We start from the raw sequence: 72089 nt of genomic DNA on the forward strand, positions 1-72089 counted from the left end.
TTACTTTAAGCCTCTTTGGTAAAATGGTTATAATAATACCTGTCTCATGGCATGGCCATGAGGGTTAAGTGATTGACGGAAAGAACAGGAAGCACTTGGGAGGTGTTTGTGATAGATGCTCAGCAAACGGAAGCTATCTTATTTAGGTTGAATGAGTTTAGAATTTTACATTTAAAAGCCAAAACATATTTCAATTACATAGTAAAATAGAACCACAGATTTTCCAGCACCGCAATGGTTTCCTCAGTTGAATTATGAAGAACTGTAAAGCATAGTGATTGCTTGACATACGCATGAATTTTATCCTCAACAATGCCTCCTTCCCACAGGGCTTCCAGTCCTCAAAAAATACATTTGAGGTTTCATTTGCTGCGGGATATTTCACTCTTATGGACATATTGTTAATAAAAGGAGTCAGGGGTCTTCCCTTTCAGCACAGTTGTTGGGAGTCTGCCTGCCAATGCAGGGGACACGGGTTCGTGCCCCGGTCCAGGAAGATCCTACATGCCGCGGAGCGGCTGGGCCCATGAGCCATGGCCACTGAGCCTGTGCATCTGGAGCCTGTGCTCCACAACAGGAGAGGCCACAAGTGTGAGAGGCCCATGTACCACAAAAAAAAAAAAAAAAAAAAAGGAGCCAGAGTTTTTAATTGCCCAGGAACTTCTCCTTCCTCTTCTGAGAATCCCTTAATAATACTGTGTTGCAACATTTTGGACAAATACCTATCTTTTCTGAGTACTTAATGTCCTTGTCACTGGTCTCTAACAGTATGACAACTTTTTCAGGTGGCTCGATGGTAAAATGTTTCTCTGAATGGGAGATGAATTATTTGTGGTCATCTTGTTCACTAGAGGCATTTTACATCACTGAACTTAATTCACTGGGTTTTGAGAAATTGTATATGTAATCTGTTTTACATTCATGAACTTGTCTTCCTCAGTTTATTTTATACTGTCCAAAGAAATCTGAGGTTTATGGACAGGTGTTTTATAAACATGTATGTCCTTGACATTTTATCATTTATATTATTCATGGCCCTATAGTACTTCTAGGCAATTTAAATAGTTTTCCTTGCCCTCATACGCTTGCCGCAATATTCATTGTAGCACTATTTGCAATAGCCAGGATATGGAAGCAACCTAAAGGCCCATCAACAGAGGAATGGATAAAGAAGATGTGGTACATATATACAATAAAATATTACTTAGCCATAGAAAGGAACGAAATTGTGCCATTTGCAGAGATGTAGATGGATCCAGAGACTGTCATATAGAGTGAAGTAAGTCAGAAAGAGAAAAACAAATATCGTATAATATCACTTATATGTGACATCTAGAAAAATGGTACAGATGAACTTATTTGCAAAGCAGAAATAGAGACACAGATGTAGAGAACAAACGTATGGATACCAAGGGAGGAAGGGAAGGTGGGATGAATTGGGAGATTGGGATTGACATATATACACTACTATGTATAAAATAGATAACTAAAAAGAACCTACTGTATAGCACAGGGAACTCTACTCAATGATCTGTTGTGACCTAAATGGGAAGGAAATCCAAAAAAGAAGGGATATATGTATGCATACAGTTGATTCACTGTGCTGTACAGCAAAAACTAATGCAACATTATAAAGTAACTATACTCCAATAAAAATTAAGTAAAAAATAAAGTATATGTTCAGATACTTAAAAAAATAAAATAAAATAAAATACCATGTTTTCCTTGAAAAACCAGAATCTCAACTCCATCATATTCCTAGATAATATTTTTTGACTGAGTGCAAAGCACATATTGTAGTTCTGTTGGATAAATGCTCAGCAAAGTCATTTTAAATAAGTTTATGAGTTTTTTTTTTCCCTGTGATATCTTCATCTGGCAGTTAAATATTTCCTGGGTCTTGACAGTAAATTCTAAAGAATAAATTTCAGAGTGACCTGTTTCTCTCAGCAGATGACTTGGCTTCCTATATTTCACAGTGAACGTAAGATCTTTGTAGCAAATGTGGGTTTTGTTTTGTTTTATCATGGTATGTTTAGGCTATATGGGTAATAAAGTGGGCATTCTCCTGTCGTTTTATAGGAGAGTGATTAATTCTAGGGCAGATAATATGATTGATCTGAGGATTATATGAAAGAAGCACTATGCTTCCCTGGAGGTCATAGGAAAACACTGGGTTGGGGACACAGACATATGGCTCCTGCCAGAAAATCTTTCTAATATAAGTAGCATGGCATCAGTCATTCATTCATTCATCCACACAACAAATATCTGTTGAAGACTTATCATCTTCTAGGTACTGGGACACAGCTACAAACAAAACAGGAACGATCACTTCCCTCATAGAGCATACATCCTGATGTGGAAGAGGGTGATAGAACAGACTTAGAAAAATAATGCAGATACTATAGCAATATAGAGAAAACAACAAAATCGTTACCTCTGGGCATGGAGATTTGGGAAAGGCTCCCTGAAGAGTCACATATGACTGAGTCCTAACTCATGGGCAGAAGTCAAGGGGATCTCAGGAAGAGCCTTGGCACTGAGGGTACAGTACTGAAGAAGACCTGGGGTAAGAAAAAAGCTTGGGATGAACCACCAACAGTAAGATCAAGGTAGCTCTATTGTGTTGAAAGAGGGACTGACTATTGGGATGTTAAGTTGGAGAAGTCTTGTCCATTCCAGATGGTGAGAAACTTGGGGAGGCCATCAGAGGACATGAAGCGAGGAGAGTCACATTACATTTTAGTAAGATTATACTGGCTGCAATGTTCAGAGGAGATTGTAAGTGAAGAAACAGAGATACTAGAGGAAAGTTTCTTTCAAGAGGCCATGCCAAGGTTCAGATGGCTGTGTGTCTGTTGAGAGAGCAGAGTGGGGAGGGGGATGGAAACTGTAGGGCTTCCCAGCAAATTCTGACAATAATTTGACCTGGTGCCAAGGGTAAAACCATCTCTTTGTTCCATGTTCCCTGAACCCTGTAGCCTGATAAACTTTTGCATATTCTCAGTAATTTAACTTTGACTTACTGAGATTGTTTAGCAAAAGGTAAAGACATATCAATGTTAGTTTGAGTACCTACAGATGACTAAGAAGGAGACTTCAAGAAAAGAGCAGATAATCCAATATTCTCAGTAAAGGATTAAAGCCTATTTACATTTAAATATTAGCATTTGATGCATGTTCTAGTCTGTCAAAGTAATAGATACTGTTTATGTATAACATCTGCCAATGGAAAGTGAAATAAAATCCCAATTTTAAAGAGCAGACTTACAAATGCATTTGGGAATACAATTATTTTTTATGCTAGGAAAGGCTGGTCTTACAACACACTATAACAGAGTTTTCTATTCTTACTTTCTCAGTTATCACTTAAAAAATGTTAAACTATCAAGTGAAAGAAGCCAGTCTGAAAAGGCTGCATACTATATGGTTCCAAATATATACATTCTGGAAAAGACAGTGAAAAAAATCTGTGGTTGCCAGGGATTCATAAGAAGGGGAGTAGGATTGAATAGGTAAAATACAAGACACATTTTAAGGTGGTGAAACTATTCTGTATGATACTGTAATGGTGGTTACCTGGCAGCATGCAGTTGTCAAAACCCATAGAACTTTATAGAACAAAGAGTGAAACTTAATCTGTGGACACTTAAATTTCACTTAGGAATTTGGGGATCTCAGGGTGGAATATAGACTATGACAAAAAATATAAATGTATTACAAACATATAAAACAAACTTATTGAAGGCAGAGGGAATAAAAGATGTTGAATTAAGTAGCTTTGGAAAGGAGTCTGTGAGACTAAAGCCAAGGTAATTATATATAAGCATTGTGCTCTATTGATAAAATTATTTCCTAAATGGGTAGGGGTTACAAATTTTGCTGCTGCTATACAGTTACACTGGAATTGAATCATTAAATAGTTCATGAGCAAAGGTGAGAGCCAGGTTTTTCACTGTTGGAATGGAGTTCACAGATAAGCATGGGGAGGAAGCTAGAATAATCCATGTGGTAAAAGAGTTGGAAGCCAACAGAACTCATGTTTAGTTACTATAGATACAGAGGTTTAGATATAGAAATACTCATAGATATGTGTAAATACACAAGTTAATATACACACATATATTTCCCTGCTCTGTCAACTGGGGTAGGTTAAAAGGAACAATACCCCAGTGAATCAACACATCTAGTGCCGAGATCTTGGTTTCTAATACTATTCTCCAATAATAGGAACCAGAGATCATTGGAGAAATGGCTCGTTCTAGGACTGGTGCACAAAATATACACAATGAACCTAGAGAATCTTGCACTGTCAGAAAGTAAGGAAGTGCTCAAAAAAGAGAAACCTACATTGATGGAGGTATGCTGACATGACACAGGAGTCAATTCAAAGAACTCCCATTGGCTAAAACTGAAACAATTTGAGAAAACAAAATAAGTATAGAAATTTTGGGTCTTAACATTTTTCCCATGTATTGGGTTTTTACAGCTTTTTTTCATGTAATTGATTTCCAGTCTCACAGTGTTGTGGTCAAAAACATGCTTGATACGATTTCAATTTTCTTAAATTTTCCAATGCTTGATTTGTGACCCAAGATGTGATCTATTCTGGAGAATATTCCATGTGCACTTGAGAAGAAAGTGTATTCTGTCGCTTTTGGGTGGAATGTACTATAAATATCAATTACATCTATCTGGTTTATTGTGTCATTTAAAGCTTGTGTTCCTTATGTATTTTCTGTTTAGATGATCAATTGATGTCAATTGGTGTAAATAGTGTAACTATTATTATTGTGTTACTGTCAATTTACCCTTTCATCGTTGTTAGCATTTGCCTTATGTATTGAGGTGCTCCTATGTTGGGTGCATAAACATTTATAATTGTTATACCTTCTTCTTCGATTGATTCTTTGATGATTATGTAATGTCCTTCCTTGTCTCTTGTAACAGTCTTTATTTTAAAGTCTATTTTATCTGATATCAGTATTACTACTCCAGATTTCTTTGATTTCCATTTGCATGGAATATCTTTTTCCATCCCTTTAGTCTGTATGTGTCCCTGGGTCTGAAGTGGATCTCTTATAGATAGCATATATATGGATCTTGTTTTTGTATCCATTCCGCCAGTCTCTGTCTTTTGGTTGTGGAGATCACTGAAGAAATCAAAGAAGAAATTTAAAAATACATAGAAACAAATGACAATGAGAACCCAATGATCCAAACCTATGGGATGCAGCAAAAGCAGTTCTAAGAGGGAAGTTTATATCAATTTAATATAATTTCAAGAAATAGGAAAAATCTCAGATAAACAATTTAACCCTGCATTTAAAGCAACTAGAGAAAGAAGAACAAAGAAAACCCAAAGTCAGTAGAAGGAAGGAAAACTTAAAGATCAGAACAGAAATAAATGAAATAGAAACACAGAAAACAGTAGTAAAGATCAATAAAACTAAAAGCTTGTTCTTTAAGAAGATACACAAAATTGATAAAACCTTAGACAGACTCATAAGAAAAAAAGGGAGGGGATGCAAATCAGTAAAATTAAAAATGAAAATGGAGAAATCACAACTGAAACTGCAGAAATACAAAGGATTATAAGAGACTACTACAAACAACTATATGCCAATAAAATGGACAACCAGGAAGAAATGGACAAATTCTTGGAAAGGTACAATTTTCCAAGACTGAACAGGAAGAATTAGAAAATATAAACAGACTTATCACAAGTAATGAAATTGAAACTGTATTAAAATTCTTCCAAGAAACAAAACTCCAGGACCAGATGGCTTCACAGGTGAATTCTATCAAGCATTTAGAAAAAAATGAACACTCACCCTTCTCAAACTCTTCCAAAAAATTGCATAGGAACACTCCCAAATTCATTCTACAAAGCCACCATCACCCTGATACCAAAACCATAAAAATATATCACAAAGAAAGAAAATTATAGACCAATATCACTGATGCACATAGATGCAAAAATACTAAACAAAATACTAGCAAACAGAATCCCACAGCATATTAAAAGGATCATACACCACGATCAAATGGGATTTATCCCAGGGGTGCAAGGATTCTTCAATATATGCTAATCAATCAGTGTGATACACCATATAAACAAATTAAGGAATAAAAACCATATGATCATCTCAATAGATGCAGAAAAAGCTTTTGACAAAATTCAACACCCATTTATGATAAAAACTGTCCAAAAAAATGGGCACAGAGGGAACCTAACTCAACATAATAAAGGTCATATATGAGAAACCCACAGCAAACATACTCAATGGTGAAAAACTGAAAGCATTTCCACTAAGTTCAGGAAGAAGACAAGGATGTCCATTCTTGCCACTCTTATTCAACATAGTTTTGGAAGTCCTAGCCACAGCAATCAGAAAAGAAAAAGAAATAAAAGAATACAAATTGGAAAAGAAGAAGTAAAAGTGTCACTGTTTGCAGATGACATGATACTATACATAGAAAATACTAAAGATGTCACCGGAAAACTACTAGAACTAATCAATGAATTTGGTAAGTTTGCAGGATACAAAGTTAATGCACAAAAATCTCTGTCATTCCTATACACTAACAATGAAAACTCAGAAAGAGAAATGAAGGAAACAATCCCATTTACTGTTGCAACAAAAAGAATAAAATACCTAGGAATAAACCTACCTAAGGAAGTAAAAGACCTGTACCCAGAAAACTGTAAGACACTGATGAAAGAAATCAAAGATGACACAAACACATGGAGAGATATACATGTTTCTGGATTGTGGACTGAAAGAATCACTATTGTGAAAATGACCATACTACCCAAAGCAATCTACAGATTCAATGTAATCCCTATCAAGTTACCAATAGCATCTTTTACAGAACTAGAACAAAAAATCTTAAAATTTGTATGGAGACACAAAAGACCCCAAATAGCCAAAAGGGAAAAAAAACAGAGCTGGAGGAATCAGACTCCCTGACTTCAGACTATACTACAAAGCTACATTAATCAAGACAATATGGTACTGGCACAAAAACAGAACTATAGATCAATGGAACAGGATAGAAAGCCCAGAGATAAACTCACAGATCTACTGTCAACTAATCTATGACAGAGAGGCAAGCATATACAATGGAGGGAAGACAATCTCTTCAATAAGTGGTGCTGGGAAAACTGGACAGCTACATGTAAAAGAATGAAATTAGAACACTACCTAACAACTCAAAATGGATTAAAGACCTAAATGTAAGACCAGATGCTAAAAACCTCTTAGAGGAAAACACTCTGACATAAACCACAGCAAGATCTTTTTTAATCCACCTCCTAGAGTAATGTAAATAAAAACAAAAATAAACAAATGGGACCTAATGATTTTGCACAGCAAAGGAAACCATAAACAAGATGAAAAGACATCTCTCAGAATGGGAGAAAATATTTGCAAATGAAACAACAGACAAAAGATTAATCTCCAAAATATACAACAGCACATGGAACTCAATATCAAAAACAAAACAATTCAATTAAAAAAAATGGCTGGAAGATCTAAATAGACATTTCACCACCGAAGACATTCAGATGACAAAGAGGCACATGAAAAGATGTTCAACATCACTAATTATTAGAGAAATGTAAATCAAAACTGCAATTTGGTATCACCTCACACCAGTCAGAATGGCCATTATCAAAAAATCTAGAAATAATCAATGCTGGAAAGGGTGTGGTGAAAAAGGAACCCTCCTGCACTGTTGGTAGGAATGTAAACTGATACAACCACTATGGAGAACAATATGGAGGTTTCTTAAAAATCTAAAAATAGAGCTGCCATATGACCCAGCAATCCCACTACTGGGCATATACTTTGAGAAGACCATAATCCAAAAAGAGTCATGTACCACAATGTTCATTGCAGCACTATTTATAACAGCCAGGACATGGAAGCATCTTAAGTGTTGGTCGACAGATGAATGGATAAAGAAAATGTGGCACATATATACAATGGAATATTACTTAGCCATAAAAAGAAACAAAATTGATCTATTTGTATTGAGGTCAATGGACCTAGAGTCTCTCATACAGACTGAAATAAATCAGAAAGAGAAAAACAAATACTGTAGGCTAACACATATATATAGAATCTACAAAAAAAAAAAATGGTACTGATGAACCTAATTGCAGGGCAGCAATAAAGACATAGACATAGAGAATGGCCTTGAGGACACAGGGGGGAGTGTGAAGCTGGGGCAAAGTGAGAGTAGAATCAACATATATACACTACTGAATGTAAAATAGTTAGCTAGCAGGGAGCAGCAGCATAGTACAGGGAGATCAGCTTGGTGATTTGCGATGACCTAGAGACATGGGATAGGGAGGATGAGAAGGGGTCTCAAGAGGGAGGGGATATGGGGATATATGTATGCATATGACTGATTCACTTTGTTGTACAACAGAAAATAACAGTATTGTGAAGCAATTATTGTCCAATAAAGATCTATTAAAAATAAAATAAATAAAACAATAACAAAAAAATTTCCCAGCTTTATTGATATTTAACTGACATACAATATTTTGTGGTTTTAAGATGTACAATATGATAATTTGATATTTGTATATATTGCAAAATGATTACCCCAATGGGCTAGTTAATATCTCTATCTCCTTAAAAATTATAAACAAAAGTTAAAAATAAATGTCTGAGTTAATACTGATATAAATAAATGATTAAATAAATTTAAAAATTGGGGGAGAAGAGACAAATCTCACGTGAACAAGTATTCCAAGTAATTTATGCATGTTCTCTACCCTAAGGAAGGGAGGAGCTGGAACTTTCACAACCACTCCATGATAATGAAACCTCCTTTTACCCCAGGAAGGTTAGACATTCCACCTCAACCAGCAGTAAGAGGCATTCATAGCCTCATCTATGAGCTGGTATCTGTAAAAGTCTATTTTAGAGGCTGAACTTCCATGCCTAACTGGCGATAATGAGACACCACTTCCCCTCCCTACCAGAGTGGTCTCAGTGGAGACAATACTGACCAGGATATCCAACCTTCCCGCAATAAGAGATAACAAGGCAACCCTTCTATACATTATGGTATCACTAGGGGCCAAGGGGAAAGTTTAGATTTCCAACACCCTGCACAGTAACCAGACATCCTTCCTACTCTCCTCCAGATTCTTCATCATGGAGAATTAATGGAGAGTCTAAATTTCCACCTCTACCTGCCAGCAATGTTGTGGCACACCCACCTTCCCCCAGTGCTAAAACAGTAGATTTAAATAAGATCCAGAGTCTCATAACATGAAAAATACCAAAGACAGAATAAAAATATCACTCATCATACCAAGAACCAGCAGAACATAACTTCAGTAAAAAAAAAAAAAGGAAAAAAAAAAAAGACAATTTACAGACTCCAGTAAAAAGATGTCACAGAGGTTGGATTTACCTGACAAGGATAAGAAATTACAAAAATGCCTGAAGTAAATTTAAAAAATAGATTTATCAAAGAAATAGAATATATAAAGAAGAACAAAATGTAAATCTTAGAACTAAAAAATACAAAAATCTAAATAAAACATTTTGATGGCCCAGTAGATGGGCTAACTAAATGGGCTCAGTAGCAAAATAACTATGACAGAAGAAAGAATAAGTAAAATTAAAGATAGAATAGATGAAATAATGTAATACAAAAAGCAGAGAGAAATAGATTGAGTTTAATAACAATGAAAATGGAAAATACATCATCAGAACTAGAGAGAAGTAACTAAAACAGCAATGAAAGGAAAATATATGTAAATTTTTACATTAAAAAAATTGGTCTGAAATCAATAATTTAAGATTCAAAGTTAAGAAACTAGAAAAAGAAGAGAAAAATAAATCCAAAGCAAGCAAGTGAAAGGAAATAATAAAGATAAGAGCAGAAATCAATGAAATTGAAAGCAGATAGAGAAAAAGAAACAAATAGCTGGTTTTTTGGGGCTTCCCTGGTAGCACAGTGGTTGAGAGTCCGCCTGCCAATGCAGGGGACACTGGTTCGTGCCCCGGTCCGGGAAGATCCCACATGCTGCGGAGCAGCTGGGCCCGTGAGCCATGGCCGCTGAGCCTGTGCGTCCTGAGCCTGTGCTCCACAACGGGAGAGGCCACAACAGCGAGAGGCCCGTGTACAGCAAAAAAAATAATAAAAATAAATAAATAAAACAAAACAAATAACAAAACCCTATAGACCAATAATCCTCATGAATATAGACACAAAAATTCTTTAGAAAAAATGCAAATCAAATTAAGCAATATATGAAACAAATTATACACTATGCCATGGTGATTTATTCCAAAGGTACAGCTGTTTCCATATCCAAATATCAATAACTGTAATTCATCATATTTTTTAAAAAATTGCATAACCATGTCAATTGATTCAGTAAAAACATTCAGCAAAATTCAACAACAATTCATGATAAACAAGGTCAACAAAAGTAAATAAAGAGAAATTTCTTCAACCTGGTAAAGAATAACTAACTAAGACCTACAGGTAACATAATATTTTATGCTTTATCCCTAAAATCAGGAAAAAGGTGAGGATGCCAACTGTCAACACTGTTATTCAGCACAGGACTGGAAGTTCTAGCTAGTTCAATAAAGCAAGAAAAGAAATTAAATGTATGCATATAAGAGGATGAAAGAAAACTGTGGCTATTTGCAGAAGACATTATGGTCTGTACAGAAAATCTCAAGGAATATACAACATCTGCTTAGAACTAACATTTGAGTTCATCAATGTCACAGAATATAAGGACAACATACAAAAATCAATCACATTTCTATATACTAACAATGAACATATGGGAACCAAATTAAAATCATAATATTTTTCAGTGCTCAGAAAAGTGAAATATTTTTGTACAACAATATATGCTGAAAACAACAAAATGCTGAAGAAAGCAATCAAAGATAATCTGAATAAATGGAAAGACATTCCCTGTTCATGGGTTGGAAGACTAAACATAGTAAAAATATCAATACTCCTCAAATTGATAATGCAATTTCTTTCAAAATCACAGAAAATTTTTTGTAGATATAAATAAGCATATTCTCTAATTTACACGAAAGGCAAAATAACTGGAATAACTGAAATGATTTTGAAAATGTATAAAGTGTGAGGAATCACTTTCCACAATCATAAAACTTACTATGCAGCTACAATAGTTAAATTTGTGTGGAATTGATGGAGGTATAGACACATAAGTGAAAGAGACAACTAGGGTAATGCGAAATAAACCCAAAAAGGAATGGCAACTGATTCTTGACAAAGGTGAAAAAGTTATTATTCTTTGACAGAAAGATAGTCTTTTCAACAAATGCTACTCAAGTACTTGAACATCTATAGTTTTAAAAAAGTGAATTTCAATCTAAAGCTTACACTGTATCCAGTGTCTAACTCAAATTTTTTAAAACATAAAATGAAAAATATAAAACTTTTAGAAGAACATACAGAAAAAAATCTTTAGGACCTATGGATAAGTGAAGAGTTCTTAGATATGATAGCAAAAGCACAATTTATAAAAGAAAGAAAATTGATATATTGAAATTCATTAAATTAAAACATTTGGATGTGTAAAACATCCTGTTAACAGGATGAAAAGAAAATCTATAGATTAAGAGAACAACACATCTGAAAAAGTTCTCATATGTAGAATATACCAAAAAAATCCTCAAAACAAAATATATATATATATATATATATATATATATATAAAATTTACAAAAGACATGAACAGATTTTTTGCCAAAGACAATATATGGATGCCAAATAAGCATGTGTAAAGATAGCTGATGACACTAATTCCTACAGAATGCAAAATAAAACCCCAATCAATACATGTCTATGAGAATGGTTAAAATTAAAAATTGTGACACTGCTACATGTTGGCAAAGATGCAGAGAAACTAGATCATTCATAGTATACCATTCTAGAAAACAGCTTGACAGTTTCTTAAAAAAACTAAACATAGACTTACCATGTGATACAGAAATCACACTTCTGTGCATTTGTCTCAGAGAAATGAAAACTTGTGTCCACACAGGAAATTTAACACAAATGTTCATAACAACTTCATATACAATAGCCAAAAACTGGAAAAAAAAATGTCCTTTCAAGTGTGAATGATTAAACAAATTCTGATACATGATATCATGGGATAACATTCAGCAGTAAAAAGGAAAAAAGTATTAATACATTCAACAAATTGTGTGGGTCTCAAGGGGATTATGCTAAAAAATAAAAAAGCCAATCTGAAAAGATTACATATGTATAACTCCATTTTTATAATATTTTCTAAATTAAAAATTTGAGAGGTGCAGAACAGGTTAGTGGTACTAGGGGTTAAGGATAGCACATGGAAACTCTTTTTGTGATTATGATGGTAGTTAAACAAATCTACACACATAGACACACACACACACACACACACTGAGACACACACACACACACACACACACACACACTGGTGAGATCTGCATGAGGTCTGCAGACTGTATCAATATCAATTTTCTAGTCTACTATAGTACTAGAGTTATGTAAGATGTCACCATTGGAGAAATCTGGGGAAATGGTATGGAGCTACTCTACAATTTTTGCAATGTCCTGTGATTATGTCAACATTGAAATTGTTTAAAATGTCACAGAGGACACTGAGCTTCCTCACTGAGGAAAATACAACACTGTATTTCCATCAATCTGTCTTTATTAAGAGTTAACAGTTTAAAATACTTATGTAAGGTAACTGAATCATGTGTTTGATGCTAGCACGTTGGATAATTTATTCTTGGACTTGAGGGCTTTTCCAGAATGAGGGTGAGAAGAAGCAATCTTGATTGAGCTAGTGGTCTCAATCCATGGTAATGAGACTAGTAGTGGTATCCAAGGCCCAGGGCATCCCTGCAGAAAAGCACTAAAGATGAATAATGAGAATAATCTGGAGGTGGAGGTGTTGATAAGAAAGGTGACTATGTCTCATAAGGTGACATCTTTAGAGATGGGCTAAGCCCATGGGCACTGGTGACTGTGGAAAAGCCTCATAGAGTGTGGTGGCACCAGCTGTTGTAGGTAAAGAGAGGTCACTTAAGAAGGTAGTCATTATAGCCAGAAGGAGAAAATATAGACCACATTCTTATGAAAACATTCCTTTCATGTAATAAAAGAAAAATTAAAAAATTCTAACAAGAACTTGATTATTTTATAGAAAGCCAAAAAGTAACCAAAATCATATGTAAGAAAAAAGAAAAACATTTACATTTAAATCATCGTTCTTATAAAATAAAACATTTTTTTAAAATATATGTGAAAATACAGCCCAGAGAATGGGAGAAATATTTGTAAATCATATTTCTGAGGAGGGCCCAGAATATATAAAGAACTATTACAAGTCAACAATAAAAAGACAAATCACCCACCTAAAACATGGATAAAGGATTTGAATAGACTTTCTCTAAAGAAGATATACAAATGACCAATAATCACATGAAAAGATGCTCAAAATCGTTAGCCATTAGGAAAATTCAAATCAAAACCACAAGATATCACTTCATATCCACTAAGATAATTATAATAATTAAAAAAATAAAATAGCAAGTGTTGGTGAAGATATTGATAAAAATGAGATACTTGTGTGTTGGTGGTTGGATTGTAAAATGGTGCAGTCACTGTGGAAAGCAGTTTGGCAGTTCCTCAAAAAGTTAAACATAGAATTAAAGTATGATCCAGAAATTCCACTCCTAGTTATATGCCTGAGAAAATTGGAAACGTTTATTTACCAAAAAATTTGTACATGAATGTTCATAGCAGCATTATTAAAATAGCCAAAAAGTAGAAACCATCCAAATGTCCATTAACTGATGAATGGATAAACAACAAAACAGTCTTAATGTCCATATGAAGAAATATAATTTTTCCACTGAAATGAGTAAGGTATTATTACAAGCTGAACCTTGAGTAAAACATAAGTGAACCTTCAAAAAATTATGCTATGTAAAAGAATCAAGACAAAAAACCCCCACATATTGTATGCTTCCATTTATATGAAATGTCCATAATAGTCAAATCCATAGAAATAGAAAGCAGATTAGTCATCAGAGGATGGAGAGTTTGGATATATTTTGGAGGCTATGAAATGTTCTGGAATTAGTGGTGATGGATGCATACCGTACATACTAAAACCACTGACATATACACAATAAATGGTTAAAAAGTATATCGTGAATTATATCTTAATAAAAGAAATAGAGGGTTTCTTTCATTTTTAACAAATGGGTACTGAAGTTAAGAGAAATGAAGGAACATTACTAAACAACCGAGTCAGATATGAACAGCCTTGACTTTCTGAGAAACAAGAAAACAAGAGAAAAATTCAACAATTTAAAATTCATATAGCTTCTGCTCACTTTATTTTTAAGTCAAGTAGTGCATTTCTAAAGAATATAGTCAATTCTTAATTATTTCATGGCTTATACACTCTGGGATTTTTTAAAAAGCCTTCTGTGTCTCTGCCTGCAATATCTCAGTTGTATAGCAAGGAATTATGTCAGAGGATGGGTAGCAGACCATGAAATCAAATAAATTAATTTGGCTTGTAACTGATGTCATAAAAGTTCAATAATAGAAGCCTAAGTTGGCTTATATTTTGGATAAATTTGTACTTTCCCATTCTTGCAAGATTTAGTCATTGTCATGGAGGACACATAATTACGTCTGCCATTTGAGGTCTTGCCTTATGGCTGGTTAAAACATGATTTCCCCAGGTCCTTTGTGAGCACATCTTCTACTGTCAGTTCCATCAGAGAGACCATGAAATAAAAATATCTATCTTATATTAAATGTGCTGAGTCACAGTGATTTTCTTACTTTTCTCTCTGCATGTGTAGATCTATGGACTAAGATGTTGGCATGTCAACTTTGTTAGAGGAGTCCATCCCAAGTTACTAATAAAAGATCTATAGAAGTACATATTTTAAAACCTTCACTGTTGTGCTCAAAAGAAGAAAACTAAAAATCATATGCCACAATCTAGAGATAATTTCCACAGACTGTAGCCAAACAACAAGAAAAAAATGGATTGAAGGATGACACCTTAGATTCTGCATGTTCCCCCAGGAACCCAAACAATCTCTTTAGCTGGCAATGAAAAAACACAGGTATGCTAGTCTCAGCCTACAAAGATGTCATATTCTGTAATTTCAAGTTTTTGAAGAAATATTTTGATGAGACTATATATATGTTAATCACCATGTTAATGCTTTAAAGTTAGTGGATTTTGTTTAGGTGGAAAAGGATGGTAAGAAGCTAAAACTAGCAAATAAAACATAATTGGCTTTAGGGATAGACTGAAAAAAGAAACATTAACTGAAAAACAACAAGTCAGATTGAGCAGATGAGTTTACCTTCATTTTCACTCTGAATCTCATAGAAAAAGCAGGAAATATCTAAGACAAGGAATAGACTCAATACCAACTTGAAAAATACTTTCAAAATTAACAACACCATTTTGAGAAATTTTAAAAATATGAGATGGAATAGAAACCAGATAAAATTTAAAATATTAATTAAAATATGTAGAAATCTGTTGCAAACTATCAATTTTTATCAGGGAAGCCTGAGATAAAAGTCACCAATATCATGGGGAGATGATAGTTTTATCAACAAATGATGGTAGGGCAATCAAGTATAAGTATCACTACACATTTATTAGAAAGGTTAAAATAAAAGGGAAACCTGTGATACTAAATGCTGGCAAGAATGCAGAGCAATAGGACCTCTCACTCATTGCTTTGGGAATATAAAATGATACAGCCACTTTGGAAGACAATTTGGAAAGTATTTTGTTTTTGTAAATTAAACATATATTTACCACAGAATTCAGCAATTGAACTACATATTTGCTCAAGCAAACTGAAACCTTAAACTAGAACAAAACTCTGTACTTGAATGTTTATAGCAGATTTATTTGTAATTGCTAAACTTTGGGAGGGGGAAAAACACAAAACAAGATGTCTTTCAACAGGGAATGGAAAAACAAAGTGGTACCTGTGATTAAATAAAAACAGTTAAGGTATTGATACATGAAACAACATGGATGAAACTTAACTGCATTTTCTAAGTTAAATAAGCCTGCCATAGAAGGCTATATATCATAAAATTCCATTCATACAATATTTGGGAAAAGGAAAACTTATGGGATGAAAACATATTACATATTGGCACTGATTCATTGACTACAAAGGATTATATTTACTGAAAAAAAGGAAACTTTAATGTATGCAAATATAAAAATCAAGGGATACTATGGAATACCAGGATGGAAATCACACTGTGACAAATGAATCTAGCTGTATTACAAATATATGGAACAATTTAATTTAAAGGAGAGTGGATAAAAATAAATTTTGGGAAAGTATTTTGACTAGAAATCATATGTCTAAAGACAAAAATAACTGTACATAAACAATATACTATAGTTGTAAATATTAATTCATGGAAATACAAAAGACCCAGTCTAGCTAAAATAGTTTTGAAAAAGAAGAAAATTGGAGGCTCACATTTCCCAATTTCATAAGTTACTACAAAAGCTAGAGTAATTGGGACTTCCCTGGTGGTCCAGTGGTTAAGACTTCATCTTTTGATGCAGGCATGTGTGTTTGATTCCTGGCCAGGGAGCTAAGATGCCACATGCCTTGCCATGCCTTGCCACCAAAAAAACAAATCATAAAACAGAAGCAATGTTGTAACAAATTCAATAAAGACTTTAAAAATGGTCCACATCAAAAAAGAAAAAAAGTCTTAAAAAAAAAAGCCTACAGTAATCAATAGAGTGTGTTACTGGCATAAGGATGGACATATAGAACAGGGAATAAAAATAAGAATTCAGAAATAAGCCCAAAATTTTATGATCAACTGATGTTTTTACAAAGGGGCCAAGACCATTTAATGAAGAAAGAATAGTCTTTTCAACAAATGGTGTTGGGACAACTATATATTCACATGCAAAAGAATAAAATTTGACCCCACCTCATACCACATATAAAAACTAACTGAAAAAGGATCAAAACCTAAATGTAAGGGCTAAAAATATAAAACTATTAGAAGGAAACAAAGTGTAAGTCTTAGTGACATTGGATTAGGAAATATTCCTTATTTATAATACAAAGAAAATATATATTTTAAAAAATATATATATATATTTTTTTTATTTTTTTTTGTGGTACACGGGCCTCTCACTGTTGTGACCCCTCCCGTTGTGGAGCACAGGCTCCGGACGCGCAGGCTCAGCGGCCCTGGCTCACAGGCCCAGCCGCTCCGCGGCATGTGGGATCCTCCCAGACCGGGGCACGAACCCGCGTCCCCTGCATCGGCAGGTGGACTCTCAACCACTGCGCCACCAGGGAAGCCCATATTTAAAATATTAATTATATTTTATCAAAATTATTATTTTTTTCTTTCAAAAGACTTCATTAAGAAAATAAAAGGAGAGGGGGGTCAAGATGGTGGAGTAGAAGGAGGTGCACACAGTCCGTCTTGCGAGAGCACGGAACTCACAACTAACTGCTGAACAATCATTGACAGGAAGACACTGGAACTCACCAAAAAAGATACCCTACATCCAAAGACAAAGGAGAAGCCACAATGAGATGGTAGAAGGGGTGCAATCACAATAAAATCAAATCCTATAACCACTGGGTGGGTGACACACAAATTGGAGAACAATTATACCACAAAAGTCCACCGACTGTAGTGAAGGTTCTAAGCCCTATGTCAGGCTTCCCAACCTGGGGGTCTGGCAATGGGAGGAGGATTCCCAGAGAATCAGACTTTGAAGGCTAGAGGGATTTAATTGCAGGACTTTGACAGGACTGGGGGAAACAAATACTCCACTCTTCGAGGGCACACACAAAGTAATGTGCACATCAGGAGCCAGGGGGAAGGAGCAGTGACCCCATAGGAGACACAACCAGACCTACCTACTAGTGTTGGAGGGTCTCCTGCAGAGGCAGGGGGTGGCTGTGGCTCTCCATGGGGACAAGGACACTGACAGCAGAAGTTCTGGGAAATATTCCTTGGCATGAACATTCTCCAGAATAGATCACATCTTGGGTCACAAATTAAGCCTCAGTAAATTTAAGAAAATTGGAATCATATCAAGCATCTTTTCTGACCGTGACACTATGAGATTAGAAATAAATTACAGGGAAGAAAACGTAAAAAACAAAAACACATAGAGGCTAAACAGTATGAGACTAAATACCCATGAGATCATTAAAGAAATCAAAAAATACTTAGAGACAAATGACAATGAAAACATGACAATCCAAAACCTTTGGAATGCAGCAAAAGCAGTTCTAACAGGGAAGTTTATACAAATACAGTTCTACCTCGAGAAGTAAGAAAAATCTCAAATAAAAAATCTAGCCTTACACCAAAAGGAACTAGAGAAAGCAAAACAAACAAAACCCAAAGTGAGTAGAAGGAAAGAAATCATAAAGATCAGAGCAGAAATAAATGAAATAGAAACAAAGAAAAAAATAGCAAAGATCAATAAAACTAAAAGCTGGTTCTTTGACAAAATAAACAAAATTGATAAACCTTTAGCCAGACTCATCAAGAAAAAGAAGGAGGACTCAAATCAATAAAATTAGAAATGAAAAAGTAGAAGTTACAAAGGGCACCACAGAAATGCAAAAGATCATAAGAGACTACTACAAGCAACTCTATGCCAATAAAATGGATAAGCTGGAGGAAATGGACAAATTCTTGGAAAGGTACAATTTTCCAAGACTAAACCAGGAAGAATTAGAAAATGTAAACAGACCTATCACAAGTAATGAAATTGAAACTGTGATTTACTTTGTTAAAAAGCAGAAACTAATGCACCATTGTAAAGCAATTATACTCGGATAAAGATGTTAAAATATATATATATATAAAATTTAAAAAAATATCTTCCAACAAACAAAAGTCCAGGATCAGATGGCTTCACAGGTGAATTCTATCAAATATTTAGAGAAGAGCTAACACCCATCCTTCTCAAACTCTTCCAAAATATTGCAGAGGAAGGAACACTCCCAAACTCACTCTACAAGGCCACTGTCACCCTGATACCAAAACCAGACAAAGATACTACAAAAACAGAAAATTAAAGACCAATATCACTGATGAATATAGATGCAAAAGTCCTCAACAAAATACTAGCAAACAGAATCCAGCAACACATTAAAAGGATCATATGCCATGATCAAGTGGGATTTATCCCAGAGATGCAGGGTTTCTTCAATATACACAAATCAATCAATGTGATACACCATATTAACAAACTGAAGGATAAAAACCATATGATCATCTCAATAGATACAGAAAAATCTTTTGGCAAAATTCAACACCATTTATGATAAAAACTCTCCATAAAGTTGGCATAGAGGGAACCTACCTCAACATAATAAAGGCCATATACAACAAACCCACAGCAAACGTCATTCTCAATGGTGAAAAACTGAAAGCATTTCCTCTAAGATCAAGAATAAGACAAGGATATCCACTCTTGCCACTATAATTCAACATATATTTGGAAATCCTAGCCACAGCAATCAGAGAGGAAAATGAAATAAAAGAATACTAATTGGAAAATAAGAAGTAAACTGTCACTGTTTGCAGATGACATGATACTATACATAGATAATCCTAAAGATGCCACCAGAAAATTACTAGAGGTAATCAAAGAATTTGGTAAAGTTGCAAGATACAAAATTAATGCACAGAAATCTCTGGCATTCCTAAACACTAACAATGAAATATCAGAAATAGAAATTAGGAGAAAATCCCATTCAGCATTGCAACAAAAAGAATAAAATACCTAGGAATAAAGCTACCTAAGGAGGTAAAAGACCTGTACTCAGAAAACTGTAAGACACTAATGAAAGAAATCAAAGATGACACAAACACATGGAATATACCATGTTTGTGGACTGGAAGAATCAATATTGTGAAAATGACCATACTACCCAAAGCAATCTACAGATTCAATGTAATCCCTATCAAGTTACCAATAGCATTTTTTACAGAACTAGAACAAAAAAATCTTAAAATTTGTATGGAGACACAAAAAACCCCAAATAGCCAAAGTAACACTGAGGGGAAAATAAAAGAGCTGGAGGAATCAGACTCCCTCACTTCAGACTATACTACAAAGCTACATTAATCAAGATAATATGATACTGGCACAAACACAGAAGTATAGATCAATGGAACAGGATAGAAAGCCCGGAGATAAATCCACACACCTACTGTCAACTAAGCTATGACAGAAGAAGCAAGAATATACAATGGAGAGAAGACAATCTTTTCAATAAGTGCTGCTGGGAAAACTGGACACCTACATGTAAAAGAATGAAATTAGAATGCTCCCTAACATCATACACAAAATAAACTCAAAATGGATTAAAGACTTAAATGTAAGACCAGACACTGTAAAACTCTTAGTGGAAAACATAGGAAGAACACTCTTTGACATAAATCATGGCAAGATCTTTTTGATCCACCTCTTAGAGGAATGGAAATAAAAACAAAAATAAATAGATGGGACCTAATGAAACTTCAAAATTTTTGCACAACAAAGGAAACTATAAACAAGACGAAAAGACAACCCTCAGAATGGGAGAATATACTTGCAAATGAAGCAACTGACAGAGGATTAATCTCCAAAATTTACAAGCAGCTCATGTAGCTCAATATCAGAAAAAAACAAACAACCCAATCAAAAAATGGGCAGAAGACCTACATAGACATTTCTCCAAAGAAGATGGCCAAGAGGCACATGAAAAGCTGCTCAACATCATTAATTATCAGAGAAATGCAAATCAAAACTACAATGAGGTATCACCTCACACTGGTTAGAATGGGCATCATCAGAAAATCTACAAACAACAAATGCTACAGCGGGTGTGGAGAAAAGGGAATCAACTTGCACTGTTGGTGGGAATGTAAATTGGTACAGCCATTATAGAGCCATTATAGAGATCAGTGTGGAGGTTCCTTAAAAAACTAAAAACAGAATTACTCAGCAATAACTGGTAGAATGACCCAGCAATAACTCTACTGGGCATATACCCAGAGAAAACAGTGATTTCACAAGACACATGCACCCCAATGTTTATTGCAGCACTATTTACAATAGCCAGGTAATGGAAGCCACCTAAATGCCCATCGACAGATAAATGGATAAAGAAGGTGTGGTACATATATACAATGGAATATTACTCAGTTACAAAAAGGATCAAAATTGGGTCATTTAGAGAGACATGGATGGACCTTGAGACTGTCCTACCAAGTGAAGTAAGTCAGAAAGAGAAATACAAATGTCATATATTAACACATATATGTGGAATCTAGAAAAATGGTGCAGATGATCCAGTTTGCAAGGCAGGAATAGAGATACAGATGTAGAGAACAAATGTATGGACACCAAGGGAGGAAAACAGTGGTGGTGGTGGTGGTGGTGGGATGAATTGGGAGACTGAGATTGACATGTATACACTAATATGTATAAAATAGATAACCAATAAGAACCTGCTGTATAAAAAATAAATAAATAAAATAAAATTCAAAAGAAAAAAGAAAATAAAAAGACAATCCACTTACTGGGAGAAAATATTTACAAGTAATATATCTGTTAAGGAACTTATATCCAGAATATATAAAGAGCTCTTACAACACAGTAACAATAATTAAAAGGAACAATTAACAGAAAAGACGTTTCTGCAAATAATATATGCAAACTGCTGAAAAGCACATGAAAAGATGTTCATTGGTAATTAGGGAAAAGCAGGTTAAACTACTATGAGATATAATCCACTACCTCTAGCATGATTGTAATCAAAAGACAGATGAGACCAAGTATTGACAATAACATAGTAAAAATGGAATTTTACATACATTGCTAGTATGAATGGAAAATGGAAAACAATTTGACAGTGTCTTAAAAGGTTAAGTATGAATTAACCATACAAACCAATAAATCCATTTCTAGGACTCTTCACAAATGGAACAAAAGTATAAGTTTACAAAAAGACCTGTATATGAATGATCATAGCAGCATTATTTATAATTGTCACTAACTGGACAAAACTCAAATGTCTACCAACTGTTAAATGGATAAACAAATGCAGTATATCTATATGCTGAAATACTATTTGGCAATAAAAGAAAATAAAAGACTCATGTAAGCTAAAACATGGAAGAATCTCAAAACCGTTCAGCTAAGTTAAAAAAGCCAGACATAAAATATCACATATTGTATGATTCCATTTATATAAAATTTATGAAAAAGGAAAATCTGTAGCTACAGAATTTATATTAATGAATGTCTGGGCCTAGAGATGGGAATGTGGAGTGATTGTTAGTGGTTATAAATGTTCTGTGTGGACTAATGTAAATATTATAAAATTGGACTGTGATTACAGTCACACCACTCAACATTTACTAAGAATTTTTGAATTTTACACTTAAAATTAGTAAGTTTTATGGTACATAAATAATGCCTCAATAAAGTTGCTTTTAAAAAGTCAGCAAGATCATGGAGTAAGGCTATGGAACAATTATTAAAGTAATTAAATGAAACAGTGACTATAGAATAACTGGTTCAGTAACAAAGTACTCCACCTTCCTTTATCTATAGAGTCTACTGCTGGCGTGAGTGACAGGGAAAAGTAAAAGGTCAAATCTTTAGAGCATTCAAGTGTGCTACTGGGACTAATAAGAGAAGCTGACAAAACCTTAGATACTTTCAGATATCCACAACCAACGGGCAATGTGACTCCCAGATTTCCAGCTTAAAATCTTAGATGTAGAAAAAACTGTTTTTGAGGGAAAATCAAGACTTTAGTTTGAAAATATTAAACTTGAAATAATCATGGTTATTCATGAAAGGACTGTATTAGTCTATTCAGGTTGCATGGCTTAAACAACAGAAAATTTTTTTTCACAGTCCTGGAGGTCCAAGATCAAAGTGATCAACATGGTCAGTTTCTGGTGAGGGCTGTCTTCTTGATTGGCAGATGGCCACTTTCTCTTTGTGGGCTCACATGGCCTTTTCTCTGTGTGTGCGTGAAAAAAGAGTGAGCTTGTCTCTTCCTATAAGGACACTAATCCTGTCAGATCAGGACCTCACTTTTATGACTTTGTTTCACCTTAATTATTTCCTTATAGGCCCATGTCCAAATACAGCCACACTGGCATTAGGGCTTCATTATATGAATTAGAGGGGTGGTGGTGGCATAAACATTAAGTCTATGTCAGTCGTATCAGTATTAGACATACAAAACTGGAGCTCTGAGGACAAAGCAGGGCCAAAACTGTGTCAACTTTTTGCAGTGTTGGAAGCTATGGGAGTGAGTAAAGACACATGGAAGAGATTTTCTGCCTTGGGTCTTATCTTTCTAATCCAGGCTCATTGAATATGACATTAAAGACTGTGAAAATTACACAGAGGGAAATCTGTGTGTCCTGCTTGAGGTCCAAGGGTGCCTATAGTCTTGTCTCAGTCTGGATGTCACAGTTCTTGGTGAGTATGGTTCATGATTGGTTGTTTGTGACCTGTTTCTTGTTTCTTTGAACTTACAGCTGATTTGGGGTTTAATGCCTATTATCCTTTTTTTCTAAATAATTTCCCATGTATTCAAGAGAGGAAAATGAAGGGAAGTATGTTGACTGTACTATCTTTTTACTTACCTCCTCTGGGCCTTGGTATCTTCAGATGTAATAGGAGATTGATCATTGTACACATGAGCTGGATTGTTGTAGAGAGATTTATTATATAATAGATATATAATAGATGTAAATTTGTTGGGAAAATGCATTGTAAATACTCAATAAATATTAACGTCAATTTACTCTATTGTTTTGGAGAAACCCATTCTTCAATAAGTTATAACCAAATCTGTTTGGGATGCTATAACATAATATCATAGATTGGGTGGGTTAAAAACAACAGCAATTTATTTCTTACTGTTCTGGAGGCTGAAAAGTCCAAGATAAAGGTGACGGCAGATTCAGTGTCTGGTGAGAACCCACTTCCTGCTTCATGGATGGCCATTTTCTCACTGTTTCCTCACATGGTAGAAGAGGTAAGGGAGCCCTCTGGGGTCTGTTTTATAAGAAAGAGCACTAATCCTATTCAGGAGGGGCCCACCTTCATGACCTAATAACCTCCCAGAGGCCATACCTCCTATTGCACAGGGATAGTAGTTAAAATATTAATATTGAGGGGATACAAACATTCAGACAATGGCAAACATTTTGTAATTCTACCCTCACTCTTAATTAATATTTTGGATGGGCATGGAATTCTAGGTTAGATATTATTTCCTCTATTAATTTGAAGACATTGTTCTGTTTTCTTCTAGTTTCCAGTAATTTTGTTTAGCTGTTCAATGTCATTATATTGCCTGAGACTTTGTATTTTCTTGGAGCACAGGCTCTGGACGTGCAGGCTCAGTGGCCATGGCTCATGGGTCCAGCTGCTCCGCAGCATGTGGGATCCTCCCGGACCGGGGCACGAACCCATGTCCCCTGCATTGGCAGGCAAACTCTCAACCACTGTGCCACCAGGGAAGCCCGAGACTTTGTATTTTCATAGTATGTAGTTCTTGCTTTGCTTTTTGTTTGCAATATCTTCCATTTCTAAGAATTTTAACTGTATGTTTTTGAAGCTTCTTTTTTTATTTTAGATAGTCTTGATTTCCTCCAAGTTGATTTTATCTCTATTCATTTGTTTTAGCCTCCATCTTTCAAATGACAGATCTCTGTGAATGTCCAGTGATTGATGGCTGTCCATAAAACTGTGGACTTCTCTTTAGATCCTGGAGTATAGATTAGTCTGGCTGGGTCCCTACTGTCAATATTTAGAGTCTCTTCTCTTAGGCTAGTCCGTACTATAGAGAAAAATCTTTCAGGTTCCTGCTTACTTGTATAATCTTCATGGTCATAGTGATTTGATTTGGAATAAAAGGGCTGGATACCTCACCTTTCAGTATGTGATCTTTCGCTGAATTAATACAGTTCCTTGCTCTCATGTGCCTGGTGGATCTCAGTTCAAAGACCTCTGCTTTACCCCCTGCAGATAATAAGCTTCTAGTCTTATGCTGGGATGAGAAGAGCAGTTACCTATCATTCTTAGTGATAAGGTGCCCTGTATGACCCTGCTCTGGGAGAAGGACTCTCAGGAGTATTTCCAGCACTTCAGGATCAAGAAGAAAATTAGTTCTAAAACACATAGAACGCTATTGATATCAACACATAGAATAGATTGTCTAGTTAAAGATGGCAAGTTGAATACATGTATTAACTTCTAGTCTCTCCAGAACCCTCACTAAAATAGCAGTAAAGAGTTGTTGTGCATTTTTAATTGTAAATAAGGCAAAAAAAAAAAAAAAAGATGAAAGACTACACCAAACTCATTTTTGTAGCTGTAAAGCAGATGGATAAGGAATAACTTAACAGAGCACCCCATAGATATTCTATAGGCAGCCCTATTTGCATATTTGTAGCCTACCAATGATGTATTTGGGAGGGGGGGAGTTGGGAGGGCTAAATACAAAGAGGATAGGGTGAAAATCTGTTTAAGGAGCAGATTGAAAATGAACATAAAATAAAATAAAACAAAACAAAATATGCCACTGCCCTCATCGATGCACTCTGGGGCGCAGCATAGAATTGAGTGGAAGGGAAGAAGTTTAGGTAAGAAAAAAGATAAACTGTTTAAAGTGACAAATCCTTCTCAAATAATATGAACTTTATAGATTCCTGCACTTAAAAAAGTATAATTTCAGAGTAGTGTCAAAGACCCACTTTCTAGTTTCTCTTTGTGTTTCTAGAAATACACAAAAATTAGCATGACATTCACAGTGGTTGTACATGGAAGCTGAAGATCATTGTGCAATATTAAACAATTTATATATTACCTCAAAATATGTACATATGCAAAATGTGTATATATGTATGGTGTGCAAATCTATACATACCATACCTGAAGCATACTTATATTGGCAAGTGAATGTTAATTGGATGCTAGAAGTGTGAAGACTTTTATTTTTATAAGTATTAATAAATTTTAATTAAAATGTTAAAAATTTTTTAAAAGAAAGGAGCAGTTACATTCTCATATCCTCTTTCCCACTCTGAAAGGGAGGTTACTGTAGCTTCCAGTGGGGTGTGGACACGGAGCTCATGCTTCCTGACACAGATGCATTGAACACCCACAGAGAGGTACTTCTGGCTCAGGTTTTCTTTGGACCTCAGCTATTTTTTTTTTTAATTTCCCTTTTTTGTATTGCTAAGTTTATTAGAGGGACAACTCTTTCATTTTTTGCTTCCTAAAACATAAGAAAGGTTTTAAACAGACTAAATACTTAAGAGAACTAGCCACTGACAATGTGAGAAGAAAATGTAGGTGAAATTCAGTGAGTGAATATGTATATTACTTAATCACTCTGAGCCTGTTTTGTCCTTTGTTAACTAGAAATAACAAGTGGTGTTTGCTTCATTGGATTAATGTGAGACTCAAACACATTTAAATGAAATAATGTGTTTGAAAGGATTTACTTCTAAAGGTGTCATGTGGTTGAGGCCTTGGCTGAATTGGAATCTGAAAGTATGTCAGTAATATCACAGTACATCAAAGATGTCTGCAAATTCTTTGCTGCTTCTTCTCTGTAAGGCAGGGTTTAATTTCTGCCCCTTAAATCTGGGTAAGCTCCATAACTGCTTTGACCAATAGAATAAAGCAGAAATGACAGTTTCCAGGCTGAGGCCTTAAGACAGACTGCTTCAACTTTCTGTCTCCTGAAACATGGACTTTTGGATCACAGCAACCACTCTGTGAGGAAGCCCAAGCAGCCACTTGAAAAGAATTGAGGTTCCTGGCAGATATGAGCTCCCAGACAAGGACTAGCACCACCTTTGCCACCCAAGTTAGGAGCTATCCTAAAAGTAGATCCACTGGATCTGTCCCTCCCTGAGTCTGTGAAGAGCAGAGAGGGGCAGAGGTGAGAACAAATACTTCATCTCAAAAGCTGAGCTTTTAAAATAATTATTTGTATAATATCAAAAATTACTTTAAAAAAGAAATTAAAACAGCAATAAAAAACTCTTGATAACAGAAGATTGAAAGAATATAATAAAAATTTTCAAAGGAAGTAACTCTGTGTCTGCTAGCATTTCAGTGATGTCCACCAATTGCCTTACTCTAGGTTCTAGGCCAAACGTAGGAGTTGTTGGTCTAAGTTTGATGGAGTGAACTTGGCCAAGCACTTTTGCTTTCTGGGACTTAGATTTTTTCATCTGTGGATTTCTTTAAGATTATAAGGGAAATTGTTTGAAATTATAAAAGAAATTTATGAATTATAAAGAAAACATAAAGCAAGTCAGTTTACACCAGCAGCTGTTCTTTAGTAAAAGCCTCACAGAAGCACATTTTAAACAGGCTGTTAATGCTGTGATCTATCTATTCCTAAATTTATTCATGGGTTTGCATTTTTTCAGGTCTTTCTATACACATTTATACTTGCAATGCATGTGAATAGTGGGTCAGTGACAATTCCAATTGCTACTTTCCAGGATAATGAAAACTGTCATTTGTTGATGAAAGCTGAAAAAAAAAAAAGATTAAGCCGGGGTTTTCAGAGTTATTCTATTCCCTCCCCATTGAGATCGATTCAAATTTTAATGCATTCCTTTTTCAGCTTTAAACGTGGCGATGGATTAGAAAAAGTGATATCCGATTGTTGTATCTGGGCTCAGGACTTTTACATCGAGTGTTCTGGAGCCATCTGTGGACACCACCTCTGGATAAGTGCGGCTCCATAGGGCACGCCTGTGTTACGCATAGTATTATTTTTTGATCTTTTGAGATGACTCTGATTTTTTTTTATGACAGTCATAAAAATAGCAGGGACCTGTGTTGAAGCTGTAGGGGCAGGCAGCCAGGGCCTTGATGATAGTGAGGTTTTGTCAGGTCCAGATGGTGTGCTGCTTTTCAGATCTGGCCCCGCTTCATTTTGTGAGCTTGGAGCACAGTGCCTCCCACTCCCTAATGCCACCCAACTGCCTCCTGACCTCAGACGTAGAGGATCCTGACACTGAGTTTACTTTGACCAACAAGTTATGATTATAATGGGGCAGCGTGAAACCCAACTAGGACAGCCCTTTAACTTAAGATGGACTTTCTGAGCTCCTGCTATGTGCAGACAATTCATAGCTCAGATCACGATGAGTAAACCCTGATAACCAGGAGTTTATATGTAGTCTAAAAGGGAAGAAGCAAGGTCTGAGCGTATGTAAGGAGGTGGGGCCAAAGGGCCAAGACTATTCCTGGAAGGTCCAGAGGGAACTTATCAAGGGCCACTGTGGACTGCTGGCTTCCAGGCAAGCCAAGTCTGGCCAGAGTTTCTCTGCTGCTTCTTGAACATGGTCTCTTCACCTTTAACTTAGAGCAGCCTATGGCTACCTGCTCAGCTCTGCACTACACCTTCAATGTTCTCAATTCCAACAGACCTCATGAGATTCTGACCACTGTGGGCATCTTAAAGCAGGAGCTGCCAGGAATGTTCCCTACAAGTCAGCAGCTGAGAAACACAGCTTACGTCTTCCAACATCCAGTAAGGACCTCAGTCATAGCAAGCCTGACAGGTATACAGAACTCTGTACTAAATACTGTCCCCGACTGATTTCAATTGTATCTGCTCAGAATGAAGAGACAATGTTCTTACCCAAAAGACAAAAGAATTTGCTTTCTTACCAGAAAAATAATTAACACTCAAATCAGTTATGCAATTTCTTAAAATGTGCATTAAAAATAAAATTGATGAAATGAATTACATTTCCTTCAAAATTTTTGGTTGGCTTATTTTTAAAATGCTAATATTAAGCTATGAAAGATCATTTCATTAACAGCAGAGTGAGCTTACATATTTGAAGAGTCAAGATCTTTCCTTATCTTAGAATTAGCAAAAAAGTAAAAGGGCATGCCATATATTTTTTAATGATAAAAAATTATATATATATGGAGAGAGAGAAAGAGGGTCCAAGCAGGAGGAGAACATGCTATGGGGTTTCTTTGCTTAGCAGGTGTGTCCCACGGATGTGGCTCAGCTTTAGTCTCACCAGAAGCAAAAGTTTTCCCTATACCATTACATTTTTCCCATGGTTTTATCTGTGTTGATGTGAACAAGCATATATATTGTAAAAAATATTACAGTTTTTTAAGTGATTATTTCATTATTTCTCCTACTGCATTACACTGTGTTATGAATCATTTCTGCTGTGTATGTTTTAGCCCATCTTATTTCAGCAGGTGAAGTGTACAGGTAGACATTCTATGCATATCTCAATATGAGAAAATGAATATAATTGTGGTGTTTCCTTCTAGTCACCAATCAACTAGAGCTGGAGGGTGGTCATCCTTTGCACCACGTGTTGAGTTTTCTACAATGATTTTATTTTTTATCATCTATTGGAGTATAAATGCTTTACAATGGTGTGTTAGTTTCTGCTGTATAACAAAGTGAATCAGCTATACGTATACATACATCCCCATATCCCCTTCCCTCTTGTGTCTCCCTCCCACCCTCCCTATCCCACACCTCTAGGTAGTCACAAAGCATAGAGCTGATCTCCCTATGTTATGCGGCTGCTTCCCACTAGCTATCTGTTTTACATTTGGTAGTGTATAAATGTCAGTGCCACTCTCTCACTTCGTCCCAGCTTATCCTTCTCTCTCCCTGTGTCCTCAAGTCCATTTTCTATGTCTGTATCTTTATTCCTGTCCTGCACCTAGGTTCTTCAGAACCATACTTTTTTTAGATTCCATATATATGTGTTAGCATATGGTATTTGTTTGATCTTTCTGACTTACTTCACTCTGTATGACAGACTCTAGGTCCATCCACCTCACTACAAATAACTCAATTTGGTTTCTTTTTATGACTGAGTAATATTCCATTGTATATATATGCCACATCTTCTTTATCCATTCATCTGTCGATGGACACTTAGGTTGCTTCCTTATCCTGGCTACTGTAAATAGTGCTGAAATGAAACTTGTGATGCATGATTCTTTTGAATTATGGTTTTCTCAGGGTATATGCCCAGTAGTGGGATTGCTGGGTCATATGGTAGTTCAATTTTTAGTTTTTTAAGGAAGTTCCATAGTGACTGTATCAATTTACATTCCCACCAACAGTGAAACAATGTTTCCTTTTCTCTACACCCTCTCCAGCATTTATTATTTGTACATTTTTTAATGATGGCCATTCTGACCAGTGTGAGGTAATACCTCATTGTGGTTCTGATCTGCATTCCTCTAATGATTAGTGATGATGAGCATCCTTTCATGTGCTTGCTGGCAATCTATATATGTTCTTTGGAGAAATGTCTATTTAAGTCCTCTGCCCATTTTGGGATTGGGTTGTTTGTTTTCTTGACATTGAACTGCATGAGCTACTTGTAAATTTTGGAGATTAATCCTTTGTCAGTTGCTTCATTTGCAAATATTTTCTCCCATTCTGAGGGTTGTCTTTTTGCCTTGTTTATGGTCTCCTTTGCTGTGCAAAAGCTTTTAAGTTTCATTCAGTCCCATTTGTTTATTTTTGTTTCTTTTTCCATTTCTCTAGGAGGTGGGTCAAAAAGGATCTTGCCGTGATTTATGCCATAGAGTGTTCTGCCTATGTTTTCCTCTAAGAGTTTTATGGTGTCTGGCCTTACATCTAGGTCTTTAATCCATTTTGAATTTATTTTTGTGTATGGTGTTAGGGAGTGTTCTAGTTTCATTCTTTTACATGTAGCTGTCCAGTTTTCCCAGCACCACTTATTGAAGAGGCTGTCTTTTCTCCACTGTACACTCTTGCCTCCTTTGTCAAAGATAAGGTGACCATATATGCATGGGTTTATCTCTGGGCTCTATCCTGATTCATTGATCTATATTTCTGCTTTTGTGTCAGTACTATACTGTCTTGAGTACTGTAGCTTTGTAGCATAGTCCATAGTCAGGGAGCCTGATTTCTCCAGCTACATTTTTCTTTCTCAAGATTGCTTTGGCTATTTGGGGTCTTTTGTGTTTCCATACAAATTGTGAAATTTTTTGTTCTAGTTCTGTGAAAAATGCCATTGGTAGTTTGATAAGGATTGCATTGAATCCATAGATTGCTTTGGGTAGTAGAGTCATTTTTACAATGTTGATTCTTCCAATCCAACAACATGATATATCTCTCCATTTGTTTGTATCATCTTTAATTTCTTTCATCAGTGTCTTATAGTTTTTTGTATACAGGTTTTCTTCTCCTTAGGTAGGTTTATTCCTAGGTATTTTATTCTTTTTGTTGCAGTGGTAAATGGGAGTGTTTCCTTAATTTCTCTTTCAGGTTTTTCACCATTAGTGTATAGGAATGCCAGAGATTTCTGTGCATTAATTTTGTATCCTGCTACTTTACCAAAAACATTGATTAGCACTAGTAGTTTTCTGGTAGCACCTTTAGGATTCTCTATGTATAGTATCATGTCATCTGCAAACAGTGACAGTCTTACTTCTTCCTTTCTGATTTGGATTCCATTTATTTCTTTTTTGTCTCTGATTGCTGTTGCTAAAACTTCCAAAACTATGTTGAATAATAGTGGTGAGAGTGTGCAACCTTGTATTGTTCCTCATCTTAGTGGAAATGGTTTGAATTTTTCACCATTGAGAACGATGTTGGCTGTGGGTTTGTCATATATGGTAGTCATTATGTTGAGGTAAGTTTTGTCTATGCCTACTTTCTGGAGAGTTTTTATCTTAAATGGATGTTGAATTTTGTCAAAAGCATTTTCTTCATCTATTGAGGTGATCATATGGTTTTTATACTTCAGTTTCTTAATATGGTATGTCACATTGATTGATTTGCATATTTTTAAGAATCCTTGCATTCCTGTGATAAACCCCAGTTGATCATGGTGTATGATCCTTTTAATGTGCTTTTGGATTCTGTCTGCTAGTATTTTGTTCAGGATTTTTGCATCTATGTTCATCATTGATATTGGCCTGTAGTTTTCTTTTTTTGTGACATCTTTGTCTGGTTTTGGTATCAGGGTGATGATGGCCTTGTTGAATGAGTTTTGGAGTGTTCCTCCCTCTGGCATATTTTGGAAGAGTTTGATAAGAATGGATGTTAACTCTTCTCTAAATGTTTGATAGAATTTGCCTGTGAAGCCATCTGGTCCCGGGCTTTTGTTTGCTGGAAAATTTTTAATCATAGTTTCAGTTTCAGTGCTTGGAATTAGTCTGTTTATATTTTCTGTTTCTTCCTGGTTCAGTCTCAGAAAGTTGTTCTTTTCTAAGAATTTGTCCATTCTACAATGTTTTTGATATTGAAGAAGGTAAATGATTGGCAAATAATGTTAAGAGTCTTGTTTGAATCACTAACAATGAGAAATTTACATCTGAAATCATTGGATTAAGAAGTTTTGAATAACTAGTTTAGAAGCTTTTCTTAGAGTATTTCTCAGGAATCCAGGAAAGCAGTGGTGGTTAGTGATGCAGATAATACATTCCCAAAACAGGGAGATGTATGAAAATGGAGAATCCTCAGTCATAATCACTGCCCCTGAACATGGTTTAAGTTGTGTATAGAAAGAACTTAAGAGGTAATGAAGATGGGGGTGATGAGTGGGGGACACATTGTGTCTGGGGACAGGGAGCAGCTTTTGAGGAGGAGTTTGGAGAACACTATGAAGCCCAAAGAAGAAGGAAGCAGGCACAGCTGACTGGCAGATGGAGTGGAAACCTAGGCATAATTTTGAATACTGCCTGCAGGTATATAAAGGAAACCCAGTTTGTCGCTGTTTGGTAGATTTGTTTTTTTTGTTTTGTTTTGTTTTGTTTTAAGACATGGAAAAGTAAAAACTATGTTAGAAACAAAAGAAACCTCATGGTGCCACATTTTAGCATGTAGGACAATGCAATGGAGGGTTTTTGGGCAGCTGAGATTTCAGAACGATGATAAAGGACACAGTAGAAAGACTGATCCTTTTTTTTTTTTAAGATTTTCTTGATGTGGATTATTTTTATAGTCTTTATTGAATATGTTACAATGTTGTTTCTGTTTTATGTTTTGGGGCTCTTTTTTGGCCGTGAGGCATGTGGGATCTTAGCTCTCTGACCAGGGATAGAAACTGTACCCCCTGCATTGGAAGGCAGTCTCAACCACTGGACCACCTGGGAAGTCCTCAGGAAGACTTATTCCTTTTAAAGAGTATTGAACGAGCTCTGTGAAAGAATTATTATTCAACAATATGATTGAGAGTCTGCTGATAAAAGTGCCTCCCAAGTCAACCAGGTTGACTGTGAAAACAGTGGTAATACCTCAGAAATAAAATCCATCTTTAGTCATTTAATTATAAAACTGACATGATAGGGTGAACAGTCATAAGGCTTTATTACTTAGGGTATTTTTAAAATTTACCACTGTAGTTCTGGAATTACTCTCTCTTGGATTTGTTGGGTTTTTTTGGATTAAAATACAAGGAATCTAATTTTTACATAAGTAATAAGACCATCACGGGGGAGAGAGAAGAATGAATGGGTGAGATTTCTGTTTGAACTTGACAGACTGGATCCCTGAGCACAAATCCTTGTCTTCTAATCTCTTTAGGTAAAGTAGTAGGAGGAAAACATAATAGGAGAAGTGACTACATACGGAAAATGTTTGAAAGTTAGAAATCAGAGGGAGGTTTTAACTGAGAAAAAACTAGAGCTCAGGCTTGCCAAGGAGAGCCTGGAAGAAAGTTGACTCAAGCGATGGAACCCAAGATGGCTCAGTAATGGAGGCCCCAGCTTTTCCACACCTCATTTAAACATAAGAGGATAATGTTTGATCACTAGACATTTGGAGGAATGTCCTAGCATGAAGACAGGCCTGTAGAAGGTAACAGAGTGGAGAAACTAAGAAAAACAAACTGTGCACAAAACAGAATGAGTTTTTTTTAATTGTAATGACTATCTTCAAAGTAATAAGCACAGATTGAATTCATGAAATAAGAACATGTGGCTTATAAAAGTAAATAATGAAAGAATAAAAATTACTTTTTAACAACCAGAAGTTAAAAAACAATCTAATTGAATGATTTCAAGCCAAAGTTAAGGAACTTTACCAGAAGTCAGGGCTAAAAGAAATAGACATAGAAAATGTGAGAAAAGTAATAATATTAGGCAATCTTTCTAAAAGGTCCAAATAAACAATCAATATTTTATAAAGTAAAAACAACAACAAAGGAAAAACAAAAGTTAAAGAACTTTTTTTTTAATAATAGAAGCATATGTGTTTCTAATTTTTTTCAGATTTAAAAGTACTACTGGAAAATGCAGAACAAAGAGTTAAAACATGCTTCGTACAAAGCACTCAATGTAAAATTTCAGAAAGTTAACAATGATGATTAGGTCATAATTATTATTACGAGAAAGGAACAAATGAATGCATAGATAAATTTTTGAGAATCCGAATGGTATAGGACTTCTCAACAACTCAAAAAGACAATAGTTTAACATAACTATATATAGCTTAATAGCATTTACAAACTCTTTGTAATGTAAGCCCTGTATATTTATCCAATAACAAAAAAAGTAAGTATGATGCAATGATAACTTAGAATCTTAATACTAAGGTATAAAGGGCATTGGAGAAACAACTTTGTGGAGATGGTTTTGGAGGACAGGAGCAGTACCCTTCATGTGGGAAGAGAGAAGTTGTGACTTCCACTTGATTCAACCTAGTGAGAAAGGGTGTGAAGAGATCAGGCATAGAGCTTTGATTGGCCTCCTTGGTCCTACCTAGATACAGTCAGCCAGCCTGGCTTACACTTGAACATTTTCAGGATGAGATCTGTAACCATTCATTGGTTTAAGGACAAAGAGGAAAGAATTACTTTATGTGGAGCGTGTGCACCTCTGGGTGCAGGTCACAGGTGATACAGGATCATTTTCAAAAAGTTAAAAGCAGGACTCCTATACAAACACATTGATGAGCACATGTCAATGACTGAACTCCTGAGGGAACCAGAAAGATGATATGGCTGACTCAAAGAACATTCAAAGAGCTGGGTCTATATGTACAACATGATATAATACATGAATGTGTAGGTAAGATTGCTAGGTCAACACACTGGTTAATGCTCAACAGGGCAATAAACTCTAACCTTTGGGGTTACCTTTTAAAAATCATTTGCATCTCTACTGGACAAAAATCTACAGGTCTACATGTAAATTCACTAAATGTGAGACCTTTAGAAAATAACAAACAATAAATCGATCAAGGTACATTCCCCTAAATGATTACATAATCCTCAGATAGGACTGTGCTCCCAATGTGAAATATGCTGCCCACCTCTTTTAAAAACATTAATTTCCAAGTTTAATTTTTTTTTAATATGAGTGTATGTTTTGCATGGACTTGATGTGGGTTATTCAGGCAGAAGCCAGTGTAATGGGGGTTTCAAGTGGGACCCATCCAAGAAGAAGGTGATTTTAGCAGAAAAGGCTGGAAGCTGGAAGGATCTGGGGGCATAGACAGGAGGAAGAGCGTTGCCTACATCACAGGGCTGAGTTAGGGAAACATCACCTCAGAGGGGAGAGAAAGAGAGAGAGAGAAAGTCAGAGAGAGAGCAACAGAGACACAGAGACAGAGAGAGAGGCTTGACAACCCTACAAAACAGCCACACCACTTTATCACTTGTAGGCAGTGTCCGTTCAGCAAGGTCTCTTTGTTTTCCCGCCTTACACATCAATCTACCTCTCCCCAACTGATTAAATAATCCTTTAATCCTTTAATCCTCAGGGAAGTCAAATTTCATCCTAGTTTCAGGGGTGCTAACCCAGGGAAAGAACAATGAAGGATCAGAGCTGTTTCCCTTTCCAGTGCAGGCTTGCTGTACTGGGACAGAGGGCTTAAGAGGCAGGAATTTTGTACAGAACTAAACATTTTATTTGTGAATTTTGTTTTGTGACAAGGAATAACCAGAATTCATTTTATTATCTAAAAATGACATGCAATATCTTATGGTTACCCTAGATTTCATCAAGGAGTAGATAGGAGCAAATTGCTATGTGGGGTGAAGAAGCAGTGATGGGAATATAAAGAATTCATCCCCTGCTCTCACCAGATTCAGGCCCACTCATCCAAATATAAAGGTCACATTTCTTAAGGTCTAGAAATGGAAAGGGATGGTGGAAAAGGAAGAGTGTGTGTTCTGGGGTACGAAGGGGTGAATAGTGTAAGAGAGCAAAATATTTAGCTTAAATACCAGGAAATCAGCAGATAATATCTGTATATGTATAACTAAATCACTTTTCTGTATACCTGAAACTACCACATTGTTAATCAACTATACTCCAATATAAAATAAAAATTTAAAAAATATGTATCTACAACTCAAACACAAGAAATGATAAAACAACGAAGGCAAATACTAGACGAAACACCTAAGATAGTTTGTTTCTGGGAAATCAGGGTAGGGCTGGGGTGAAGGGAACTTCAGCGCTTGTAAACTCATTTCACTCATTTAACCAAATAGTCCTGGCATTGCAATATTTAGTTGAGGAGTATCACATTAGTGCATAAAATGTCCACAGTGGGAGAGGTGCTAGGGTGGGGGAAACTATTTATGATAAAATTATACTCTTCTATAAGCAACTTTTAAAATGTTGACTAAGTGTCATGCTTTCTTCACCCCATTGTATAAACCACAGAAGTTTGAGAAAGGAGGAAAAAAAAAAAAAAAAAATATATATATATATATATATATATATCATAGTATGGAAGGAACAGGGTCTTTGAAAGTGTTAAAACTTTTGACTTAATAATTTGTGAACAAAACTAATTAGATACAATATTTACTAATGTAATTTGACATTAAAAAAAGACTGAAAATCTGTTGACAAAATACTATCAACATTAGCTAAACTATTCACCATTTCACTTATTGCTTTGACTTTTTAAAATTGAAGTGTTACAGGTGTACAATGTAGTGATTCAAAATTTTTAAAGGTTATACTCCATTTATAGTTATTATAAATATTGGCTATATTCCCCGTGTTGTATAATATATCCTTGTAGTTCATTTTATACCTAATAGTTTGTACCTCTTACTCCTGTACCCTTATATTGCCCCTCACCCCATCCCTCTCCCCACTGGTAACTACTAGTTTGCTCTCTATAGCTGTGAGTCTGTTTCTTTTTTTTTCATTCACTAGTTTATTGAATTTTTTGATTCCATATGTAAGTGATAGCATACAGTATTTGTATTTCTCTGTCTGACTTATTGTATTTCATTTAACGTAATGCCCTCTAAGTCCAACTATGTGCTGAAAATGGCAAAATTTCATTCTTTTTAATGGCTGAGCGTTATTCCATTGTATATATATACCACATCTTTATCCATTTATCTATTTATGGACACTTAGATTGCTTCTATATCTTAGCTACTGTAAATAATGCTGCTATGAACATTGAGGTGCATATATATTTCCAAATTATTGTTTTTGTTTCTTTCAAATATATACCCAGCAGTGTTCTTAAAACATTTTGCCTAAACCTCCTCAGTGTGTCCATGCAGGATTGGCATTTCAGTCAGCTTTTCATTCCAAATGATTTTGATGCCTCCAAGAAGAAATCTTTTACTTTCTAAACTACTGATCCTCTGTATCTTCAGTCTTATTTACTTATTTATTTTTTGGCTGCGTTGGTTCTTTGCTGCTGTGCGCAGGTTTTCTCTAGTTGCGGTGAGCGGGAACTATTCTTCATTGCGGTGCTCGGGCTTCTCATTGCAGTGGCTTCTCTTGTTGCGCAGCACAGGCTCTAGCCATGTGGGCTTCAGTAGTTGTGGCTTGCAGGCTCTAGAGCACAGACTCAGTAGTTGTGGCGCACGGGCTTAGTTGCTCCGCAGCATGTGGGATCTTCCCAAACCAGGGCTCGAAACTGTGTTCCCTGTATTGGCAGGCAGATTCTTAACCACTGTGCTACCATGGAAGTCCCAGTATCTTCAGTCTTAGAACAAGATAAAAAGATTTGTCAAAAGTGGAAATGTGGCTTTTGGATAATTCTGATAATTCTGAAATAAATCACCCCAATTCACTCTCTCCAGTGCTGGGCAGAATTCAACAGGGAGCAAAGAGGAACAATGTCATGAACTACAACAGTGGAATCCAGAATCTTGTGTCAGAAAATAACACCATTGGTGGGTTCTGCATTTGGGGGAGACCTAGTGGAAAATGGCTACTTTATAGAGGGAAACGTGACTGCTAAATCTGTTCTCTGTCCTCGTGGAATTTATGTCCCAAATTCATACTTATTCTTTCGCTTCCAGACAAGTGGGGTTTAGGTCCTCTCAGATTAGGTTCCATAGAGTCTGAACCACTGTAGATGGTGAATCCTCTGTCACCAAGCCAAGTGTGCACAGCTGACACTGCCCAGATGAAATAGGTCAAATCCACTGATGCTTATACTGCAATAAATACATGAGCTTAGCCTTGGCTTACTCTGCAGCTATGAACATAATGGGCTCCCCATTATGGGCTGAAATATAGTTTAACTTTACGGGTGCTTTGGCTTTGGGGTTCTATTATTAATTGTGTTTCTATTCCTTTCTCATAGATAAATGAATTAATCGTGCCTTTTTATTTTCTGTATTTTTGATGCTTTGATATCTGGGACCTTGCTGACCCTGGAGGGACTACCCTTCCCAAAGCTAGATAATTCCCAAAGCTAATAGTAAGGGATTTGCCCAGGAGCACGCCTTTCATATGCAAACAAACCAATCCAAAGCTCACCCAAACCACCTCCTCTATTGGGGTCTAACACTCCAGGCCATTATCATCTGTCCCTATGTCCCAGAGCCTCCTGAAATTATTCAAACTAGCCTATCCTAAGTCTACTCATCCTGCCTCAACCATTGCTTCCTGCAGAAACCACAGCGAAGGCTCTGGTCCATGTTTCCTCTATGCTCTCTGCCTCCAGATTGCCTCAGTGTTTTCCCTGTGGCCCCCTGAGTGTGGCATGGACCCTGCTTTTGGAAACTGTGACTACTTAACCATCTTTGTAATGCCAGTTGTCTCCTTATCTGTTAGCTTTACTGTACTGTACCTGGATAATAATAAAACCTACATTTTAACACAGTAAACTTGGCCCAGTCCTTTGGTGACATGTAATGCACATGCACAGATGCTGAAGATGAAATTTTCACCCTTTTCCCTAATCCACAGAAATCTAAATAAAACATTAAACATTTACCAACCAAAGGTTGGATTCTACCACCACCAGGGAATTCAGGGAATCAAAAACAGCAGCACCAACAATAATGATTGTTCCAAGAACTTTGTGTTACACATTTTGTTGATGTTTTACACACATTGTTGTATTTCATGCTCATAACAACACTATCATGTCAATTTTATCATCTCCATTAAACAGAAATTAAGAACTTGCCAAAGACACACAATTAATAAGGGACAGATCATGGAATTTTATTTGAGTCTCTATGAAGTCATGAGACTGTATGACTTACACATGATGCTATGGGCCTCAGGAAACTTTGGGTCAAGAGAACCCATTCCACAGAACTGACCATTAATCCATATCCCTTTAGGCTGTGTGCACTTGTACTAAGACATCTGGATATAAGAAATATAAGAGCTAAAGGGAAAGAGGTAACTATAGGTCAACAGAAAAAAATATGTATATGCCTCTCACATGTTGGGTGCTTTTTGCTATATATAGCAGTCAGGGTTCAACCAGAGAAGTGGAACCAGTAGCATATTCACATATACATGTACGGAAGTGTGATAAAAAGTAAAGGAACTTATTACAGAAGGGGACTTATTCCAAGGAATTGGCCTGTGCAGTCCTAGGTCTAAGAGCAGACAGCAGAAGGAGAAGGTCATTAGTAGTCTGGACCCTGCAGATATGGGTTAACATGGCCCACAGGCAGCAGTCAGAAAGCAAATCCAGAGGAACAAGAAAGATTATAGACCCAGCTGCAGTTCTGAGTTTCTAGACCAGGGAAGCCAAAACTCTCTTTTAAAGATCTTTCAAATGATTAAGCCAGGACCACCTAGGGTAATCTCACTTTAAATTAATTTACAGTCAAGTAATTAGGGATTTTAATCACATTTGCAAAGTCACTTTACAACAGCACCTACTTTAATGTTTGATTGAATGACCAGGAGATATGAGCAGGCTACAAAATGGCACTGCTTCCCTCCATCCTCCAGTTCTCACTGGGGAATAGCCCTCATAGAGCGCCCTAACCAGAAACATACTAACAAAGTGATTCTGGGTATTATACTTCAGTAGAGCCAAAGTGACACATCAAAAACTACCACACCATGTGCTTAGAGCTGTGTTTCACACAGCTCATGCATAATCTGTTATCTTTATAAAAGCCCATGAAGTGAGGATGGACAGATTATGCAACTTGCTTACAAAGTGGAAACAGCCAAGCTAGGAAAAGAACAGAGCTGTGAAATCCTCTGCTGAATAGGGATTCACTTCCCAAAACACAGCTGGGATTGGTCATTGGTCTCTACTCTTTTCCACATCAGATTCCTTTCAAAGCTACACACAATGATCTGGTCTACATTTTCAGACCACTGTTTATGAAGGAAGATTTATAGCCTTCTTACAGAGAAAATAAAAATTTCCTGGGTTTACAGAGAGGGAAATATCTGGACACTCTTGTGGGAGTTTAAATTACTTTCATGTAACTCTTGAAGGGAGCAGGATCAAAGAAAAATGTTTTCCATCCATTTCCAGCCATTTCTAGCTATGTTTTCTGCTTTTTTTTGAAAAAAACATTTCTACCTGAACAAGCTTTTTTCCAGTAAACATTAGGTGGGGAGTAGGGACTTTGAAGAGAGAGAGACATGCTTTAAAATGTAGTTCCAAGCACATTCTCTGCCTGCAGTTCATTTTATAGTTTCTGTCTATAGTAGAAAATTTGTAACTTATAATGAGTGATGAATCATGCAGCCCACTTATAATACAGACTGTCAACCCCCTGTCAGACACTACTATATTTTTATTTTTTATTAGCTACTGAGTTAACTTTTTAAATTCCTGATGTGTATTTTTCAAAATTCCATACATAGTCAAAGCCTGCAGCAACCACTTGGGGTACATACATCTGTGGGGGTTTGATTTTAATGAGGAGTTCTCAGTACTGCAGCCTTCTCCAAAGCTATTAGTAAGAGAGATGGGGTAAATATTTTCCACTGTGGAGGTGTTAGCTTGTAGTTTCTTCATCTGCTCCTAGAGTCTGGGGTTGAAGAAATATTCCCAAGGAAGAAATATCAGGGGCCTGGTAAACATTTCCCAGCTGGCAATCCTGGGAATGTGCCCCCTCCAGATTCTGCTTATTGATCATGGGAAAGATTTCTGATACTAGCAGAAAAGTGATCGTGCTGAGAAGGGAGGGTCTTCCCTGTAGCTGACTCCTGTGCTCTGTGTTGTACTGCATGGAGTTCTGCTTAGTGGTGATTGAACTGACCCTAATGCGTGTGATTCAGGATAGTCCCTTGTGCTCCAGCCTCACTGGCATCCTGGCTCCACAGACTGTTATCAGGGCTGTGTGGACCATGGCAGTGGACGACTGAGGTCATGTGGAAGCAACCATTGTTGGCAATAAGGAGGTCCAGAAAAGAGAGGCCACATGCTGGATGCCATCAGCATTGATGTTCAAATGACATGATGTGGCAGATAGTGTCCAGGAGGGCAGGACAGTAAGGTAGCCACATGTTATGGCAGTAGATGATAGAAGGAAGTGGCCTGTACCTGAAAGCAGCATTGTTTGATGGTGAGGGAGGACCATGAGGTAAAAGTAAACCTCAACCTCATTTCCTGTCCCAGAAGTAGGGAAAGTGGGGGAGATAAGGTCAGCCTCCACTGAGAAGGCTGCAGGAGAGGTGTGTCCTGGAGGACAGTCAGGACCCATGAAGGCCAGGAGGTGAACCCTGGGAGAAGGCATGGAAAGCAGAGGAGAGCTTGTAATGACAAGAGTTCAGAGGTCATGGTGCAACAACTTGGGAGAAACTGGAGAGCAAATGTGCTGTTGGGTCTAATTCAGAAGGCTTGTCACATTCAATTGTATCCCAGGCAGGGGAGGAAGTTACAAAGAACCTATGAAAGCCGTTTTCCCACTGAGAGTAAGGACAGTGCCCAAGAATGTCCACATCCTGCGTTGGGGTCCTCACCACCTTGTGGTCAGTGAAAGCTACATCTGAGAGTTGTAGGCAGGGCTATAAGGATCCATGTCTCAGCACAAATGGAAGGTTCATTGTTCCTGGATGCCAGGACAGAGATGGAAGATAAAACACTATTTCTTCTTCAACATGTGCTTCATTTGAGTTGTGCCTATTAATGACAAAATTCACATATAAGTATAAGAGCTTTATGAACTCATTTGTGGGGGCACCAGCAGTGAAGACAGAAAGAACTGGCTCCAGGATCATTTGAGAAACAAGAATACTCAGTTAAGGACAGAAAGTCCTAAATAAGAATGCTAGGCCACTTATGAAACTGGTTAAGTTTCTCAGAACACTTACTCCATAGCAACATTGGGATGACTTGTTTACCAAGCTATTAAAATACCAAACCTCTTTGGGTCAACCTCTAATCTGACAGGCTGTAATCCAACTGTGCTTTTTGGTTGTTTACTGTAGTCAAATACATTTATACTTCAATTGTCTCTTCCTAGAAATCCTGCTGCTAAGTGAAAAGCCATTCAATAAAAAAAGAGCTCAACTAATTTTAACAGGAAAAATTGCTGAGGCATCCTAAACCATCTCCACAGAGGAAAATAAAACAACATATATTGGTTGAACAATAGAAAGAAGCTCATGGATGTAATAACAATAGTGAGTAGTAAACACCAACATGAAGTCTGCTTGTTCATTGCTGGAATGTAATGAAGTTTTCTTGTGTTCTCCACAGTGAGAAGACAGGATAGTGGATGGAGAGTGGTGTGTGGTGAGTCATCCTTTGGAAGACATCTTCTTCCTGCACCATTTCTTAATAATTTTCCATCTTCATGCAGTTTGCGATTATCTTACACTCAGACTGAACTTAAGTTATAGCAAACAAAAATGCTTTCAGCACCTGAAAACTTACGTGAATATTACACTTTGCACACAGCCTAAAAGTCCTAGAAGATTCCACCTCTTCATCACTCTCTGAGCTTACATAAGCAGAGCAAAGTACCTTGTGTTCATCCAAACATGGCAGAAACTCAACTTGGTTCCACACAGTGTGTTCCAGCTAGAAAATGTTGTTTCTAGTAAAATGGTAAGTATGTCCTCACTTGAAACTATAATGTTGAAATATCAGTTCCTGTAGAGTATTCATTTCATGTGATTTGTATGAAAATGACATTGTATTTGCCCAAAATAGTCATCCAGAGCATTGTGCAGGTTTTCAAGAGCTGTTATGCTAAATCGTGGTAATATAACTTAGTCATTCTTCAAAGGAATTCTGTGTACTCTGATAACACAGATACATTTCCTAGGGTGCTCACTAGGGGTCAAACAAGCCTGATAGAAAATGCTTTCGCATATCAAAACATCAAATAATCAGCCTTTGACTCATCCTAAATTTGAGCAATTTTTTCTTTCTTTCACATGTTTGAGAATCAGTTTTTGAGATTCAACCTGAAGGCAGGGTGGAGGTTCTGTCCTTGAGGAGGATGATCACCTGACCAAGGAACTTCCAGAAGGGGTCCTACTTAAGGCCCAGGTTTTTGGGGTTTTTTTTTCGGTACGCAGGCCTCTCACTGTTGTGGCCTCTCCCCTTGCGGAGCACAGGCTCCGGACGTGCAGGCTTAGTGGCCATGGCTCACGGGCCTAGCATCAGCAGTGTCCCATCACTCAGAGTATACTGAAAAAATCCCAACAGGAAGAAAGTAAGCAAGTCTTCCCAACTGATAAACTAGCAAAACTACAGTCTGTGAGAGAAAAGGGTCAGGGGAGTGCAGCAACACCCATGTTACACGTCAGCAGGTTGTGAACAATTCATGAAAACAGGAATCTCAAAGCAGTTTTGCCATGAGACTCTCAGTGTTTTTGTACCTCTCATAAGGGTGTGGTAGACAAGGATAGATGGCACAAGCTTTGCTCTCTGCATAACCTGCAAGCCAGTCTCTTTCTTTAGACTTGCTTACTCCTTCTGGGTACCAAGATGTTGACTGATCACTTATCCTACAACCTTGGTTAATACCCTCCTCCAAAACCATCTGCTAAATAATGCCCTGGGGGAAAAATACTACCTAATTGAAAATGTTCTCTCCTATCCCTTGAAAAACTACAAAAAAGTAATGTCATACAAATAGCCAATTTCTGATTTTTCCAATTGCTGATACAAGATTCTATCTGTTACCATGACAACTAAGAGCTTTATAAATTTGTTCTAGCCTCTGATATTTTCTAGAATGTATCTACATTTCTGTACTTCTTTAATAATTTTGAGCTAACCTTAGTCACACAATTCTATCTGGATTGCATATGTGCTTGCTGTCTGTGTCAGGGAGATGTAATTGATGTCTTGTTTTTCAATGTGAGACATTTTAAATAAATTCTTATATGTAATATATATTAAATGTCCTATTCTCTCTGCTCAGTATCTATTTATATCATTGCCTACTCTCTCATCATTTTTCCCTCCAAGCTGAGAAATAATCACTAGTGTGATTGTTCACTCCAGGCACTTGTGATGACCACATTGAGTTCATCAAAACTAGCTGGATTAATTAAAACTTATGGCAACAATAAGAGCAGGGCTTTAAGAAAAATTTAGAGCCTTAATAAATAAACCCTAAGAAAGTATAAAGAAGGCAATAAAAAGCATGGAAATAAAATAATTGAACAGAAAATCAACAAAGTAAAAAATTACTTCTTTGAAAATAAGTACAAAATTTGGGTAATCATATACCTGGCCTATCTAAGATAGACCCAGTTTCCCTCTACTGTCTGGAATCACCTTCCATTTACCTTATGTCTCAGATTATTTATTGTTAATTAAATATAATTATAATAGTTGAATTCTGTTAATCCAGCAGAAATTTGGTGAACCTTCACTTTATATTTCTAGCTTCTTCCATGATCTCACCTAGCAGTGTGTGCAACTGAACATAATTCTCACTTTAACATGCATTTATTTAAATCTGAAATATGATCTGTGATAACTTGCTTCTCTTTGACTATCTTTCCAGATATGACATGACTAGTTCCTCCCTCAGAGGGACAGCATGCTATGTTTGCTGACAAGTCCAAGTATGCCTGGACACAAGCAGTAAGGGATAGTTAACTTCTTCTAATGATGGGAGAGATAATTGTCCCTATGTTCCTGCCACCCATTTGGTATACCAGCTAGTTGTGATATGGCCACCAGGCTGCTTGTTGGTGGGGTCAATGATTAAACATGGGAAGTTAAAATTTAGGTATATGTGAAATATGTATGACAAATGGAAGTAGGCCAATTCTTCCATGGAGTGTATATAATCTGAATATTCTGGTTACAGCATTCTTCATTTATAATACATGCACATCTACATTTATTTATTGTATTGTTTAGCAACACTTTAATTCTGCAATTAATTGTTTTGTTTTGCAATTATTTTGCAGCAATGAACTAAAAAGTTGAAAAGTTCATGTTTAATTAAAAGTTATATACAGAAATTGTATTTCTCAAGAAGATTAATGTTTGTTGGCATTGATCACCATGGGAACCATAGTGACCTCATGGAAATGAGAAGTGACAACATGGGAATCAGATTAGGAGTTGTCATAAGAAGACAATGCCTGAAAGTGAAAGCTGAACACATCTTGAGAAAATGTGTTTACATCACATGCTGTGAAAGAAGAATTTTTATTTAGATCAAATAACTGTTTTCACTTTGAATTTCACATTTTCTTGGCATATATAAAAATTGAGGAATAACGATTAAGGAGGAAAAATCATTAACTTCTCTATGGAAAGACAATCAAACTAAGTCAGAATTATAAAAACACACAACAATGCCTGAACATGCCCCCGTTTGCCAGGCCTCTTGCAATGTGCAATGTGCAATGTGCATCTACATTATACATTAATCAGACTTCCTCAAGGCAGGAGAATATAATCAACTTTTATGAAGACTGGTCCCTTTCTTTAGATTCCAGAATTGTAATTCTAAGTTTATTTTCTTTTTCATCCCATACAAGGGGTTGCAATGACCTAAAAGCTCACTCTATACGTGCACACCTGACCAAAACATCTTGGATGAATTTTATGTATAATGTTAACCTGTCAATATGATACGTAATTCTTGGTGTCAAGAAAGTATGATACTGCATCTCTAACTCTTGACCCAAAGAACAGTTCTCAGAGCTTCTGAGGGTCTGTCTCCTGAGTTATAATCCTCTGTTTGGCTTGAATAAAATTATCATTTCCTCTTAACTTGATTTTTATTTGATTTTTTTGTCATTGGCTTCAGTTAGCAGACAAACATGGCCAGTAAGTAAATGATGCCATATTTCTATCAGTGATTTGAATGCTTGAAACAGAAAATTATTTAATTCTCATATTGATTTGATCTTTTTATCTTATCCGTATAATCCATGTTGACCTTTGGAATTTTATTCTATTGAAGGTGAAGCATCTGATATATTAACAGGATTTCAGTTTAAATGTTCAGCCAGGAGGATAAAAGTATTTGTATTTGTAATTATAATAAGAACAATTTTGGTGGTGCCAAAGTTCATGGTAAAAAAAAAAACCTGTGAGCAGAAATATAGTACAAAATGATTGGAGGGCACACATAATTCATTATTGTGTCCAAATAAACTGCATTGTTCTGCCAACTGGAATAAAAATATAGTTTACAAAATTTACAAATATTTTGTATATACACAGCTGAGTAACTGAACTACAAATTTTGAGAAAAGCTATTTAATTTTTTAATAGAGTAATGGGATGTGTTTTATACCTCTTTTTCATCTATCACACATCCTATTTTAGTTGTCTGAACCTTTGAAGAACAACTGTGTAAAGTAATCCATGTCGTCAACAATGATGTTGATTTTCATGACTCTTCTAAATTTAGTTTTGCATTTTATGCCAAATAAATGAGAAGTCTTGAAAGCACAAGAATATCTAAGAAAATGCTGAATGAAAGTGGGATGACTGACAATTTTTCAGAATGAAAATTTGGAAAAATATTCCAAAAATTATAAATACAGACTGGTTACTTATTTGACAAGTTTTGTCTTCTCAAAATATTTGTCGATGACATGCATTCTGAATTAAAGCAAAAAGGTAGCACCTGTGAAAATATTCTGGATAAAATATTTATAATTTTAGTACAAAAAAATTAAAAACAAAAGTATTTTTCATCAAGTTCTATACTGTCCAGGTGCTTCAGCTCTGTAGAAGTATTTTCACAATGAAAAAATATGTCTACAAAGGAAGTGCCAAATTTATTAGTCATAAAGTGTAACTTTGAAGGAGACTTGTGGGGATTTTATATTTAAAATTTAAAATAATAAGGCCATATATTTAAAAATATGTTATTCCAAACAATTTCAATGACTTTTTTTTTTTTTTTTTTGCAGTACGCGGGCCTCTCACTGTTGTGGCCTCTCCCGTTGCAGAGCACAGGCTCCGGATGTGCAGGCTCAGCGGCCATGGCTCACCGGCCCAGCTGCTCCACGGCATGTGGGATCTTCCAGGACCAGGGCACAAACCCGTGTCCCCTGCATCGGCAGGCAGACTCTCAACCACTGCGCCACCAGGGAAGCCCTCAATGACATTTTATCAGAAAAAGTTACAACTAAGAACCTGAAATATGTGAATATTTACCAAGAATAATCACTCTTCTTTTATAATTTGTAATGTTTTGATATTCATTACTAGGAAGTACATTTGTTTCTAAATTTGCTTTAGCAGTCATGTATTTTTTAAGGAAATATGTTATTTTAAAGTGTTTTTAAAATGGAGTCTTTAATATAAGAAACATTTGTTATATTGCCATACTTTATATAATTTTAATTATGTTGGGGGCTATCCTTTCACTCTCCTGGATTGAAAGATAAATTATACAGTCATCTTATATCAAAGAGAAAAATTCTAGTAAGACTGATAAAGAAGTAGAGAAAAGACACAAATGAATAACATTATGAATGGAAAAAAGGACATGACTACAGATGGAGCAGTGATTAATAATATTCTAAGATAATGATATCAGTAACTTAGTCCAACATTCGAAAATTTAGATGAAATGGAACTTTTTTTTAACATGTACCTTAAAACAATCTAACATAGGTAAAACTAGATTGCGTGAAGAGTCCTGGTATGAAAAAAGAAACTTAAACAAAGGTCAAAACTTTTTGACAAAGACAAACACAATTGCCATATGGTTTTCTAAGTGAGTTCTACTAAATTCTCATCTGATAGAACATCCCAATTTACACAGGCTTTTTCAGAGAATAGAAAAGGATGACTTGTCAATTTATTTTGTAAGACCAAGTACAATCATGGAGCAAAACATAAGTGCAAGAAAAGAACATTAGAGGCTTATTTCACTCAAATATAAATCTGTATAGTTATAGATAGGTTATAATTATCCTAAATAATATTTTAATGGCCCAAATCCTACAGTGCATAAAAATGATGGTACACAGTACATTGTGACCAAGTAAAGTGGAGAAACCTGGCAAACACTAATTTAGCCAAATGATCAAGGTCAAAATCATCTGTGATATGTCATTTTGACAGTACCCTTGATAGGATATGTTGAGAATGGCATTTCACTTCTGTGATCTTCCACCCCCAAACCCCATAACCCCAGTCTCACCATAGAAAAACATCGGACAAACTCAAATTGAGGGACATGCTACAAAATACCTAATCAGTACTCTTCAAAACTGTCAAGGTCATCAAAAACAAGGAAAGTCTGTGAAACTGTCACAACCAAGAGGAGCCTAAGGAAACATGGTGACTAAATATAGCGTAGTATCCTAGATGGAATCTTGGGACAGAAAAAAGACTTTAGGAGGAAAAAAACCTAGGAAAATGTGATGAAAGTATGAAGTTTAATTAATGATAAGAAAGGAGCTCATTGAAACAAAAATAAGAAACTTAAGGAAAGTAAAAATTTGAGCTTAAAGCTATTAGAAGGTATTTGTGACAATGTAGTCAGCAGAGATCCAAGATGGCACCAGAATTCCCAGTCCCTGATAGACACAATTCTTCTCCAGCTAGTCAAACACTAATGTAAGTGCTGCTGTGAAGGGATTGTTCTGATGTGATTAAGGTCCCCAATCTCCCTAATGGTGGGGAGATTATCCAGATCGACCTCACCTAACCAGGTGAGCTCAGTTTCCAGCTAGTTGTAGAAGATAGGAAAGCAGACATGCACTCCAGCTGTCCTGGACAAAAGTGTACACCCTCCTTGTGAGCTGCCTGTGGGTGCTGTATGGCAAGGAACTGTGAACAGCCTCTGGGAGCTTATAGAGTGTTCCCTGGTCAACAGCTGACCTGATAATGGGAACATCCATCACACAGGCACAAATAGTGAATTCAGCCAACAATTTAGGTTGAAAGAGGACTTGCGTCTCTACTGAGAAGGGCTGACACCTGGATTTCAACCTGTGAGACCCTGAGCAGAGAATCCAGCCATGCCCTGCTGCTCTTTGGACCTACAGAAACTGTGAGGTGGTAAATTTCTGATGCTTTAAGCCACTGAGTTTGTAGTAATTTATTATGTAGCAAATATAAAAGTAATATAATAAAATAATAAAGGGTGAGATACAAATAGTTAAAGAACAAAAATCCTCCAAAGACAAGAATGGCATTCCATAAAGGAGAACACATACATAGTTAATAAATATGTAAACGATTAAAAGATATCTTTAACCACTTTAATGGGGTATGCAAATGAACTTATAATGAAATAATATTTTACACGTATTAAATTACCATTACTTAAGAAAGTTTCCAATACTAAGATTTATAGATAAGGATATGAATGAAGAATCTCTTATTCTTTGTAGGTAGGAGTGTAAATTGGTGAAATGATTTAGAATTATGTTATAAAGTTGAATATTTGCATATCTTACTATGACTAGGAAGTTCCATTTCTGGGAACATATCCAAGAAAACTCTTGGAAGTGCTTATCAGAAATCATGTATAAGAAGTTCATAACAGTCCTGTTTTTATTAGAGAGATCTTGGAAACAACCAAAATGTCCATCACTGAAGAACGGATAAATTAACTGTGGTGTACTCACACAATGGAACATTATGTAATAGCAAAACAAGTACATCAAGCCATATGAATCCATTTTAGCAATATAGTATTGTGTGGGCAAACCCCAAAACGCTACATATAGGTTACACAATACCAGTCGTATAATGGTAAATAAAATGACTGCAAAAAATAAGTTTATAAAAGATTTTAAGACTGTTTTTTCATTAAAATTATATTTTACAAGAACAGCAGAATGATAGCCACACATTTCTAGACAGTGATTGCCTCATATGGGGGTAAGTAGCAATTTGGGGTAGGGAAGGAGCACCTGGGAGATGTCAATGATGATCAGTATTCTAGGGAATCACTTACACATGGGTCCATACTGCTTGCTGGTTATATTGAAATGAGAGAGAAGATGGGAGGGAGGAGCAAAGGGAAGGGTGAAAGATCATGCATGGGCCCATAATAGAGTAGGGTAATGAATAAATGAGTATGATTGTAATTCTGTTCCCTCGTGGTCAGAGGGAGAGAAACAGAGAGAGGCACGGCTTTGCCCATCTTGTTTCTGACTTAGGGAGAGCCCCTTGTTGAAATCTTTTCCAACCAATATACTCCAACTACTTCAGTAGGCCAGGGACTTTGACCAAGCCAGTCGTTTTCCGCACAGTCATGAGGCAGCTTGCTGCCCCCAGGATTAAGTTACTGGGTTGATGCAACAACCCAGTATAAAAGTGTTGTACTGTTTAGATTTTGATTCAAGTGAACCAACTATACAGATATTTGGGAGATGATTGAGTGCATTTAATATTAGATAATATTACAAAATTAATATTAAATTTACTGTGATGACTATTTAAGATAATTCCCATATTTCTTTTGTATGCATATTTTTCTGAATTTATAAAAATGTTCACAATAAAAAGTAAAAGAAAAAAGCAATTAAAAGATTGAAATAGAAAGGAGGCTCAATTTTAAGATTATATTTCCTTTCTCTTTTTCCACAGGTCATTCCATTCTAATTACGATTTTAAAATAGCTGCCTATTTAATTAATAGTGACATTTTTCTATTAAAGTATTCATAAAGTATATATAACTATCACTCACACATACATATAAATTTTGCATTGAAGACACTTAGTAGGCACCTTAACAATCAATACCTTAGAAGTATTAGGGAAGTCTTAGATCTTAATTATCTGAAAGAAGGAAACTAATCATCTATTGAGGCATCATTATGTATAATTGTAGGTATCAATTCTGTTACTCATGTCTTCATGGAGACCAACTAAGGCTTTCAGATGCATATACAGTATCCCCAAATGTTGGGAACTTTAAAAACTGTCCAAGATGACTTACAGATTAACATAACAGTGTCTGGAACGGCTTTGAGAATTTCATAAAAACTATGGACTCTCCACCTAGAACAATGCACATTTGCATGTACCTATAAAAATTACTTTGCTATGTTCTTGGAGGATTCTTTTCAAGAGATTCAACTCTTGAAAATGGAGTTAAGAGAAGAGCAATTCTCACCCTCTCGGTCCCATTATCCTTCCCAACCAGGATGAAAATTTAGGATTGTACTCAGATTTCTCCAACTTATCTAGGGAAATATAGCTTGCTAATTACCCTGGAGCCCAGCCAGAAAAAGCCAAGATGAGAAAGAAATCTTCTAGAAATAGATAATCAAGGCCATTTGAATAGATCTTTACCTCCCATTCCTGGCCCTCTTTTTCCATAAACCTTACACAACCTGCATAAATCATATTTTCACAGAAAGATACTTGGCAAAACTGGGATAGTTTTCTTTTCCTTATAGTTGATATCAATCTATTATGAGTTCCATGAGAAAAAAAAAACTAGATTCTTTTGCTGTATCACATGGATTTTTCCAAATAATTAAGATAAAAGATGTTTCTCTCAGCATGGTGTTTTAGGAGCAGATGATAGCATTTTCTTCTCTGGCGTTTGGAAGCAAATTCATTTTCACTTGCACGAACTTGTCTATGTTTTTCAAAAAAAATAATAAGTTTAGGAAAAGATAAAGGGAATATATCTCATTCACCTGCCAAATAAATATGAAAATCCCTAAGTACTTGGCTTTCATCATCCCTTATACAAAGTCCCTTAGCCCCTCCCTGTTTTCAATTCCCTCAAAAGATTTAAAATATTAAAGAAAGATAGTGAGGAAAGTTTTCGGAAATTTTCATGGAATAAAATCCATATTTTTCAGACTATTCAGCAGTTGATTTGTTTCAAACTATTCTGTTTCTCTACTTCTTAGGTTTAATCAGAAGTAAGATATTGGGGAAAGAGGAGCAGAGAGAGAGGATATCAGACTATTCTTTTCTCCATACTTTGTATTGCTCATAATTCTCAAAACAGCAAATGCTAACTCTAAGCACAAAAATCTCAAAAAATAACAGAAGTGTAAAGTACAGATGGGGAGTGTGCTATGTAAATTACAATGGCACACATAGACTTTAGGTGTGTGTGTGTGTGTGTGTGAATTTTATTTTTTTCCAAAAAACACTTTCCTAGATTTCAACATTCCTGAAATTGGGAATGACTTATATTTTACAACTGTGGCAACTTGGATTTGATGGAATATAATAGATACATTATGGGACAGATATCACACATTCTTTTTTTTTTAACCCTGAGCACCTCACATAAGTGAATATGCCAGGCACCACATGAACAAGCTAGGTGCTCAACCCTGAAGTTGGGTTCATTCATGCCTCGCTACTCAGGTTGTGATCTGCAAGCCAGCATCATCAGCATCACCTAGAGTCTGTTGGAAATACAGAAGAATCTCTGGTACCATCTCAGATCTACTGACTCAGAATCTGCACTTTATCAGGATGCCCAAGTGATTCGTGGGACTTTGAGAATCACTGCCAAAATAGTTGTAAAATCCAATTTAATGATTCATGGAGTCTCTGGGCCACCTCTAAGCCCTCCCCCAGCAAGTCTTTTTCTGGAGGGCAGCTATGAGTAAGGTTGTCCAGACCTAGGTACCCCCCAACTTGTTCCCATGATTGTGTTGACAACACCAGTCTTTATCAACCTTCCAAGAGTTTGTCCTCTTTGCAAATGCAATTATGGGTAGAATATACCAATTACTCAATCATGAGGGTGATAACAAAGCAGGTACCCTTAGGACAAACACTGGTTCTAACAAGATTTATAGTTTTCACCAGGGTTTCCACAGAAATTACATTCAAGGTCTCTGTATCCATATGTCCTCTTGTCAGATCAAATGGGAATCTGTCTAAGGCAATTCATAGCAGATGGGTATTAGAATTACTTGGAGAGATTTCTGGGTGGTTTTCCTCCCCACTTCTGCTTTATCTCTAAGAGGCAGGCTAGGAATCTGTATTGTTAATGAGCTCTTGTGTACATTAAAGTTTGAATCTCTAGAATCTAGAGAATCCTTTACCATGACTTGACAAAGGAGTCCTACCATGCTTGAAGAGCTTCATGGTGGCTCATCTCTGTAGAAAATCACAGTGGGAACTACTGCTATCTAACTGCGTGTCCCTAAATGCAGTGGGAATGGTGGATTCTGAGGAAACATAGGCTCCACACTTAATCCCCAAAGACGAGGTGGGCTGGTAACCGTAGTGGACAAGGGAGCCAAAGTTGTAATCAGAAGGTCTGACTCGTTGAGACCTATGACACTGGCCAGTTGATTATCGTGTCTCTAGAACTGAAATGGTGGGGCAGTCTGCTGAAGTCTTACAGACCAAGGGAAAGTTAAGGCAATATTGACAAATTGGAAGGTTACAAAAACAGGACTTAGCCAATAAGACAAAATATGTGGTCATTATGTAAACAAGGAAACTCACTGGGCTCCTCAGGTTAAACAAGTGTTGGTTGGGGGCAGAGATAGATAGTCTAATTTCACAAATTTGAAACATTGTCATACTTGGAGATTAAACTTTCATTTTGTAATTATGAAGAGAGAATTGGAACGAATGGATAGAATTAGATAGGTAAATATTGAATATCAAAAATTAAAGAAAAAACTTTAAATATTAGACTAGTTCCAAAAAGGATTAGTTTCCTATGAAGTGATTGTAATAGAAGTTACATAATTATCAGAATTTGTAGAGAGATATTTTTCAGTTGGCCTAGAAGTCAGATGAGATGACCCTAAAATTCCTTCCAAAGCTAAGATTTGATTTCTTATATTCTTCTAACAACAGAACACTAAAACAGAAAATAAAATTTTCACTTTCTTCACTTCTACATATAAAACTAAGAGAATACATCTTTTATATAATTCCATAAATGACATTTGTGTTTTGTGTTTCAATTTTGAATACTCACATCTCTTCCAAAAAGAAAAAAAAAGAAAAAAACTCTCAAAGGTCAAGTCTTTCCCTTTGAGTTAACATGAAGCAGATTTAGTGAATACACCTTTTCTTAGGTTTGTGATTCATTTTTTAAATTGTGGTGAAAAACACATAAGATAAAATTTATCATCTTAACCATTTTTTAGGGCACAGTTCAGTGGTTCTAAGTATACTTACACTGTTGTATAACAGACCTCTAGAACTTTTTCATTTTATAAAGCTCTATGCCAATTGAACAACATTTCCCCATTTATCCCTCCCCAAAGCTCACTTTATTTTGTGTTTCTATGAGTTTGGCTACTTTAGACACATTATATACATGAAATTATACAGTATTTTTGGTTTTGTGACTGGTTTATTTCACTTAACATAATGTCCTCAAAGTTCATCCATGTGGTAAAATGTGACAAGACTTTCTTCATTTTTATGGCTGAATAATATTCCATCATATGTATATAGCTCATGTTCTTTCTCCATTCATCCATTGGTGGGCATTTGGGTTGCTTCCAGCTCCTTACTATTATGAATAATACTGTAATGAACATGCATGTGCAAATACCTCTTGGAGATCCTGCTTTCAATTATTTTGAATATATATGCAGAAGTGGGAATGTTGAAGTATATGGTAATTTTTAATTTTTTGAGGAAACTTCATACTGTTTTCCATAGTGACTGTACCACTGTATATTCTCACTTACAGTGTACAAGCGTTCTAATTTCTCCACCTCCTCTGCAATAATTGTTATTTTCTACTTTTTTTCATGGTGACCATCCTATAGATATGAGGTGTTATCTCATTGTGGTCTTGATTTGCATTTATGATTTAAAGATTAGTGATGTTTAGAATCTTTCATATAATTGTTTGCCATTTGTATATGTTCTTTGGAGAAATGCTTATTTAACTCTTTCCCACATTTTAATTGGGTTATTTGTTACTTTGTTATAGAAAGGAATTCTTTATATACTCTTAATATTAACTCCTTATTAGATATATGATTTGAAAAAATTTTCTCCCATGTTTTTGGTTGCGTTTCCATCTGTTAATTTCTTCCTTTGCTTTGTGGAAATTCTCAAACATGATATATTTGTCTAGTTGTCTATTTTTGCTTTTCTTTGACTGTGCTTTTGGTGTCATATCTAAGAAGTCATTGTCAATTCAGTGTCATGAAGATTTTCCCCTATGTTTTGTTTTAGAAGTTGTATAGTTTCAGATCATATGTTTACATCTCTAATCTATTTTGAGCTATCTTTTGTATACAGTATAACATAACGTTCCAACTCTATTTTTTTTGCATGTTTATATTCAGTTTTCCCAACACCATTTGTTAAAGAGTATACTTTCCCCATTGTTTTATCTTGGCATCACTGTAGAAGATTATTTGACCATATACACAAGGGTTAATTTCTAGGCTCTCTATTCTATTCCATGGTCTATTGATCAGTCTTTGGGCCAGCACCACATTGTTTTGATTACTGTGGCTTTGAAATTAGAATGTGAAACTTCCAACTTTGTTCTTCTTTTGCAAGATTGTTTGGGCTATTCAGAGTCCCTTGAGCTTCCATATGATTTTTGAATTTTTTTTTTTTTTTTTGGATTTCTGCAAAAGTTGGCTTTGGAATTTTGATAAGGATGACATTGAATCAGTAGACTGCTTTGGGTGGTATAAACATTTTCACAATATTACGTATCCCATTCCATGAACATGGGATGTCTTTACATTTATATGTGTCTTTTTTAGCTTCTTTCAGCACTGATTTATACTTTTCAAAGTATCTATCTTTCACTTCCTTGGTTAGGTTTTTCCTAAATATTTTATTCTTTTGATAATATTGTAAATAGGATTGATTTCTTAATTTTATTTTTGGATTTTTAATGTATAGAAGTGCAACTGATTTTTGCATACTGATTTTGTATCCTGAGAATTTGTTGAATTTATTAGTTCTAACAGTTTTGTGTGTGTGTGTGTGGAGTTGTTGGATTTTCTACATATAAAATAACATCATCTGTGAATAGATATAAATTTATTATTTCTTGTCAGTTTGGATGTCTTTTATTTCTTTTTCTATCTGATCCCTCTGGCTAGAACTTCCAGTACTACTTTCAGGAGAAGGGGTGAGATCTGACATCCTTGCCTTCTTTCTGATGTTGGAGGAAAGGATCTTTCAGCCTTTTATCATACAGTATTATGTCAGCTGTGATTTTCTTTTTCATACATGGTGTTTATTTTGTTGAAGTAGTTTCCTTCTATTCCTAGTTTATTGAGTGTTTTTATCATAAAAAGGTGTTAAGTCCTTTCAAAAGTGTCTTATACATCAAAAGAGTTAACCATTTGTTTTTTCCTTCATTCTGTTAATATAACAAAATTCATCTACTGATTTTCTCATGTTGAACCACCTTTTCATTCCAAGAATAAATCTCAATTGGTCATTATGTATAATTCTTTTGATGTGCTTTTCAATTTGATTTAGTACTGTTTGTTGACGATTTTTGTCTGTAATGTCTTGTTGATTTTTTCTTGTTATGTCTTTGTCTGGCTTTGGTATTGGCATAATGCTAGCCTCCTAAATGAGCTTGGAAGTCTTTCCTCCTTTTAAAATTCTTGGGAGAGTTTGAGGAAGTTTGGTGGTAATTCTTTGAATGTTTGGTAGAACTCTCCAATGAAACCATCTGGTTCTGGGCATTTTGAGGGGGAAGTTTTTGATTACTGATTCAATCTCCTTACTGGTTCTAGGTCTGTTTAGATTTTCTATTTCTTCATGGTTCAATTTTTGTAAGTTATATGTTTTGAGAAATTTATCCATTTCTTCAAGTTATCCAACTTGTTGATGTATAATTGTTCATTGTATTCTCATAATCCTTCATATTTCTGTGGCATCAGTTGTAATGTTCCCTATTTTTTTCTGATTTTATGTATTTATTTGAGTCTTCTTCTTTTTTTAATCTAGCTAAAGATTTGTCAGTTTTGTTGAGCTTAAAAAAACTATTAGTCCTGTTGATTTTTCCATAGTTTTTCTATTCTCCATTTTTAAAATCTCTACTCAAATTTTTCTTATTTCCTTCCTTTTGCTAACTTTGAATTTAGCTTTTTCTATTTTCTTCTACTTCCTGGAGGTGAAAAGTTAGATTGCTGATTTGAAATTTCTTCCTTTTTAATATAAGTGGTTAAGAATGTATATTCTTCTGTTATATGGAGTGTTCTGTGTAAGTGTGTTAGATCCAGTGGGACAATTGTGTTGTTATATCCTCTGTTTCCTTATTGACTTTGTGTCTGATTGTTCTATCTGTTATTGAAAGTGAGGTATTGAAGTCACCTACATTTGTTTTGTTGCTATTTATCCCTTCAATTCTGTCAATGTTTGCTTCATATATTTGAAAGTTCTGATGTTAGGTGTATATACATTTATAATTGTTATATTGTCCTGGTGAGTTGATCCTTTTTTTCACTCTATAATGCCCTTCTTTATCACTTATGATAATTTTTCTTTTGGTGATGGAAAGGAGGTGGTAAAAAGATATTTTATTCCAGTGTACCACTTTTTTTTAAATGATGTGTAATTGACATATAACATTATATTAATTTCAAGTGCACAACATAATGTTTACTATTTGTATATATTACAAAATGATGACCACTCTAAGTCTAGTCAACAGCTGCTCCCATACATAATTATAAAATTGTTTTTCTTGCAATAAGAACTTTTAAGATACACCTTCTTACACCTCTCAAATATGCACTATAGTATTATTAACTATAGTCATTGTGCTGTACATTACATTCCCAAGACTTAATTATTTTATAACTAGATATTTGTACTTTTTGATCTCTTTAATCTATTTTACCCACCCCCACACCCTGTCTCTTGAAACTATCAATCTGTTCTCTGTATCTATGAGCTTTTTTGTTTGTTTGTTTATTTGTTTTTAGATTCCACATATAAGTGAGATCATGCATTATTTGTCTTTCTATATCTGACTTATTTCACTTAGTTAGAATAACGTCTTCAAAGTTCACCCATATTATCTTAAATGGCAAGATTTTTTTTCTTTTTTTATGACTAAATAATATTCCATTGTATATGTATGTGTATATATATATATATATATATATCTCACAACTTTCTTGTGACAGTTTTTTAGTCCATTTTGTCTGATATAAGTATGGATATGTTATTGGGGAGTGGAGGAAAGGTGACCCTTGTAATAAAGTAGCAAAGAACTTGGCCGAATTGTGTCTGTGTTCTAGAGTTTTGTGGAAAATAGAACTTATGAGCAATGTAATTGGATATTTAGCGGAGGAAATTTCCAAGCAATGTGTTGAAGGTATAACTTGGCTCTTCTTGATGGCTTATAGTAAAGTGAAAGAGGAGAGAAAGATTTTTAAATGGAATTTTTACACAAAATGGAAGCCAAACTAAAAGATTTGGAAAATTCACAGTTTAGTCATATTACAAAAAATAAGAAAGCAAGTTTGTAAAAGAGTACTAAGGGTATGGCCAAGTGATCATTTAATGAGGAAATTAGTATGAACGTGAATCACTGACTTAAGCAAACATCTCAACAAAATATGGGAACAGAGATGAAATTAAACTAGCAGAAACACTGCCAGCTGTAACTAAAGGAAACAGAGAATGGGACAAAATGAATGAAAACTATTGGACTTTTTAGGGCCTACAGGACTGAACCATAGAACTATTTAGCTCTGAGCCTATACTATTCTTTAAGACTGGGGGAAAAGGACCTGAAAAGCAATTCAAAGATCATCAGGTTGCCACTCCACCACAGAATCAGTGTGCATAGGCTTGGAGCAGAGCTGTCTCCACTTTAATTTCAAAGAGTTGAATCAATGCCCAAGGGCAGGACCCCATGCAGAGCCCTCAGGGTGCACCCTCACTCCAAAAGACAGTCATGATGTCATGGGGAGAAACATCACAGAGAGACACAACATAGGAGAAGCCACAATAGAAAGCCACAGCATGGGTAATGCTTCACTGAGCTCTGGGGATAGTGTTGCCACCCCAATGGGTCCAGAAGGTCATATCTTCACCTCAGTGTGTCTGAAAGATGAGACTGACACTCCAGTGGGCCTGTAGGACAGAGTATAAAGTCAAATAGGATTATTCGTGAGCTTTAAATATCATAAATTTTGCCTTGATAGGTTCTGGACTTGATTGTGACCCACCACCCCTCTCTTCTTTCATATTTCTCCATTTTGGAAAGGGGGTGTTTATCTTATGCTTGTTGTACCATTGTATTTTTGGAAAAACAAAATGTTTGGTTTCACAATTTCATAATTGGAGGGGAATTTTGCCTCAAGATGAATAGTACCTTGTGCCTCACCCACACTTGATTTAGCTGATATTTACATGAAACTTTGAACTTTAGACTCTAGGGTTGATGCTGGAATGAGTTTAACACATTTGGAGTGTTTTGATGAATGTATTTTGCATGTGAGATGGACATAAATTTGGGGAGCAGGGACAGAATGTTATGGATCAAAAATTTGTGTCCCCCAAATGCTTATATATTGAAAGCCCACTTCCAATATTAGGAGGTTAGGTCTTTGGGAACTTATAAGGAATAGATGAGGTGATAAGCCTGGATCCTTATTAATGGGAATGTGTCCTTATGATAATCACAAGAGAGATTGCATCTTCTCTTTGCTCTCCACCATGTGAAAATACAATGAAAAAATGGAAGTCTGCAATCTGGAAGAGAGTTCTCACCAGATCTCAACCATGCTGTGCCACTGATCTCAGACTTTCTGCCTCCATAACTGTAAGAAATATGTTTCTGTTGTTTATAAGCCACCCAGTCTATATTTTGTAATAGCAGTGTGAACACACTAAGACATTTACACACCAACATTATAAGACTGTATATCTGCCTATATGTTTACTCATACCAGAGAACTTCATATTTTTATATGCTTTCATGTTGCTGATTAGCATCTTTTCATTTCAACTTGAAGGGCTTTTTTTAGCATTTCTTGTAAGGCAAGTCTAGTGGTGATAAACTCACTCAGCTTTTGTTTTTTTGGGTGGAAAGTGTTTATTTCCCTTTTGCTTTGCAAAACAGTTTTACCAAATATAGTATTCTTGATTTGGAGTTTTTAACTTTCAGCACTGGAATATATCATCCCATTTCCTTCTGGCCCATAATGTTTCTGCTAAAAAAAATCTGCTGATAATCTTGTAGTAGCTCCCTTGCATGTGATGAACTGCTCTTCACTTGTTATGAAAATATTCTGTCTTGATGAAAGGATAAAGAGGATGTGGCATATATATATACAATGGAATATTACTCAGCCATAAAAAGAAATGAAATTAAGTTATTTGTAGTGAGGTGGATGTCATTGAAACTGTCATACAGAGTGAAGTAAGTCAGAAAGAGTAAAACAAATACTGTATGCTAATATATATATATATATATATATATATATATATATGTAATCTTAAAAAAAATGGTTCTGAAGAACCTAGGGGCAGGACAGGAATAAAGACAAAGGCACAGAGAATGGACTTGTGGACACAGGGAGGGGAAGTGTAAGCTAGAATGAAGTGAGAGACTGGCATGGACATATATACACTACCAAATGTAAAACTGTTACCTAGTGGGAAGCAGCCACATAGCAGAAGGAGTTCAGCTTGGTGCTTAGTGTCCACCTAGGGGTGTGGGATAGGGAGAGAAAGAGGGAGATGCAAGAGAGAGGAGATATGGGGATGTATGCATATGTATAGATGATTCACTTTGTTATACAGCAGAAACTAACACACCATTGTAAAGCAATTATATTCCAATAAATATGTTAAAAGAAAAATCTACTAGGAAAAAAGAAGATTCTGTCTTTGTGACTTTTGAAAAAATCTTGGTATGGGTCTCTTTGAGTTAATTCTAGTTGGAATTCTCTGAGATCCTTAAACTAGTATGTTCATTTCATTTCATAGAGTTGAGAAATTTATGACCATTATTTCTTCAGTTGGGATCTAAGTCCTTCCTCTCTTACTCCTTTGGAACTCATGTAATGCACTACAGGTCTTCATAATGGAATCACTTAAGTTCATTAGGCTCTCTTCTCCACCTTTGCTCTTTTTTTTTTTTCCTCCTCAGATTTGGTTATTTAAAGTGATCTGTCTTCGGGGGCTTCCCTGGTGGTGCAGTGGTTGAGAGTCTGCCTGCCGATGCAGGGGACACGGGTTCGTGCCTCGGTCCAGGAAAATCCCACATGCCATGGAGAGGCTGGGTCCGTGAGCCATGGCTGCTGAACCTGCATGTCCAGGGCCTGTGCTCTGCAGTGGGAGAGGCCACAACAGTGAGAGACCCGCGTACCACAAAAAAATAAATAAATAAAAATAAATAAATAAAACCTAGAAACAAATGACAATGAAAACTCGACTAACCAAAACTTAGAGTATGCAGCAAAAGCAGTTCTAAGAGGAAAGTTTATAGCAATACAACCCTACCTTAAGAAACAAGAAACATCTCAAATAAGCAACCTAACCTTAAACCTAAAGCAATTAGAGAAAGAAGAACAAAAAAACCTCAAAGTTAGCAGAAGGAAAGAAATTATAAAGATCAGATCAGAAATAAATGAAAAAGAAATGAAGGAAACAATAGCAAAAATCAATAAAACTAAAAGCTGGTTCTTTGAGAAAGTAAACAAAATTGATAAACCATTAACCACACTCATCAAGGAAAAGGGGGAGAAGACACAAATCAGTAGAATTAGAAATGAAAAAGGAGAAGTAACAACTGACACTGCAGAAATACAAGGACTATGACAGATTACTACAAACAACTATATGCCAATAAAATGGAAAGCCTGGAAGAAATGGACAAATTTTTAGAAATGCACAACCTTCCGAGACTGAAGCAAGAAGAAATAGAAAATATGAACAGACCAATCACAAGCACTGAAATTGAAACTGTGATTAAATATCTTCCAAGAAACAAAAGCCCAGTACGACATGGCCTCACAGGCGAATTCTATCAAACATTTAGAGAAAAGCTAACACCTATCGCTCTCAACCTCTTCCAAAATATAGCAGAGGCAGGAAAAATCCCAAACTATGAGACCAACAACACCCTGATACAAAACCAAACAAAGATGTCACAAAGAAAGAAAACTCTAGGCCAAAATCACTGATGAACAGAGATGCAAAAATCCTCAACAAAATACGAGCAAACAGAATCCAACAGCAATTTAAAAGGATCATACATCATGATCAAGTATGGTTTATCCCAGGTTTGCAAGAATTATTCAATATACACAAATCAAATAATGTTATATGCCATATTAACAAATTGAAGAAGAAAAACCATATGATCATCTCAATAGATGCAGAGAAAGCTTTCAACAAAATTCAACACCGATTTATGATAAAAACCAGTCAGAATGTAGGCATAGAGGAAATTTTCCTCAACATAATAAAGGCCATATATGACAAACCCACAGCCAACATCATCCTCAACGGTGAAAAACTGAAATCATTTCCACTAAGATAAGAAACAAGAAAATGTTGCCCACTCTCACCACTGTTATTCAACATAGTTTTGGAAGTTTTAGCCACAGCAATCAGAGAAGAAAAAGAAATGAAAGTAATCCAAATCGGAAAAGAAGAAGAGATGTCACTGTTTGCAGATGACGTGATACTATACATAAAGAATCCTAAGGATGCTACCAGAAAACTACTAGAGCTAATCAATGATTTTGGTAAAGTAGTAGGATACAAAATTAATGCACAGAAACCTCTTGCATTCCTATACACTAGTGATGAAAAATCTGAAAGTGAAATTAAGAAAACACTCCTGTTTACCATTATAACAAAAAGAATAAAATATCTAGGAATAAACCTACCAAAGGAGAAAAAGACCTGTATATAGAAAACTATAAGACACTGATGAAATAAATTAAAGATGATACAAATGGAGAGATATACCATGTTCTTGGATTGGAAGAATCAACATTGTGAAAATGACTCTAATACCCAAAGCAATCTACAGATCCAGTGCAATCCCTATCAAACTACCACTGACATTGTTCACAGAACTAGAACAAAAAATTTCACAATTTGTATGGAAACACAAAAGTCCCCAAATAGCCAAAGGAATCTTGAGATATTAAAACGGAGCTGGAGGTATCAGACTCCTGGACTTCAGACTATACTAAGACGTTACAGTAATCACAACAATATGGTACTGGCACAAAAACAGAAATATAGAACAGTGGAACAGGATAGAAAGCCCAGACTTAAACCCACACACATATGGTCACCTTATCTTTGATAAAGGATGCAATAATATACAGTGGAGAAAAGACAGCTTATTCAATAAGTGTTGCTGGGAAAACTGGACGGCTATATATAAAAGAATGAAATTAGAACACTCCCTAACACCATACACCAAAATAAACTCAATATGGATTAAAGACTTAAAAGTAAGAACGGACACTATCAAACTCATAGAGGAAAACATAGGCAGAACACTCTATGACATAAATCACAGCAAGATCCTTTTGACCCACCCCCTAGAGAAATGGAAATAAAAACAAAAATAAACAAATGGGACCTAATGACACTTAAAAGCTTTTGCACAGCAAAGGAAGCCATAAACCAGACGAAAGGACAACCCTCAAAATGGGAGAAAATATTTGCTAATGAAGCAACTGACAAAGGATTAATCTCAAAATTTACAAGCAGCCCATGAAGCTCAATATGAAAAAAACAAACAACCCAATCCAAAAATGGACAGAAGACCTAAATAGACATTTCTCCAAAGAAGATATACAGATTGCCAACACACACATGAAAGAATGCTGAACATCATTAATCATTAGAGAAATGTAAATCAAAACTACAATGAGATATCATCTCACACTGGTCAGAATGGCCATCCTCAAAATATCTACAAACAATAAATGCTGAAGAGGGTGTGGAGAAAAGGGAATCCTCTTGCACTGTTGGTGGGAGTGTAAATTGATACAGCCACTATGGAGAACAGTATGGAGGTTCCTTCAAAAACTAAAAATAGAACTGCCATATGACCCAGCAATCCCACTACTGGGCATATACCCTGAGAAAACCATAATTCAAAAAGTGTCATGTACCACAATATTTATTGCAGCTCTGTTTAGAATATGCAGGTCATAGAACCACCTAAGTGTCCAGCAACAGATGAATGGATAAAGAAGATGTGTCACATATATACAATGGAATATTACTCATCCATATAATGAAACAAAAATTGAGTTACTTGTAGTGAGGTGGATGGACCTAGAATCTGTTATACAGAGTGAAGTAAGTCAGAAAGAGAAAAATACCATATGGAACCTAAAAAGAACAACCACAACAAAAAAATTGTCATGAAGAACCTAGGGGCAAAATGGGAATAAAGATGCAGACCTACTAGAGGATGGACTTGAGGATACGGATAGCGGGCAGTGTAAGATGTCACAAAGTGAGAGAGTGGCATGGACATATTTACACTACCAAATATAAAATAGATAGTTGGTGAGAAGCAGCCACATAACACTGGGAGATCAGCTCGGTGTTCATGACCACTTAGAGGGTGGGATAGGGATGGTGGGAGGGAGTGAGGCACAAGAAGGAAAAGATATGGGGATATATGCATATGTATAACTGATTCACTTTATTAAAAAGCAGAAACTAACACACCATTGTAAAGCAGTTATACTCCAATAAAGATGTTAAAAAATAAGTAAATAAATAAATAAAGTGATCTGTCTTCAATTTTGCTGATTCTTTCTTCTATTTGATGTCTGTTCATGAATCTCCAGTGAATTTTTCAATTCAGTTGTTGTATTCTTTAGTTCTTATTTTTTATTTGGTTCTTTTTTAATAGTTTCTATCTCATTGATATTCTCATTTTGTTCATGCATCTTTTTCCTGATTTTATTTAGTTGTTTTTCTGTATTTTCTTTTAGCTCATTGATCAGCTTTGACAGATATTTTGAATTCTTTGTCAGGTAATTAATAAATCTCAATTTCTTTAATGTCAGTTTTTGAGTTTTATGTTGTTCCTTTATTTGGTTCATGAAAGTACAAAATTGTTTCTTTGTATGCCTTGTGATCTTTTGTTGACATTTGGGCATTTAAAAAAAAAACAAAACACTTCTGTCTGTCCTTGCACAGTGGATTAAAACAAAGAAAGACCTTCACCAATCATCATGCCTAGAGATTATTGGGCCCCTCTGGACCTTTCCAGGGATGTATCCTCTCTTGGTTACTGCATATAAATTCCAGTTAAAGATGCTTTTCTTCTCAGTATCCCATAATCTCTTGCTCCCCTGGTGTCTGCCTGTGGTACTGCAGTTTCTCTTGTGCTTTTAACAAGCTGTGGCACTAAGCTTTGTTCTCAATGCTCCTAACCTGGCATCCAAATTATACCTCTCTTCCTTTCAACACTTCAAGTGAGACAGAAACCAGTTCCTTCATAGGCCCCCAGAGTCCCAAACATTGATGTACATTCTACTCTTCTCTTTCCCTCCCAAGGCAAAAGCCAGGAGTTGGGAGTTTTTTTCCCAATTTGCCACACTGGTTTATTAAAAAGGAGAGACTAATGTGGGAAAACACAGCAAACTTTCTTACATTTCAACGTGACTCTTTTTGGCTTTTGTTATCTGGGAAGCTGCCACCTCTTATCTGAAATTCTCACAAAGGAAATTGAGTCCAGGTATTAAGTTTCTGTCTTCATGGGAGAATGAGGGCCTGGGACTTCCTATGCTACCATCTTGCTGAAATCAGACTACACTTTTATTTAATCAAGGTCTTTATTACTTGGTATTTATTATAAATTACCATACTGGAACCTTTTTACCATCTTATTTTATGAATTCTGATAACTTTATTTTCTTTTCTTTCCTACTTTGTGCTGGGTATATTTATTTTTCTACATTTATGAAAACTATAATTCTATTTTTACTTTTCTCATAATTATTTCTAAATTTCTCAGATGGGCTTATATATTTTTCTAATGACTTCAAATGGATATTAATATCTATAGTTTTACCCTGAATTAAGTGATTACTTTAGTATACCCATACCTCTCATCTCTCTCTTGTTACCACCAGACTACTCTATGGCTATATTCCAAATTTTTCATTCTGGATTGCTATAGATGTATCTTTGAGTTCAGGATGACCTTGTCATTTTAGAATACAGACATACCTCATTTTATTGCAATTCACTTCATTGTACTTTGAAGATATTATATTTTTTATAAACTGAAGGTTTGTGACAACCTTGCGTTGAGCAAGTCTATCGGTGTAATTTTTTCAATAGCATTAGCTCGTGTCTCTGAGTCATATTTTGATAATTTTTGCAATATTTCAAAACTTTTCAAGGCAAAATCCTCCACCAGCAAAGATATTATAACTCACTGACTGTTCAGAGGACAGTTAGCATTTTTTAGTAATAAATCATTTGTAATTAAGGTATGTACACTTTTTTAGACGTGATGATGTTACACACTTAATAGACTATAGTATAGTGTAAATAAAACTTTTATATACCCTCGGAAACCAAAATATTCATGTGAATCACTTTATTGTGATAGTCTGTTTATTGTGGTGGTCTGGAAATGAACCTATAATAACCCTCAGATATACCTGTAATCCTATCAAAACTTTAATCATAAAGATCTATCAGTGTAGATCACATTTATTATTTATATATTTGCTACTGCTTTTAATAACATAATATGTAAAATAATACTACATTCATCAAAAAAAGAAATAAAAAACCAGATTATAAGTATGAATTAAAAGTTTTCCTTTTTAAATTCAATGGCTTTTTTCTATGCCACTCTAAGATGAATAGAGTCCACTTTAGAAAGCTGAATAAACTTCCCTAGGTTATTTATGTGTCCTTATTCTTAATTATATTGTTCATACCTCATTGTGTCCTCAAGAATGTGTTTATCTTCTTCCTGAAATACTTCTCCCGAGGTTATTTTTAATGGCAGTATATTTTCTCTTTGTGTTCCATGTTGTTGTTGAGAATTCTGATGTCAATCTGAATCTTTTTATTTAGCTAGTTTTAATCTCATGAAACTCTCTAAATTCTTTCTATATTTATACTTTAAAATTTTGATGAATATGTATTATTTTTTCCTTATGTATCTTATGTTATTTTTGTCTTAACAATCAGAGATCTTATAAAATGTTAAAGAGAAGCCACAGGTGAAACAAAATGCTAATTTTCTGGTAGAAAAGAATGGTAAAAAACATTAATAGACAATTTTCAGAAGGGTAAAAGTAAATGTCTTAGAAACAGTTGAAAATATTTGCTCACCTGTAATTAGCAAAAAGCAAATTAAAATGAGATAAATTATCACATTGGCAAAAAATTTTTAAGTAGAACACTTCTGTTGGCCTTAGCCAGGACTTTTACTCTCATGGTTATTTTTTGTGAGGTTAAATTAACAAAACTGCATTGGAAGATTATTTGGCAGTATATTTCAAAATGAAAAAAATCCATGTGGCCTTTGGGCAAGCAATTCTCCTTTTAAGAATCCATTTAGAAAAAAACAAAATTACACCAAAAAATTATATTAAAACTTCCAAAATAACTCAAATGAATTATAGATCTAAAATTATAAGACTCAGAAAAAGAAGTATAGGTGTAAATCTTTGTGACCCTAGGTTAAACAAAGCCTTCTAAGATATAACACAAGAAGCACAAGCAAGAAAAAATATATAAATTGGACTTTATAAAATTATTAACAATTTAATCTTATCTTCATCAGAATTCTTAAAATTTTAATGTTTAAAGGATACCATCCAGGAATTGAAAAAAAAATATAGAAAAAGGGAAAAAAATTTGAAAATCATACATCTGATAAGTGATTTTACAATGTTACTAACATTTATAAATAACACTTATAATTCAGTAATAGAATAATATATCACCCAATTAAAAATGGGCAATGAATCTAAATAGATATTTCCCCAGATAAAATATACAAATGGGAAATATTCCCGTGCAAAGGTGCTTGACATCATTAGTCATCAACAAAATACAAATCAAAGTCAAAATTAAATACACTTCACACCCAATAGGATGGCTATTAAAAAAAAAAAAAACAGAAAATAACTAGTTTTGGTGGGAATCAAAAATAGCACAACCAGTTTGGAAAACAGTTTAGCTTTTCTTCAAAAATTTAAATATAGAGTTACCATATGACTCAACAATTCCATTCTTAGGTTTATACCCAAGAGATTTAAAAACTTATGCGCTCAAAAACACTTGTATATGTATGTTCATATCAGCATTATTCATAGTAGTCAAAAAATAGAAACAACCCAAAAGTTCATCAATGGATGAATTGTTAAAATGTGGTATATCCATATATTGAAATATTATTCAGCAATAAAAGGGAGGTACTGATACATACTACAATATGGATGAAACTTGAAAACATTATGCCAAGTAAAGAATGAAGATGAAAGAAAGGCATATATTATTTGATTGCACTTATATTAAATGTCCAGAACAGGCAAATCTATAGAAACAGAAAGTGAATTAATGGCTGCCTAGGTCTTAAGGGCTTGAGGCTGAGTGACTGCTGAGATTATTAGGTTTATTTTGTGAATGATAAAAATGTTTTAAAATCGATTTTAGTGATGGTTGTACAATTCTGCAAATATACTAAAAACAAGTGAATTGAACAGATTAAATGGGGAAATTGTGTTATGCAAAATATATTTCAAGAAAACTGTTTTATGAAAAATTTACATACACAAATTTTCATAGCTGAGTTGAGAAAAAAATGTAAAACCAATAAAAATATATGTCAGTGATAACTAAATTAAATGGCATCCTTCTAATGGTATACTATAATGTGGCTCTCCAAAAGAATATGGTAAAGACATCTATATAGTTACTGATAAGGCACAATCTCTGAAACACAATGATTAAATGAAAAGCCAGTTTTATATAACTATATATATACCATACTCCAATATTTTATATAAAGCGTATTTTTTTTTTTTTTTTTTTTTTTTTTTGCAGTATGCAGGCCTTTCACTGCTGTGGTCTCTCCCATTGCGGAGCACAGGCTCCAGATGCGCAGGCTCAGCGGCCATGGCTCACGGGCCTAGCCGCTCCGCGGCATGTGGGATCTTCCCGGACTGGGGCACGAACCCGCGTCCCCTGCATCGGCAGGCGGACTCTGAACCACTGCGCCACCAGGGAAGCTCTAAAGTGTATTAGTTTTAATTTGTACAAGAGTACTAAAAAATAAAAGACACATATCCATTGCCAACATTGTTTTTGGAGAGTAGTGGATAGAAAAAAAGGATATGAGATTTGTAGGATATATGAACCCTTTCATGTTTTAGTTTAAATAATCTGGGATTGCTGGAATCTTTTAGGATAAAAATGTATTTCTATATTGTTTGAATAATGAGCAACCAATAAATAGATAAACAATTAAATAGAAATGTCAAGTGCATGGGAATGAAGAGTTAAAAGTTCTGCATTTGTTTAGTGTCCTCTTGGCCAACTAAGCATGAACTGCAGCTATTTGTATGAATGGTTTCCACAAAAATTCCTTACCTGTAGTAAGGTTTAAACATGGCTTTAGTTGTAAACATGGCTTTGAAGAAAGCAGAGTTTTCAATTTAAGAAAGGAAAATAAGGGGGAATCCAAGTATTTTTTTCCTTCTCTTTACATCCTATTAAATTATTTTCCACTTCGTTTCCATTCTATTTCCTGTAATTAATTTCTATGTTTAGCTATTTATATCTATTGATAAAAGATAACATACCAGAATGTGTCAGTCAGGATCCAAAGTAGGATAAATTGAAGAGAATTTATTTTTAAAGGACTGATAATATACAGGAAGTTTGTAGGATTGCCATGGGGATAGCAAAACATAAGTACTATTACCAACCTTAAACCCAGCAAGACCAGGAAGACCTGGTCAATAGAAATTGAGATTAGCGCTTGAGAAGAACAGTAAAGTCCAGTGGAGGAACTCAGCCCTCCCAAGTTTTCCTCACCTCGTGACTACCAGTGAAGAAACACCCTGACCTCTGTCTGCCCTCCCTCTGACCTTCTGCCAGAACTTCCCACTGGAAAACCAAGTGGGAACCACACAGCCACAGGAGCCCTTTCAGGTAGCTTCCTGGAGCAGAAAGCTGAATAACAGTGTGAATTTTGAAAATGGAGTAAAGAGATGCATAGAACTTTTTTTGTTTTTTGCTGTACGCGGGCCTCTCAGTGTTGTGGCCTCTCCTGTTGTGGAGCACAGGCTCTGGACGCGCAGGCTCAGCAGCCATGGCTCACGGGCCCAGCTGCTCCGCGGCATGTGGGATCTTCCCGGACCGGGGCACAAACCCGTGTCCCTTGCATCGGCAGGTGGACTCTCAACCACTGCGCCACCAGGGAAGCCCCATCCTTATTTGTTGCACAATGTGACAACCTTCCACATGAACTGGACAGTTTTTACAATTCCTCTGGTTTCTGACCTATTCTGATTGCCGTTTTGTCATAATTAATTTTTCTGATTTGTTGCTATCAAAATGTCATGAATAACTTTAAAATGTGTCTAACACAATCGCTAAACAATAGAGTTCAATATTGAGTTTAGGCAGGGTCCCTCATGACAACAATTTGTACAGCACTCTCTTATCCAAAATAACTTTTGAGAGAACTCTTGCAGGCTTAATTTAACCTTTATCTCAATAGCTGTAGAAATGAAGCACTCTTTTCAAATACTGCCCACAATTCATTTTTAATTGCTCTTTAAAAAGCAATACTTGAAAATCTTCCCACAGCAACAACCAAATTATTTTCTTCTAGTCATAGAAGAAAATGGGGATGGAAGAAAACTAGAGCAGGAAACAAATCTTCTTCAGGATTGACACATGATCTTGAGTATTCTGGGAGATGCTGCAGTTGCTCTGTTTTTCCAAACCTAATTGTTGTTGTTGTTTTCTCTGGTAGATGAACTGGGGCTGCACTTTATCCTACATGAAAAATAAACATCATCCTCACTGCATCCCACACAAGCAACTGAGAACTGTTAATGATGTCTACTTCATACCAATGTAAGTTATGGGTGCAATTCTAATGGAACAAAAGAAGTTCCTCTCTTCTTTAGATTTGAATCATTACTTTAATTATGCCCATTCACCAACACCAACTATGCATATATAGTTCCCTAATAAGGGAGTGAATTTTGGGAAAATGCATATCTCTTTGGAACCAGCATCTAGCTCTTCTGGTTAAAACAACGCTTGATTGAGATTCAAGTAACATAAGTCACACACAGTGTGCTTTTGTGTTGCCATTAATATTTAAATTTATTTCAGAGTTCCTTAAGGCATTTTTTTCCAAAGTAGAGTGTACCTCAGAATCACCTGAGAACCAGATTCATTCTAGA

Source organism: Delphinapterus leucas, chromosome 6 (genome assembly GCF_059928025.1).
Source record: "Delphinapterus leucas isolate spDelLeu-1000000601 "Yukka" chromosome 6, BTC_Dleu_Yukka2, whole genome shotgun sequence".
NCBI lineage: Eukaryota > Metazoa > Chordata > Mammalia > Artiodactyla > Monodontidae > Delphinapterus > Delphinapterus leucas.